Source organism: Lactuca sativa, chromosome 2 (assembly GCF_002870075.4).
Source record: "Lactuca sativa cultivar Salinas chromosome 2, Lsat_Salinas_v11, whole genome shotgun sequence".
Lineage (NCBI taxonomy): Eukaryota > Viridiplantae > Streptophyta > Magnoliopsida > Asterales > Asteraceae > Lactuca > Lactuca sativa.
In genome coordinates this window covers 236,109,826-236,181,914 of record NC_056624.2, presented here as the reverse complement: position 1 = coordinate 236,181,914, position 72,089 = coordinate 236,109,826, and the positions used below count along the sequence as shown (strand labels likewise).

The window sequence follows — 72,089 nt, the reverse complement described above, 5'->3', positions numbered from 1 at the left end:
GACAGAATGAATTTATACATTCTATGCTTTAGAATGTTTATATATAGAGAAATACGATTGCACATGGCAAATCACATGCTTTTAATTATTTATAGTGGCATGTAAAGTTATAACTAGCAGATTTTATTCTATGTATTCTGCGAGATTGTATTCTATGTATTATGCAAGATTGTGTTCTGTATATTCTACCAGAATGTATTATATGTATTCTGACAGCATGTATAAATTAATAGGAATTGCAAGCAACATGTTTTTAACCATTATTAGTTTTGGTTGCATTTGTGATAGGAATGGTCCGAAGAATGGCTTGAAGACTTGATAAGAATGATTTGAAGAATGAGCTAAAGATTGATGACACTCACAGTTTAAGAATGTTCTTATTTTTTTAAGAATTATACTTGTATTTATTCATTAACTGTATATTCAAGAATGCTGATTTTTTATGATATTCTTGTAGAATATGTATAAATATATTAAAATGTATAAGGCTATTAGTATATAAGAATATGTATGAATTTGTATTTAAGTTCGAATGTATATGAAAATATTACAATGTTGTTATTCTTCAACTAGGAGTTCAAGAATTCTGTTATTCTTCATTAATATTCTAATATAATGAAACTCTGAAAGAACATCATTCAAACAAAAATCCATTATGATGGAATAAAATCGGTTATGTTTGCAAATTATGTTTAGAATTAATTAGAATTAATTTAAAAAATTCATATTTTTAAAATTAGGAGTGTTAATGATCCCTTAAAATCCAAAATTTTCCATTTTTAAAATAGGTTGTAACGCCCCGATTTTCAGGTATTGATTAAATAAAAGGTTCTTTGGTTTTAAGTCCTACTCGACGAGTTGGTTGCCAAACTCGTCGAGTAGCAGCGGGGAGGGACCGCATGTTTAGTGACCTACTCACCGAGTCCAAGAGGGGACTCGACGAGTAGGAGCTGGCAGATGAAACCCTAAATCCTGGGGTTTTGCACCCTATTTAAAGGAGCCTCAGCCTCCTTTGGCCTCTTTACAGTCTTTAAGAAGCTCAGTGAAACCCTAATTCGTGTGGTACTCTTCTTGGTGTGATTTAAGCCTTGGAAAGAAGGTTGGCTAGGAGGGAAAAGCTTGAAGAGCAAAGGAGTTGAAGCAAGGAAGGTGTGGGAAGCAGAACTTACCTCAGCTAGCATCTCCTGGAGGTATCAAGTTGTAATCTTTACTTCCCTTTCCTTCTAGATCTCTTTTCTCTTGGTTGAGTTTTAGGGTTTTATGGATTTTGAGTTGATATGGGGAGCTATGGGCTAGATCTGAAGTTGTAACTTCAGATCTGGACCCTTCCTAAGTCCTAGAGTCATAAAGTTGCGGGTATGGGGGTGATTGAAACCCTCCTTGTGCATGAAACCCCATTAAGAGCTTAGAATTGCCATTAAGAGACTTTTTAGCCATGCATACACGTAAAGTTTGCAACTTTACGTGAAAAGCATGCTCTAGAAGCTTGGATCTGTAATTTGGAGCCATTGCATGGCTTAAATGAGTCTGTATGGCTTAAGGGCTGAAGGAACTCGGCGATTCGTATGAAGATGGCCATGAACTCGACGAGTTGGATGAGCAACTCGGCGAGTCCGATGAAGATTGTCGTAGACTCGGCGAGTTGCATGAACAACTCGGCGAGTCGGATGATCTTTCTCCAGGATATGTATGCACATGTATCCGTCGAGTCGCAAGAAGGAAACTCGACGGGTGGCTTAAAAGTATGATCAATAATTGGAGGAACTCGACGAGTCACCTCGATGACTCGGCGAGTTGGATAGTGCTTCAAGGAACTCGGCGAGTAGCCGAGGGTGCTTGACGAGTTAAGGTCAACATGGACTGTTGACCTTGACGGAGGACTTTGAACTTGGCTAGGGGTTTACTAGTGGGATAAAGAGTACCTTATAAGGTTAAGGACTTATGAGTATTTTGTGCTATGATAACAGGTGGTGGAGCCTGTGTCAAGTGACCCGAGAGTTGGAGTTTATCTTCCGAGTCGACATCTGCAAGGTGAGTTACCCTCACTATATCGATAGGGTCTAAGGCACCAAGGCCGGCCCTTTAGTTGTTATCGTTATGGTATGCTACATGTGGATATGATCTGTTAGGTCAGAATCAGGATAGACTATATGTTATGTTCTTATGATCCGTAAGGATTGATATATTAGTGACCTACTAGGTCAGTGCTCTAGTTACGAGAGATCGCTATGTGTGGTAATCAGTGAGATAGATATGTTCGATGTTTTGTATATGCTAGTAAATGTTTGTATGCGCACATGATTATTTTCTTGTTGATTTGGGTTGAGGTGGTCCTGCTTTGTGCTGAAGGCCAACATACCCTATTAGCGGTCCGGGGAGACTGTAGGCCCACGTGGCGGTCCAGTCATGTCGGAGGATCAGTGTAGATTCAGTAGGCTGTAGGCCCTATAGGACGGTCCAGTTAGGCCAATGGCCCAGTATGCATGTTGTTGATTTATGGTTATAGATTTGGTATTTCAGTGTGGTATTGGTATTTTGGGGGTAGCTCACTAAGCCCCCGGGCTTACAGTTTGCAGTTTATTGTTTCAGGTACTTCAGGAGGAGATTATGGCAAGGCAAATGTGTGACCGTACCGCTCCTCATCCTTATGATCTTGTTTTGGGACACCCTGATGGATATTGATAGAAAATGTTTTGTAAACAGTTACTCGTTGGTTTTTAAATTATGATTGAAAAGTTTTAAATTTTGGCGTAAAATTTATGGGTGTTACATAGGTTAATTGACCAAAATACCCTTTTGCTAAAATTTGTGTGATTATATGGTACATACTGCCCTAATGTAATATCAGAGACCCTCAGATCATGATCATTGATTCTATTCATCCAGAGGTTTAGATCTGTGCATTCTGGCACACAATAGTTAGTAAAAACAAAATAACTTAAGCATATATATATATATATATATATATATATAGGAGACGGTTCATTTGAGATTAAAAAAAAAGTATCTTGAGATTTAACCTGAGTCATACATTTCTCATTTGCCGCTCTAACGCTTCAATGTACCAACAACAACCATGGATGCAAAATAATAAATGATTATACGTATATGTCTGTTTACAGACTATGTAATCATATATGATTATGAAAGCTGGTGGTGGTGACAAAGGTGGCGGTGGTATAAGTGACGGAGGTGATAGTGGTGGTGTCGGCTGGTGTCAGAGGTGGTTGTAGTGGTGGTGGCGGTTGTGGTAGTGGGGATGGTGGCGGAGGAGAAAGGAACAGGAGACACTATATAATCATTTATGATTATAACAGACCTCTCTCGCCGGTACGTTGGAGGGTTAGAGCGGCAGACTTGAAATATGTGGCTTAAGTTGAATCTCAAGATCTCTATTTTATTTTTAATTTCAACAGAACCTACCTCTCTCTCTCTCTCTCTCTCTCTCTCTCTCTTTATATATATATATATATATATATATATATATATATATATATATATATATATATATATATATATATATATATATATATATATATATATACACACACACACGTGCATATTAGTTTTAATATGAACATGTACGATTACTTACCAAATCATAATATATACATATATAGTTTTCGATTTCCTTAATTGGTTCTAGAATATATATATATATATATATATATATATATATATATATATATATATATATATATATATATATATATACTAGAAAAGTTTTGATGGCCGTGATTATCACGGCCCACGAGCGGTCATTTTGATATTTCATCTAATAATGTTGTGGATTCATGATGAACCGGAGTTGAAGTAAAACCCTAGAAGGCGGCAAAGTTGAAAGTGCAATGTTATGATTGAGTGAATTTTTCACATAACAATGTTTTAAGAATGAAACTTTGAAATTCATCAATAACAACCTTAAATTTCTAAGAAAAAGATGACATATATTACGTGAAAATGAGATAAGCACTAAGGAAATACAATTAAAAGCAACGAACTTTGGACGTAGATGCAGCAACACCCAAACCCTTATTTACATCAAATATTTCTCTTGCCACATCAGACGTCATCTCGTAAAAAAAAAGTTCATGCAAGCAAATCAAATCTGGTAGTTGTAGGTCAATAGTGACTGAGAAGCGATAGGTTGTAAATTACGTTTGTGTAACAATTTCACAATAGCTTTTTAGGTAATAGATTGATAATGCAATGAATTTTGTGAATTTCTTCCAATAACAAATAAAGTAGAAACAAGTATTAGGAACACAATTTTGAAGTTTTATTTTTTTATTTTTTTATCTAAAGAATGTAATTTGTCTAAACTCAAAAGAATTGGAATTAAAATGAAGCATAATTTTTCATTTGTTTTTGGAATTGTCAAAAGACTCCGAACTAAAAAAATGATGTATTAGTTATTAACCGCAAAAGAAAGAACGAAATTCAATAATAAATTTTATTTAGGGAAAGTAACAAAAAAAATTATGTTTAGGTAGTTTTGCGGTTTAAGCACTAATATTTTGGTTTTTTTCTAATAAAAAACCATAAAAGTTTCATTTTTTTTTTCAAATTAACTATTTTGACTCGGTATATTAAGTCTCACCCGTAATTTTGTTGTAACATATCAATAATTTTCTAAGTGCAAATGACATAATAGATTTTAAGTTTGACAAAAATGTACGAATTTACCTTTTAGTGTATTTTAAGTTCATTAAAACTGAAAGTTTACAACCTTCTTTTTTTAATATTACCTTTTGCGTATTTCTGGTTCATTAAAGCCTTTATGTTTAGTAAAAATGTTCAGTTTTAACATTTTTTATGTCTTTAAGTTTGATAGAAGTGTTCAAATTTACCAAATAAATCAACAAAAATGGTAAACTAAAATAACCACAAATACACAAAAGGGTAAATCCACATATTTCTGCTAAACCTAAAGGTCATTTGTGTTTTTCTAAATTAATCATTTTCACATCTTATGTCAAGTCAAAAACTCAAAATGTCTAATTTTGAAAAATGATTGGGAAAAAAATATAGTTGCAAAATTACACAAAATATAATGGTTTTTCTATAATTTTCCATATTTAGTTTTATATATATATATATATATATATATATATATATATATATATATATATATATATATATATATATATATATATATATACTAGGTGTAAGACCCGTGCATTATACGAGTTTATTAAAAATAAAAATTTAATATCAATATTTAAACATTAAATATTTTATAAAGTAATACTTTTATATAAGATAATGTAAAAGAAATCAAAAAATTTTGAAGCATTTATGAGACTTTATTATCAAATTAATAGAATGTTTCTCTTTCTTTATAAAACTTTTTAGAATTTTATGAAATTTTATTTTTAAAAAAATTCAAATTCCCAAAAAATGAAAAGTGGAAAATAATAATTCTAAAACTCCTACAAAATGACATGTGTCAAAATAAAGGAGAAGAAGACATGTGACAAAAAAAATCTTCATTTATTAGAGTGAATTATTGTGTTATTGTATGCATAAACTAGGCGAATGCCCGCGCGTTGCGCAGAAGCATCTATATAGCTGAAATATTTACCAATATATGTTTTGTTAAATATAACAATAATGTGATTATTAAATTTGATATAATAATTTGTATACTAAGTTGATATAATATATTGATTAATTTGAATTATATGATAATATATACATCTATTAAAACCGAATAATCTTAATCTTTGGAATGGCCTCTACCCGTGGGTTATTCATGAATAAAATTAAATATAATATATGGTTTAATGTTATTTATAGTTTTTGTTATTGTAAATTATTTTTTTTAAATTTATTTGCTTAACGTTTTAATTTCTATCATTGTAATTATTTAAAACATCAAACAATTTTTTTTTATTTTAAAGGTAACAATATAATCATTTATATAATGTTATTTTTAAGTATTGTTATTGTAAGTTATTTTAAGCTACTTATTTGAAAACTTTTAACGATTATACGAATATCTTTAGGAAATATTTTAGTTAAATTGATACTACAATTTAGTTTTTGTATTTAGCACTATAATTTTTTATTTTTAACTATTCACAAAATATTCTTTGAGTTTTAAGCAGAACTGAATTTTATATTGAAGTTGACTTTGTAATGTTATATTTAAATTAACCATTTAAGTATTTTGTCCAAATTGTTTAAAAGTTGTAGCTTTAAATTTAGAATGGTTTACATACAACAACATATTAAATCTAATAAATTAAGTATAATATGTTAAAAGTTAAAGACAAAATTATCTAAGTAGAAGTAAAAATATTATTTTAATATTGAAATTTAATTTATTTATGATTACACTTTAGGTTTGATACTTATTTAACCTTATTAACCAACTTATAATCATTATTAGAAAGATACTAAAATTTATCACTTTTAACTATTTACAAAATATTCTTTAGGTTACTTAAGTTTAACTAAAATGTATATTTAAGTTGATCTTGTAAGGTTATATTTAAAATAACAATTTAAGTGTTTTACACAAATTGTTCAAAAGTTGTAGCTTTAAAATGATAATGGTTTACATACAACAACATATTAAACCTAATTAATTAAGTATTATATGTTAAATGTTAAAAACATAACTTTATAAGTAGAAGAAAATATATATTCTTTTAATATTGAAATTTAGTTTATATATGATTACACTTTAGGTTTCATATTTATTTAAGCTTATTAACCAACTTATAATCATTATTAGAAAGAAATTGAAAAGTCATGGGAGTTTCAAATGAATGTGGTTAAAGGAAAAATGAATTGGAGTTTCAAATGCATGAGATTTAAGAAAAAATGTTAGCTTTATAAGTATATACTAGGCGAATCCTCATGCGTTGCACGAGCATTTAATTATTTAATTAAAATAATAACTTTTAACAAACTTTAATTTATTATTTATATATGAAAAACCAATGTTAGTAGCAAAACAAAACATATATTTACCATGTTCGTTTTATGAACAACCATAGTTTTATGTCATTGGTTATTTCTATTATAAATTGATAATTTTATAAACCGTTTTAAGTTGTGTAAATTTATATCAAACATATTAAGTTGTGTAGCTTGTATAAAAATGCATGGTAATATCTAATATAACTAATAACAAATAGTATGGAAAAAAAACTCACTACTAGAAAAAAGGCCTTTTACGACGCTCATTGCACGTCGTAAAACGCTCAGACGACACGCAAATGCGTGTCAAGGAAGGCCCTGTCATAAAGAGAGACGACACGCATTTACGACGCGCGGTTATGACACACAATGCGTATCAAGGAAGGCCCTGTCATAAAGGAAGACGACACGCATTTGTGTGTCGTAACCTTACGACGCGCGTGTTTATGACACACAATGCGTATCAAGGAAGCCCCTGTCAAGAAAGGCCATGTCATAAATGAAGATGACACACATTTTTGCGTATCAAGGAAGCCCTTGTCATAAAGGAAGACGACACGCATTTTGCGTGTCATAATTTTAAATATTTTTAAAATTATATATATTTTTATAGATTTACTAATTTTCAAATTAAATAACACATTAAAAGTCTAATAATACAAAATAAAATACCATAAACACTAAGAATAATTCATTGCACTAATATGTCAAATACAAATAATCATTCCAATATTAAGTAAATGTAACACATTGCTAATATTTCATAATATTTATTATGCAAGAAATATGAAAAAATTGAAATCCCTGAGATTAAAAGTACTAATAGAAGCTTCACGTGAGATACATACAGTTGGACCAGTAAGCAAGGATGTTCCCGAATCCATAATAACAGCACAAGAACACGTACGCGATATCTTCTTCTAGAAGTTGTCAATCCAAAACTATTGTTGAAGGTTGGCATGATAGCTATTAAGATTTGAGCATAACAAGAAACCAATCAATGTTAGGAACTCAAAATTTACTGCCACCATTATCATGTATACTCTGGACAAAAAAATAAATATAAAATGGAAATGAGTCAAAAGTTTAACTGTTTGGGCTATTTTTGTGTTTTTTTTTTACAATTTAATTTCACCTTGATGGCATTCTTAATTTCTGCAAGAACTAATGGTATTCTTTTTACAACTTGGGCATATGAATACTTATTGGCAAACGCATCAACAATGTCATTTTGGACAATGTCAATCATATAAAGTGCTCGTTGAAACCCATCATCATTTATCATCTTTTGTAAAGTTGAATATATTGATGGGTTTTGAGCATTCTAACACTTCCTAAGTGTACATGGGTCAAAACAAAATCATCGAGGGGCCCAGATATCAGCTTCTAATCCAAGAAGGAACAGATAAACTTCGACTCATATGTTTGTTCTGCCACTCATTGAATTACACACAAAAGTACGTTTTATAACATCGAGTTACCAATGCGGTTTCGTACAGTCAATGCATAACCAACTTGTAAGTAACAAATCATATCTCTAGGTTTGAAGACTTATATGATATTACCGTCTCACGATCACTCGAGATAGAATTCCATGAAGTGATTCCAGTGAGCGTGGGTTGAGTCCAATGCTTAGAACTTATGAGCACTCATGATTGTTGTAGCCTTGTCCAAGACCTCTACAACCAAACATGACAGTCTTGATTCAAATCTACTTCCAACATATGACCGACTGTGGAGGTTTGAATAATATGTTATACCAAACAAAATTATTCTGGAAGTCAAAACATGCAAAAGAAATATAGTAAACGATCGACAAGAGATAGCAACACTTTACTCATAAATAAAACTCCTTTTATTCATCATCTAATGTCAATTACACTTTACAAATTTCGAGATTATCTAACTACTAAATCTAATATCATCCTTCAGCCCTATGCTCCGAGCATGCTGAAGATGCTTAACCCGATTCAGTCCCTTTGTGAGGGGATCTGCCGGATTCTCATTTGATGATACCCTCTTTGCCACGAGGTGTCCTTCTTCGATCCGATGTCTAATGAAATGGTATTTTCTGTCGATGTGTCTGGATCTCCCATGATCCCTTGGTTCCTTGGCTAAGGCAACAGCACTTTCACTATCACAGAAAATTTCCATTGGCTCTTTAATAGCTGGTACAACTCCAAGGTCTCCAATGAAGTTCTTCAGCCATATCGCCTCCTTTGCTGCCTCGCTAGCTGCAATATACTCTGATTCACAAGTAGAATCTGCCACTGTCTCTTGCTTGGAACTCTTCCAAGAAATTGCTCCTCCGTTTAGGGTAAAGACCCAGCCCGACTGAGAGCGGAAATTATCCCTATCAGTCTGGAAGCTAGCATCACTATACCCTACAACTCTCAAGTCATCACTCCCACCGAGGGTAAGAACCCAGTCCTTAGTCCTCCGTAGGTACTTGAGGATATTCTTTACCGCAGTCCAGTGTGCCTTGCCAGGGTTCGCCTGATACCTGCTAACCATGCTCAAGGCAAAAGCTACATCGGGTCGAGTACACGTCATAGCATACATGATCGATCCTACAGCCGAAGCGTAAGGTGTTCGACTCATTTCTGCTATCTCAGCCTCAGTGCTAGGGCTTTGTGTCTTACTCAATCTGGTGTTACTCTGGATGGGTAACTCTCCTTTCTTGGAATCCTGCATGCTGAATCTCTTCAGCACCTTATCCAAGTAGGTACTCTGACTAAGTCCAATTAGTCTTTTACTCCGATCTCTTAAGATCCTTATCCCTAAAATATAGGCAGCTTCACCAAGGTCCTTCATAGCGAAACACTTCCCAAGCCAGGACTTTACTTCCTGCAGGGTTGGAATGTCGTTTCCTATGAGTAGTATGTCATCCACATACAATACCAAAAAGCTAACTATACTCCCACTAGCCTTGACATACACACAAGATTCATCTTCACTCCTAGAAAAGCCAAATTCCTTGACCTTTTCATCAAAGCAAAGATTCCATCTGCGAGGTGCTTGCTTCAATCCATAAATGGATTTCTCAAGCTTACACACTCTATTAGGGTACTCGTTGCTGACAAAACCCTCTGGCTGACTCATGTAAACATCTTCAGCCAACTTTCCATTAAGGAAAGCGGTTTTGACATCCAACTGCCATATTTCATAATCATGAAATGCAGCTATGGCTAACAGAACCCGAATAGACTTAATCTTGGCTACTGGAGAAAAGGTCTCATCATAATCCACTCCAGGAATTTGAGAGAAGCCCTTTGCAACCAGTCTAGCCTTATAAGTGTGTACTTTACCATCCATGTCGGTCTTCTTCTTGAAAACCCATTTGCACCCTACTGTCTTACGACCTGGTACATTTTCAACCAAGTTCCAAACTTGATTGTCATACATGGATTGTATCTCGCTATCCATAGCCTCTTTCCATTTAGCAGACTCGGGGCCTGCCATGGCTTCCTCGTAGCTGTTAGGGTCATCTTGACTTACTAGTGTCCCATCACTAATAAGTGTCTCACCTTCTGCAGTAATATGGAATCCATAGTAATGCTCAGGTGCACTCCTAACTCTCGTGGAACGCCTCAGAGGTACAGATTTGTCAATTGGCTCAACAGGAGTTTCCTCCTCAAGTTGAGGGCTAGAGTTTGAAGTTCCTTCACTGCTTGATTCTTGAATTTCTTCAAGATCAATTTGCCTCCCACTGTCTCCTTGGCTTATAAACTCTCTTTCTCGAAAGACTCCTCTTCTTGCTACAAAGACCACATTGTCACTAGGTCTGTAGAAGAGGTAACCAAAGGATCGCAGTGGGTAACCGATGAAAATACACCTCTCGCTTCGAGGTTCGAGCTTATCATGAGTCTCGCGTCTCACGAAAGCCTCGCAACCCCAAATCTTGATGTGGTCTAGTTTAGGTACTTTACCAGTCCACATCTCGTGAGGAGTTTTGGCAACTTTCTTTGTAGGGACTAGATTAAGAATATGGGCGGCAGTCTCTAAGGCATACCCCCAAAATGATATTGGTAGCGTAGCTCGACTCATCATGGAACGAACCATATCTAACAAGGTTCGATTACGCCTCTCAGCCACACCATTCAACTGTGGTGTCCTGGGAGGTGTCAATTGTGAGACTATCCCACATTCCCTTAGATAGTCGAGGAACTCTGAACTAAGATACTCACCACCACGATCGGATCGAAGCATCTTAATGTTCCTGCCCAATTGATTCTCGACTTCCTGTTTAAATTCCTTAAACCTCTCGAAAGTCTCTGACTTATGCTTGATCAAGTAGACATATTCATATCTACTATAATCATCAGTAAAAGTCAAATAATAACGATTAGCATCCCTTGTGGCATGTTTGAATGGTCCACACACATCCGTGTGTATAAGGTCCAACAAACCTTCACCCCTGTCACACGAACCTGTGAAGGGTGACTTTGTCATTTTTCCAAGTAAGCATGATTCGCAACTATCATCTGACTTTAGGTCAAACGACTCCAAGACTCCATCCTTTTGGAGTTGGCCTATGCGCTTCTTGCTTATATGTCCAAGACGACAATGCCATAATGATGCTTTATCCAAGTTATTATTAGTAGAATCAATACACAAAACATTATTTCATAAGTTATCTACAACAGATACAGCTTCATACACACCATCACAAGGTAATGCTTTAAAATAAAGAACATTATTAAAGAAAGCATCAATAGAACCAACTTCATTATTAAATGAAAAGGTAAACCCTTGTTTGTACAAAGCATGAAAGGAAATAATATTTCTTGCCATTCCTGGCGAGTAACAACATTTATTCAAATCTAAACTAAACCCACTACTTAGCGATAAAGTATAAACTCCAATCTTGGTAACAGGTATAGCTTTCCTATTCCCCATGATCAAGTTTATCCTTCCTTGCTCCACATCCTCACTTCTTCTTAGTCCCTGCAAGTCACAACAAATATGAATACCACACCCGGTATCAAGGACCCAAGAATTAGAATGGGGTGAGTTATTAGAAATGATAGTGTAAATACCTGCATGGTTGGGTTTAACTTTCCCATCCTTCACATCTTGCTGGTATTTTGGGCAGTTCCGCTTCCAATGAGATTTTTCATGGCAATAGAAGCATTCAGCCTCTTTTGGGTCAGAAGAAGGAGTAATGAAACCTTTCTTGGTTCCACTTGAAGAAGAGCCATCAAGGTTCTGAACCTTGGTACCCTTAGAAGAGCTCTTTCTCTTCCTCCCTCGACTTTTCCCGATTGCCAAAACCGGAGTAGAGTTTTGAGTAGGGGTGATAGCAACCGACTTCCCCTTAAGACCTGATTATGCGGTCTTGAGAAGTCCCTGAAGTTTGCTGAGGGTGACCTCTTCCTTGTTCATGTGATATGTCATGCGGAATTGATCATAGCACGATGGTAAGGAATGCAAAATAATATCTATTGCAAGATCCTCCGGGAAGTTCACATTAAGCTTCAGCAAACGATCCACATACCTTTTCATTTTCTGCATGTGGCTCGTGACGGATTCCCCGTCCTTCATCATGGTTGTTATCATGGAGCAGATGATTTCATACCTCTCTTGTCGTGCACTTTGATGGTATCTTTCCATCAAATCTTGGTGCATTTCATAAGGGTAGAAATCCTCATAAGACTTTTGGAGTTCCGATGTCATCGTGGCCATCATGATGCAAGCCACTTTCGTAGCATCCCTTTCATGTGCCCGAAATTCAGCGATCTCCTGAGGAGTTGCAGTGGACTCATCAATCTCCTTAAGCTCCTTGTCAAGGACATATTCTTTGTCCTCGTAGCGGGTAATCATCCTGATGTTTCTGATCCACTCATTGAAGTTGGATCCATCAAAGGTGACTTTCCCACACAAGTTCATAAGGGTAAAGGAGCCATTAGGATTAGAGCCAGAAGCATTGTTGAAAGACATCTGAAGAAAAGAGAACAAGATTAGTTTAGATATAAGAGAGTCCTTAATAAAACACCCAAATGTAATATTAAGGCTAGGATCCAATCACAATATAATATAACTTAGAAGAGGTATGCCGTAATCTAAGCTATATCATATTTGAAAGGTAGGTGAATGACGACTCACCAATTTCCACCACGAAAACCGCAATATTTTAGTATTAGGTTTTTGAATGGTTCTTAGAAATTCCTAGATTCTTTGAGATTCAATGAACTTTTCAAAGGCATGTTTCAATCTCGAGTGTGCCCTCCAAGTTTTGTGACTGGGATACCGAGGATCACAAAACGAGGTGTGAAGTAACCATGCAAATCACTTGGTACCCTTAAACTTTATCACTCAATCGATGTGCCGGTTAACCACACACGCTCCATCGATACTATAATAAACCCCTAAGTCACCCTTTACCTACCTTGTTAAGTCCAAGTTAGTGTGCCGGTTAACCACACACGCTCCACCAACGACTTAATCAAAGTGTAAAGTGTAATTTCATGGAATAGCACCTTATTCACATTTTTCCTAAAGTAACTAAGATTGGGAATTTAATAAAACATTTAGTTACTTTATAATACTCATCATACTTTGAATGAGAATTAATAAGTCCTTGTCTTACCCGTTCGGCTAACGACCCTCCACCGATCAAGCAAGCAGTGGGTGAGAGTGGACACCCATTAAGTCACCATTTTATAGGCAACAACCTTATACCCACCTTATAGACCGGCTTCGTGAATGAGGCGTACTAGCGGTAAGACGACTTTATTCTTATACATATATATATATATATATATATATATATATATATATATATATATATATATATATATATATAATTATTAAATCATAATAATATAAGTATAAGGGTTGAATTTTAACTTTTAAAATTCTAGGGGCTGGAACTAAAGTTTTAACTTAACTTTACTTGTTCCAAAACTTGAGGGCAAGTTTTGTAAACTTTCAAAACTTTTCATTTCTTGTAACTTATGAGTTTAATAGAGTAATAAAATGAGGACTTTTCATTTTTCCTAACTCTTGTGTTCTTTTAATGGTTTTTAATCCAAGAGACTTTTGGTTTTCCATAACTTGAGGACAAGTTATGGACTCCATTAAAACACATTATGATCATGAATTAATCTACCACATAGGTTTCAAATAATTCCTATGATCATCCAAACATCATAAGAACAAGAATATGAATATGAACACTTTCAAGAATCAAAATCACATTTAATCTTTGTAATTTTGATAACTAGTTGTTGTAAATGAGTTAGAAAAGACATTACACCTTCTAAAACAAGTTTTCAAGTACCAAAACATTTTAGGGTAATGATTCTAATCCATTTCCAGCAACTCAAGTCGAAATTCTGCACTCTGTCGACCCTACTCGCCGAGTGCATAAACCTACTCGCCGAGTAGGTTGAAGATACACATGAACTCGACGAGTCCTCCCCATGGACTCGCCGAGTCCATCAGTCAGACAGCAAAATTTTCGACTTTCTTCAACTTTTAAGCACAAATAACAAACAAACAAGCCTAGGCTCTGATACCACTGATGGGTTTTGAGCATTCTAACACTTCCTAAGTGTACATGCAACCCTAATAACCTTGGATCTATGTTTGTCTAATTATCATGCAAAGTTGAATTCCAAGGTTATATTCCTATCTAGAATACATGGGAACAATTTTAACTTGAATCATAGATAGAATAACTTACCTTGTTGTTGCTTGTGTTCCTTGAAACCTTGTGAGCCTAGCACCCCAAGTGTGATGCCTCAAATGCTTCACACAACACCAAATGCTCTTGGAAAGACTCTTGAGATAACACACACTTCTCAAAATCGCCCAAGCCCTCTAGTTTCTTAGTCTAGCCGATTTTGGTGGAGAATATGCTTCTTATATAGTGTTGACACATCTAGGGTTACACCATGTAAACCCTAATGTGTCATGACTCTTCATTTCCATGACCCATGGGTTTGTAACTCCCATGGAGCATCCTATGGGTAGAACCCAACTTGATAATCCATGGAGCCTCTTAGCCCACTATACAAGATATGGACGATTTACATAATCAACCCATATATTTAATTAGTTATCCTTTGATCACTTAATTAATTCCAAATTAATTCTTTGATCAACTAATCAAATAATATTATTAATATATTAGAACTTATAATATATTGATAATCTCCAAGTGTTATTTCTCTCATTTAGTCTATCCAATTGCATGGTGCCATGCAACCCAAATGGACCATGCCGGGTCGGGTCAAGTACACACCTGAAATAGTTATGGACTTAGACATCTTATCCAACATATATCACCTCAAAAAACTAAATTTACAAATCCCAAAATTGAAATTTTTAGGTAAGATAAATTGCATGATATAAAAATCAATTGATAAATGGCTTTTTATCGTAGGAAGGGCATAACCGTCATTCGGACATTCCTATGATAAACCTATAAAGTTCACATGAAAGCTCTCTCAAGGCTGTGGGCAAGTTTAGTTCAGGCTCAGAAGTAGGAATATCCAAATTTGGAATATCCCACTGTCAGATCCAAGAAAAAAAAAATCAATTATTGAAAATTTTAAAATCATATTTCACAAGGAGTGTTAATACTTAAAGAACACAAAAGGGTACCTTGGGCGCAAAATCTTTGGAAACTAATCTTGCATACCTCTATCAAAAGGTAAAGGAATGTGTATATATAACATGGCTTTCAAAATTCACTTGATATTTACTCACTTGAAGATCTGCAAACACTTCAAATGGAATGTTGGATCATTTTCACTGTTACATAAATTATGCTTTGTAGAATTACTTGTGCACATGACAAGTTAGCACATGAAATTTGTGAATTTTCGGGCTAGTTTGCACTCTTGTACTAAGCTGAACTTTTGTGCTTGGAATTAAGTTAAGCCCTTGGCAAGGATGAAAATAGACTTCCATACCTGATTATAGGCTTTTACCTCATGGCATTTGGAGCCTTTATGAATTTATTATGAATTTTCGAAGTTGATTGATGCAAACAGTGGGCTGCATGGACCAGTTTGCAAAGATTGGTACTTATACCCTTAAAGGAATTGGAATTAGGAAAAGTGGTCCAAAGTTCAATGAAACTAGATACACTAAACTTTCCAGAAAACTATACTTCATGATTTTTGGACAATCTGATGGCCTTGTATGATTTTTATAAGATAAGGACAGATTGCAGCAACGTGCTGAAACATTTCATGACAGCATCAAACAAAATGGGATAAACAACTCACATAAACTCAGAATCAGGATAGGAAAACAAAGAAAAAATGTAGTAGACATTCATACCTTTCCACAATGAAAACCCCATTAAAATTCTCAACCTAACACCATTGCCCTTTCTATGGCATGAATTACCATTCTGCCCTTCTCTTCTTCCTCATTTTCTGCTGCATTTTCAGAAAGAAAAAAAAATGTGTGGTAAAGATGGTGAAAATCATGGTACTTAAGTGCTTCAGAAAATGATGCAAGAAAAATCACTCTAACAGAATACCAATTGAGAGTCATTCCATTCCATCAAAATCCTTTAAAAATAATGTTTGTTGGGATTTCTGCAATATTTCTGTAACTGCTTCATTCAAATATTCCCTAAAAATCATGTAGCTTTAATATAATCCACCTTCTATTGCTACAACTATTCTTCTCATTTTCCCATTTTTTTCCACTTTTAACCCTTCTACTTGTAATCACTGCAGTCCCATCCCTACCAATCTTTTTCAAAATTCCCCCAATGCCCGTTGCTGCTAACCTTGCAGCTCTTCTTGTCACCACATCACATATTTTCACCACCAGTTTTCTCACTTTCAGTGGAACATCGTTTATCTGATAATGAATTAATTTTGTCAAAAAAGAAAATAAACCCAGATTCAAAAAAGTATTTTTTTTATATAGAAACTAGGAAAATCTTACATTTAGGGTTTCTTCAAGAATCTTGGCAACTTCACTCGGGTTTGGGGTGTCATCTTCATGCATAGCAGCCATTAATGGTGTACTGAGTATTTTTAAGAAACAAAATATGAATTTATCTTTTTTGTAATCCCATTTGCTGAGAACTTTTTATCAATCTAAACAATGCACTTTACATTTCTACCCCTACATTGGTAAAAACAGTAAAGAATTTCGTTTTATGACATACCTTAACATGAATCTTGCTGAAAGCTTAGAGGAAACTCGTCCAAAAATATCTGATTCTAATGACACTTTGTAAATTACTCTTCTAACAATGTCACCTAAATACATTCCCGATATCATTTTCTCAAAACCCTGTATTATTAATCACAAAAATCATATCAAGTAAAAAAAATATGGAAATTATAGAGTGAAAATTATCTTGGATAAAAATAATTAAATTAACCTGATCATTTGGGTTCTGACTTTCTGCATCAAGATCAATATCATAATCAGTTCACTACTAGAAAACAACCTTTTACGAACAAAACAAAATATACTGTAATAACAACTTACTGGCAGCTGGTATTCTGTTTTGGAATCTCTACGCCCTCCTCTTATGGCAAAATGAGCATAACTAGGATACTTCCCCTGTCTACAATTCCTCCTTCATCAACAGTTTCATTTGCCAATATTTCATATAATTCAGAAATCAGTTGTTGCACCTACAAGTCATCAACAATGATTATTAGTATGAGAATGTTTGACAAGGGTATTCTCGTCTTTTGCACTTTTTTACCTCAGGGAATCAATAAGTCCTTCAGGTATGAGAATAACACCATAGTTATAACCAAGATCTGCACGTTTACAGATTACATCTGCTATGTAATTTGTAACCTTTTTTAGTGTCAATTTCTTTGATGCAACCTGTAAGAAATATGACAAAAAAATAATTAGTGAGTCTCTAAAAAAATAAAAAATAAATTGAATTGTGTACCTTTTCTCCAATAAGAGTGATGTTTGGATGAGTTTGTAAAGCACATTCTAATGTAATGTGGGAAGCAGCACGTCACATAAGCCTTACAACTGCATACATACAATACAACCTTATAATTAGCAACCATGTGAATAGTCCTATTTCCTTGGTCAAACGTTGACCAAATTTATTTTTTTATTTTTACAAATTATATGAAAATATAATATTCCAGATAATGAACTTACAGTGATAATATTTCCCTGTGGAACGTGCATCTATCATAACATTTCCCGAAATCCCCCTGAAATACATTTAATAACAAAAGCATGATTGCTGGATATCTTTGGTCTGCGGAAAGACTGGAGCAAGTATACACCAAGTTAACACTTAACACAATTCACCATTCATTCTCCACAAACATTCAATTATTCAAACAATCTTAACATTCCCTTTTCAAAAACTGAAGATATCCCAGTTAAAGAAATAGAATCCACCATAAACTCCCCCTTTACAGAACCTTTTATCACTTGAGGTAAAATGGTCAAGAAAAAAAGAAAAGAAACAGAAATTGTTGGTGTTGGTGTTGGTGATTTGACATGATGAACCTCCCAAGATAGGTGACAATTCTTTAGTAGCAACTTCTCCTCATGTTTGAATTTGTAATGAAAATGTTAAGAGGTTCTGAATCAAATGTATAAGATTATCCATAGATTTGAGCTTGCCTTTGCAATAGTATAAGCTGAGGGTCGAGCATTCACAGCAAGGGGACCTCTGCGAGGTGGCCCTGTTGGTTTTCCACCACCAAATGATCTTCCTTGACCTCGACCACCACCACCACCACGAGCCCTACCTCTCCCTCTATCTCTAATCTTCTTCAAATAGATTTTGGTGCGAGATTGGATCAGCTGCTGATGCAATCGTATACGAATCGACAAAATCAAGCAATTGAAAGAACTGTTATAGGATCGCTGGTGATCTAGGTTTCGAGCATGAGAAAGAAATAGGGTTCGAGCATGAGAAAGAACTGTTATAGAGATGTAGCAAGGTACGAGGTGAGATCTAGGGTTCGAGCATGAGAAAGAACTGTTATAGGATCGCTGGTGATTGGATTTCATTGGAGGGTGGAGATGCAGAAGAGAGAACACGCAGTAGAGAAAGGTGGGGCAAGTTCTTCACAAAAAGCCCTAGCTCCGATTGGATTCCGGCATCGACGAGGCCTTTGACGCTGGTTTTTGTTTGGTCGAAAGCTTTGAGCTCTGATTGTCGATCGTAGCTTGAGCCCGCTCAAGCAATGGTGGCAGCCATTTTTGTGAAGATGATCGTGTTATATATGCGAAGGTATTCTCTAGAAAGGTGAGTGATCATCCTTGTAATTGTGGCCCTATGAACGTAAAGTGTTTGATTTCTTGTGAGAAATGAAGCGATAGAGATCGATCTATGGAGGATGTGGGTCGTTCTTTGAGGGATGAAAAACCCCTAGTTTCTTAGACTTTTTGAGTACGGGGTTTTCTAAATTTTAGATTCCCGCGAGGTATTAAGGATGGGACATGATGTTTGATGAGATCGATAAGGAGGTCAGGAGTGGCGGGGAAGCGGATCAGAGAGGAGAGAGAAGGAGGGAGCGAGAGGGGAGAAGATGAAAGATAGAAAGAAGGTAGAAGACGACTTTTCAAAATTTTGGGGATTTCGTTTCCCGCCTCTACTAAACGCGCCTTTTCATTAAAATTATAAAGCGACAAATATAGAGGACGCACCTTTAAAATAAAGCGCCCTCCGTGTTTTTAATTTCTTTTCGTGAGACACTAATTTAAGGGCACTCAGTAATGCACGACCTAAATTCTTGAATTTTTTGAAGAGATGACTCTTTTTTAATGTCACTCTCTAATGCGTAACATAAATCAAAGAGCGTCGTGTTTTGCGCATCGTAAAAGGTTGTTTTTCTAGTAGTGACTACAACTTTTAATTATATAAAACCTCTAGAACATCTACTATAACATTTATATCAACAAAATGTATTAAACCCTTATAAATCATACAAAAATATATAGAAATCAACATACATTTGGTATATATAAACATTATTATCCCCTAAAACAAATCATGTTGTAAAAACCATTGATGCGATAAAACTCATTTTTTCGACACTTCATATTTAAAATCACAAATCTCTTCAAACACATGATTTTTCTATCACAACTTACTTGTATACTACTAATATAGTTATAATGTGTAGAGATAAGAGGAATATAAAAAGACATTTACATATTACTAACCATATGTTAAAAACTCTTGAATGTGTAAATATTTATGTTAAAAACTCTTGAATGTGTAAATATTTAAATAATAACATGCATAAGTCTAATCTTTATATACAATTATAATAGCTCAAAATAATAATAAAAATATACTATAAATGTGATGTTACAAATGTGTTTATATATATATATATATATATATATATATATATATATATATATATATATATATATATATATATATATATATATATATATATACACACACAAACATTTTAGTCACCAATAACTTAGATAACCCATCTTCTCGAAGTCTTCCTTACCTATTTTGCTTCTTTGTCTTGATCTTTTTGGAAAAGAGAAAGAAATTCATCTTAAGTTATCTTCCAAACATGATGAAATAGTCTTCAGTTATTGTGCTTAGATTTGTTCATCATCGGTTAGTTGTCATCCAATGAAGAAAATCATATTCCACTTACTTTTTTCATATATAAGACAATATTACATGTAAAAGAAAAATCATGTTAAAACGTTAAATAAAACAAATCAATGTTTTTGTTCGAAAGACAAACATGCATAATATAAAAATAGACCTTGAAAAAATAATTGTTTTCATCACATAAATCATTTTGTTTGAAGCTTCCAATCTACCATACAATCACCCAAAAAATTATAAATCCTGCCAAAATAATCTACCAATGTGAACTATATATATACCAAGATTAATCAATTGGTGTCATAAGTACCATTAAGTATAAAACTCTTAAATGGTAATTAAAAATCATTATTACAAAGAAATATGAAAAGACATAAGTTTCAAATCAATTTAGTGTTTAGAAAAATGTCTCTATTATAAGATACTAGGCGTAACCTCACGCGTTGTGCAAGAATACATTTAAGTGGTTAAAATAATTATGGGGAAAAATAGAAATATGTTGAAATTAACGTTTTTAGTCATGTTTTGGGCGTTAACCGAATTATCAAATAACATAAAAATCCATCAACTTATATTTTGATACTATCTATTATAGTCCTTACATTATAAACTTTAATTTTACTTTTTATAATATCCAATATATGTTATAAGTTTTTGTATAACATTAATATAATCTACTTTTCTTATGTCTGATAATATTTTTGGAAATAAGTTGTTTTGAATGAGCTATTAATAAAGAATATTGAACTAATAAACTTTGTATTACACTATTTATATTACACCAAAACATCCAATGTTTCATACATCTCTAGTGGTATCGATTCTTATATGAAATTGAAGTAGTCATTCTATGTACACCTTGTTTTTTAATTACATAAACAAGTATGAGTAACCAAACATAAAAATGTTATCTTTATGTAGGAAAAATATTTTAGTTAACTAACAAATTAATAATATAAGTTTAAGAGTTAGGAGTTTCAAAACATTAATATTTTTATTAATCAATCAATTAAGTAATACATGTTGAAATTTTTACAATCATTATTAAAAAACATTTGAAATATTAGATTTTAAATGAATTTTGGTTGAAGTGTTTTGACCTCTATTATAATATATATATATATATATATATATATATATATATATATATATAGAGAGAGAGAGAGAGAGAGGGGGAGAGAGAGAGAGAGAGATGGAAAGTATAACATAGGTATGAGTTTTAATTAATTATCTTTTTGAAACGGTACATTCACAAAAAAAAAAAAAAAAAAAAAAAAAAAAAAACATATTTAAAATATTTAATTAAATATTTTCGACATCACCCTATATAACATATGATCAATATATTAACGATTAAACCACAATATACAACGACTGTATTACAATAATCCAAAAACGAAGAAAATATAAAAACGAATTAGTATAACAAACTTACAAATTAAAAGCTCTAATATAATAGCATATCTCCAAAAGTGGTCATAAGACCTCAACCCAACACAAAAACCTTTAAGTTTGTTTTTCTTTCTGAAATTTGTATATGATTTGTATGCATGTCTTCCCAAAAGATTGACATTTTATAGTAATCTTTTCACTAAATGCTAATTAAAGATAATATAAGTTATAAAATTTGAGTGTTAAATCATAATTAAGAAAACTTTTGAGTTGCATTAGTTAAAAAAGGGGGTTTCAAATGCATGAGATTCAAGAAAAAATGCTAGTTTTATAAGTATGTATGATATGATATGAGGTGTTGAAATTATAGAGTGTGTGATTTTCTTGAAATGAGATTATGTGTGATTAATTACTTTGAAGGTGAAAGGGTGTGGGGGTTTCAAATGCATAAGGTGTTGGCAAATTTTTATGGGGGTTTCAAATGCATGAAATTCAAGAAAAAATGCTAGCTTTATAAGTATGTATGATAATGAAATGATGTGAGCCAATTATTTTACTTATTTTAAGAAAGTGATTAATACATATTATTAAATTAAATATAATTGAAAAATACCATCTAATTTAACTAGAAGGGTATTTTAGTCAAATAATATATATTTAATAAAGGAAATTTTGCATATTCTAAGGGATCATAGATTTTATTAATTTTAAAAATCCAATTTTACGAATTATAAGGTTTTTAATTTGGACATTCTGACAGAATATGTTTGAGTATGTTCAAAAATAAAAAAATTCTTGAACCATAAAATAATAAAAATATTACTGAACATATTTCTTGATCATGACTTTAAAAATTAAACCAAGTATACTATCTTATTAGATACATTTATAACAAATCAGACTTTTTAAGAATACGACTTCATTCAGTAAATATGAACTTGTATTTTGATTCTTTCATTCTTAAAAAAGTTTGATTATTTCATTCTTAAAGAATACGATTGCATTTAGTAGTTTTTTTATTCATTCATTCTTGAAGAATACTATTTGTTGAGAAGTAATATTCTTAAAAAATACAACCCACTTATCCAAAATTATTGTGAATGTATGACCATATTTGGTCAATTAGATTAAAAGAATGAGTGGTTAGGATGAATAATGACATGATGGTAATTAACTATAAAAATAATTTTTTTATATATTAAAACAACCAATACAGGTAAATTGGACATTTTGTTTAATACTAATTAGGAAAATGCATATATAATGGATACAAACCAAATTCTACTAAATTTTCAAATCAAAATTTAAAAATACAAATTACATTTTTGAAAATTAACCTTTCTGATCTAAATTAATATTCTGGTATTCTGCATGATGTTCTTCAAATAGTAGCTTCAATTGTGCATTCTATTCTTTAAGAATCACTCTCTTTTTAACGTTTTATTCTTCAAGAAAAAAAATTTATTCTGCATTCCATTGTTATGTGTTCCATTCAAGAATGAGTTTCCATTCCTCTGCATGAACAACAAAAAAATCCTTTGAAAAGAATATTATATCTATTGTCAGATTCTGTAAGATTGTGAAGAAAAATATTATAAATTAAGCATATTCAATAAGAATTTGATCAAATTATTTGAGAATGAGATAAAACAAAAACCATTTTGAGAAACAAATCATGAATCGATAATTTTTATGATATAAACGAAAATTTTAGCATAATGAAATTATAAAGAAATTAAGCATTTTGTACAAGAATGTGATCAGATTCTTTAAGAATGTAATATATATATATATATATATATATATATATATATATATATATATATATATATATATATATATATATATATATATATATATATATATATATATATATGAAATTACAAAAATTCTACAAGAATGTTATCAAATTCCTTAAGAATGAAATGAAAAAAATAAATAAATATGGGAAACAAGATCTCTAAATCTATAATTCTTGTGATATAAACAAGGATTCTAAGAGAATGAAATTATTAATAGTTATTCATACCATCGTGTTACTGTTCATCATAGACAATCATTCTTTGGGTGACCATCCACTTGACATCCAAAATCCTTGCATGGTGGACCTATTTTGTTGCAAATACACACACAATGATGTAAACTTTAGAAATTGGTATACATGTTTGTGCGACAATGGGTATATAATGTTATAATTTTCTAAATTATTGTATTTGATGTTGCTTATGATGTATATATAAAAAACTATATAAGTGGTGATGGATCTTTAAAAGACATTAAGAAAAAGTAAACACAAAAGAAAGTATCATCAAAACTTTAAAAGACAAAATGTAGAAATAGACGACATAATCAACTTAGTATGATTCTACACCTTACTAAGTATCACATCAACACATAATAAAAGGTTAGTTAACTCATAAAAATCAATAAAAATGTTTACAAAGTTAGAGCATTAGAATTGTTTTTTGGTAATACAAAAGCATGTAAGTATATCATAATTTGTTTGATAGACTTTTTAATACGGTGCAATAGGCCAGCTTAATAGCAAACACGTGGTATGCATTCTCAAATGCTAACATTTAAGATTACAAAACCAAAAACATTTTCAACAAACTAACCCTTATTATTCATGTTGATTGGTGAAAAGCATTTTCTGATTATATTTAGCAAAAACTTGAAAGCTTCATGAAAATATCGAACACAAAATCTCTACAAGAAAATAACATATACACGTGCACACTTATATTTTCATCTCGAGATTTATCCTTCGATGCTTGGTACCATTTGTACAGATCATTAAGTACAATTGTAATAATCGAATGAAATTAAAAAAATTAGCAACAATAATAAAGTTAATAAAGAGACATGAAAAAAAAATGAGCAATAAAAAACAGATCTGAAATAAGTTTATGAAGATTTAGGATTTGTATGAAAGTTTAGAACATTCAACATACCTTTTACATATCCAATCTCCCTACTTAACATCAATTTGATCCCCGTGAAAATTACGGCTCAAGAAGAAGATATTAAGAGAATGCAGTTCAGCATCCCTCTCTACATCCTTCACCCATCGTCGCTTTCACCCAAAAAGATAATTTATTCGCCCAGCATCCCTCTCTACATCCTTCACCCACCATTTTAGGGATTGTTACACCAATCAAAAACCTATGATTGGCATTCGTTTTCCTTAATGCTAGATTTTTAGTTTCATTCGTTCGTGAAGCATAGAGATAATTTATATGTGGCATAATTATTAATAATATTTAAAAATTCTATTTTTTTGTTGTTCACTAAAAATTAAATCTTCAAATCTATTTTCTAGTTGTTGAAATAGAGGACATGTAATTTGAAAATAAAAAAGAATGGTTGTTATAGATATTTTTTATGAATGCATAGTGCAATATTCACTAAAAACTCATATTCTTTCAGAATGTTTTTCAATTGTTTTACAGTCATGCTTAAGCGATTAAAAAAAAGATAAACAAGTTGTGATTATGTTCTTCCTCTTTGTTGTTGCAATATTCTTTCAGAATGCAAGTTACAAAATAACTTCATTCTTACAGAATACATCAAAAAATTATATTCTAATTTGTATTAATTTGATTTGATTCTCTGAAAAATATGTCTTATTATATAAAATATATATTGTTTTATTCTTATTCTTTAAACGTGTTTAAGTCTAATGTATTCTTGAAGCATATTTAATTCTAAAAGAATGTAAATATAATAATTAATAAAATGTATTTTAACAGAATTTTCAATATGTATATTCTAATATACCATATTCTTAAATAATGCATTAAGAATAACCAACTTTTTTTAAATGTTTGTTGGTTTTACTAATCATATTAAAGGATACGTATTAATATAAAATGTAAAATATATAATTTCATTTTTTAAATCTAATTTAATTTTTATCCCTTAATATTCTTACGTTCCATAATATATCGGTAACTAATTTGACTAATTTATTATTGTTCCATAATATATCAATAACTAATTTGACTAATTTATTATTGTAGATATTTAATGTAGTTATATTATATATGATATCCCATATTAATAACATGTATCTTAAGATCATAAACTTTTATTCTTTTTAATCAAATGGACAAGAAATGGTCATACATTCACACAATATTTGTAATTCACATTTAATCATAACCCTATATAGGGTTAGGATCAAATATGAACTATAAATATTGTATGAATGTATGATCAATTCTTGTCCATTGGATTAAACGAATGAAGGGTTGAGATATGAGGGTACATGTTATTAACATGTGATAGCATTTATTATATAATTGCATCTAATTAATTATAAGCACAAAATCATAAGAACCGTTACAAAATATATATGGAATGTGAGATTGTCATGTGATATTAATTTCAATTTTAATTATGTGCTGATATATTTTTTTTTTCTAGAGTACGTAACCAAAAAACAAGAAACATATTTCATTCTTAAATAAATAGTTTTCTTTTTTTTTACCACCTATAAATTTGATTTTTTCGTGTTCATAGGAATAATGAAAAATTAACTGGGTTCACTTCTTTTATATTATTCTTATGCTTAAGAATATTATCTATTATCAATTCTTAGGTTGGTGATAAGAATGACTAAGAATGAAATTATGGTAAGACATTCTTGTAGAATAGGAAATTAATTAGATGATTATAATTGCGTTATCTATTGAAATTCTTGAAGAAGAGTTTAAAATTATTGAAGAATAAAGCATTAATTCCAGATATATAACAAACATTCTTGAAGAGTAATTCAACTTTATTGAAATAATAAAAGAACATTTTTGAAGAATAAGACAATAATAAACGAATATTTTTGAAGAATAAGATAAAAAAAACTAATCTGATTTCGTAAATCAATTCAAATATATAAATTAATGACAAAAAAATCCACTACTAATTTATTTTAGGAGATAAAGAAGAATAAAAACAATTAACAAAAAAGTTATATGATTATTATTAAAAGAATAAATAATTGATATAAACTTCTTGTATGAATTAAGATTATTAAAGCAAAAATTAAATTGATGGAGATCATCGGTTATGTCAATCAAAACGGAATATGGCATACATAAAGCAAATTGACTATATGTTTTTTATATTTAGTTTTTTTCATAATTATAGGTTATTAAATATCATTAATTGATACAAAAAGTCAAATTACCATCTTTCCTTATCTAGATATCTAAAATCAATGGACGAGATTTGGTTATACGCTCACACAATAGATAGAGTCTATACATGAATATATATATATATATATATATATATATATATATATATATATATATATATGTGTGTGTGTGTGTGTGTGTGTGTGTGTATAAAACTTGGTTTTGTCTTAAAATTTGTTAAGTGAACATAACGTAAGTGCAAGTAAACAAATAACCATAACAAGATGTAATAAACTTAACTTAATCATATGTAAACCCAATATATTATGAACTCATATAAGTGTAAATTTATCGTAAAATCGAGACATGTATGTAGCTTCCGCCTAAAACATTAAAAATAGTAAAGGGGCCGTAAAAACTCACCCTAGTTGCGTGAATACATGTTAGGTTCGAAGATCGGGGTTTGGATCATGATTTCCTTGACTTAGAGCTTGAAGCTTTTGAACTAAACCAAAATCCAAGCTTGTTAATCTTTATGTACAGGACACAAAAATTACTTCTTTTGAACTCGAAATCTTTTATGGGACTGTTTTTGAAGTGAGGAAAAGAAAATTGGGCTCAGTGCGGCAGGGTATAGGTTCCTGCTTCTGATGGGGTTAGGAAGATTTTATTGGAGGAAGCTCACAATTCAAAGTTTTCGATCCACCCAAGGCCACAAAGATGTATGAAGAGAGAGATAATGTGGTACATAGAGAGGTGCTTGTCTTGTCGGAAAGTCAAGGCTGAATATCAGAGACCCCAAAACAAGATGCAACCGTTACCCATTACCATGTGGAAATGGGAGGAGATCGCTATGGATTTCATCACAAAATTTCCAAGGACGGCGTACGTTGTTAATTCTATATGGGTTACTACTGACAGTTTAACCAAGAGCACCCACTTCATCCTGATTAAGGAGCGTTCATCCGCATAGAAGTTAGTCGAGATCTACATCAAGGAGGTGGTTGCACAGTATGGAGTGTCGGTTTCAGTTGTTTTCGACCGCAACTTCGATTTACTTCCAGGTTTTGGAGGAAGTTCCATAAGGAGTTGGGTACTCGATTGCCTTTTCGTACCACTTATCACCCGAAAACTAATGGTCAGAGCGAGCGAACCATTCAAACACTTGAGGATATGCTACGTGTCTGTGTGTTGGATTTTGATGGGAGTTGGGATACTAATCATTTTCTAGAGGAGTTCTCCTACAACAAGAGTTACCACGCTAGCATTGATATGTGTCCCTTTGAGCTGCTTTATAGGAGGAAACTTCGGACTACGATGTGTTGGGGTGAGGTCAGTTAGTGAGTGATCGGGAGCACTGAAGTGGTGCTCAAAATCACAGAGTTGATCCAGCATGTGCGGGATAGGTTGTAGACCGCGCAGAGTAAGCATAAGAGTTGCACTGAAAAACGTTGTTCTGACCTCAAGTTTTAGGTGGGGGGTCTCATGCTTCTAAAGGTGTCTCCTTTGAAAGGTTTCATCCGGTTTCGGAAGCGGGGCAAGTTAAGCCCCAAATTCATTGGACCATTCAGGATTGTCGCCCGGGTGGGAAAGGTTGCGTATCGTTTGGATCTACACGTCGAAGTTGGCTAGATTCACAACACATTTTATGTCTCTCAGTTGCGAAAGTGTATGGCTGATGATTCTGCAGTGGTTTCCTTGAATGATACTCAGGTTGATGAGCGTCTAAACTATATGGAGAGACCGGTTGTAAATCTAGACAGGAAGACAAAGGTCTTGCGCGGCAAGGTGGTTGGTTTAGTGAATGTGCAACGCCAGCACCGGAAGGCTTCAGAGTGGACCTGGGAACCTGAAGACGAGATGAGGAAGCACTATCCAAGGTTATTTGTAGCACTGGATTTTAAGGACGAAATTTGATTCAAGTGGGGGGGAGTTGTAAATCCGTATCCATGTAATGCTTTTTCCAAGTTAATTATTTTAATTATTAATTGTGAAGGTTTTGGGTGGCCATGACGTAGTGGCTAAGGCCACACGGCATGGCAATTGTCCGATTTAGAATGTGGAGATGTGTAGTGTCACGGCGTGGCAGCCTATTTGCCACGGCTTGGGGGCATTTTGGGGCAAACCCTAGATCTTCGAGTTTGTATCCTATTTGCTAGAGTCGAGAACTTTGTGTGGATGCATTGTATATTGGAAACTCATTAATCTTTATGTTTACAATTGTGGATAAAATGTTTTACAGGTTGTTCGTGAGAAAAGCTTAGCGAGACTATACAGATGCATCAAAGATATTCATTTCCATGGTTTTGTAATTTAACTTTGATAATGTATGGTTTTAACAAACAAATGTTATTTGATGATTTCTAAGATCAAGGTTTTAATTGGTTAATTTAATCTGAAAATGAAAAATCTCTTTGTGATTTTTCAAGACGTTATATATGGACTAGGGACCAAAAATGCAATTTTTTTAAACCAGGGAGTTTTCAAAAATTAAATCAAAGCACTGGGACCATTTCTGTAATTTACTCGTTGTTGTATTATATAGAGTATTGACGTAAGAAGGAACGCAAAATGATAGCGGGGGGTAAGGAAAAGAAATACAATAAGAATAAATCGAAAGGAACGCAAAATTGTTTTATGATTATGTACATGGGTGATGGGACAAGCTTATATTCAAAAAGATCCTGACCAGGCCCATTTACAGATATTATTATGTACATGAGTTGGTGATTTAGCGGACTCTAACTTGAATAACATCACCATCTTTAAGCTTTGTGTTAGGCAACACAACCTGACCATTCACAGAAACCAGCTTGCCCTCAAGTCCAACCCTGGTGGCAGCATCTGCAGCCGTGCTCCCACTTGTCAACCGCACGATCTCACCATCAGGCCAGCACACAACTGCTATTTCTCCAAACCCAAACTGATTCATATTCTTATTCTTATTCTTATTCTTATTAGCAGTAAGCTTTGATGATTCTTCAAGACCTGCTTCAGATCGCAATTGTTCCTCCCATTGGAGCATAGTCCTCAACAGGAGCACCTAATACCATGAGCATCCATCCCATTACTTTTTAGCACAGCACATAATATTGGATACCAGATCTTAAGTCCTAATTAATGAATGGAGCATACCTTATTGTTGATACCAGCTTCCATGGGGGTAGACCAACCAGAGGTTGACCTCTCCCTCTCAGAGTTGAATGACACAGAATCAAGCTGTTTCCCCTCCGACACAGCAGACACAACATTCCAGTATTCGTTTTCCTCTGCTTCAGATAAATCGATTACTTGAATGAATGTTGGCAGCAGGCGATTAAATTGGTCTTGCTGCAGTGCACATCCACTATTATATATATATATATATATATATATATATATATATATATATATATATATATATATATATATATATATATATATATATATATATATCATCACAATTCTAACATTTTCATATAATAATTGTTGATCATGATCAACAACAAGAATGCTACTTATATTATTGTGTTGCTTATTATTCATGGTTCTGTAGTGTGATCCAAGCAGAAAGAAACATTAAACATTATTGGTTAGCAATTAGGATGTTATCTTAAGTTAAGGTGTTTGTTTATGGATTGCTTAGATTGTCTTCTGAGTTCTGAAACTCCCATCCCATGGGCCATAAGAAATAAAGAGCATTATTACATACATACCTTATGGTACATACCATCACGGCAGAGTGTATACTTCTCCAAGCAGGTACACCAATCACCATGCCCTGGTTCACACCACCATTCATCCGATACCTGAAAATAAATACTTCATGTATTGTTCTCCATTTAAACTATACAGCACAGATAATTTTTAACTAGGTTACATCATGACACAAAAGCTTCCAACCACATGATCTCATGTCATCAAATCCGGCATCACAAGTTTAGTGTTTATATATATATATATATATATATATATATATATATATATATATATATATATATATATATATATATATATATATATATATATATATATATATATATATTTCTCAACCTTTTTGTACAATCTTGCATAAGCTTCCCACCGCTTTCTTTGAGAAGAAGATCTTCTGTCCGCAACTGCTTCAGAAGCGGCGAGTACGAAGCTCGCAGCCACAAGCAGATCCCTTCCATCATCATCCACTCTGAATTGCAACAGGTGTCATCAAACTATGTCAAGCATTAATCAAAGAAAGAAACATGATTTTAAATACCTGACAATTACTGCAGCAAGCAAATGGCTTCCTTCAACTCTAAGGACCGGATGTCCTGGTTTTAGAGAGCTGTATTTGTGAAACACATCATCTTCAACTGGACTTTTATCTTCCATGTCATTCGAGAGATATGAGGATGATGTTATCTCCGAACCAATTACATTGCTCTTCGCAGGCAACTTATTACCAGCTTCTTTGTAAAGCCAATGAGCAGCAACTCCATGCTCAGCATATTCATGCATGCTCTATTTAAAAAAAAAAAAAAAAAAAAAAAAAAAAAAAAAAAAAAAAAAAAAAAAAAAAAAACTGTTTATATATATATATATATATATATATATATATATATATATATATATATATATATATATATATATATATATATATATATACCTGAGTTCTTATTTGGACTTCCAAGGGTGAGTTTTCTGGACCATGCACTGCAGTGTGCAGAGACTGTAAATATGAGAGAGTCAGAATTTGTGGGCATTGACAAGAAAAAGAGATATGAAGGAAACTACATGCATTACTCACACAAATATGAAATAGGTATACCTAATATCAGCAGCATACAAAAAAGTATACTGAGACAGATCTTTACCTGATATCCGCTTGACTTTGGATTGACAATGTAATCGTCGAACTCGCCATCAATTGGTGTCCAAAGCCTGCGGAAGATGAACCAAACAACTTTTATTTATATTACACATCTGTCACTTATTTATAAATTGAGTAAGCATTTTTTTTTCTTCTTGTCTGGGCATAATAAGTTTTAGCATGTAGTTATCCATTTTATGCTACTTATATAAAGTATAAACCTGTGTATGATATTTAGAAGACTGTAGCAACACTCGACAGCTTGTCCATGTAAAGTTCCACTTTTATCTCCAACAATTACTCTCAGTGCACGTGCATCATATACTTTATCAATGCTCACATCTTTACGATTCATCTGAGAGAAGAAACAACAGGGAATATTAGCATAAACATCTACATAACTGAATCATGTATTCTTTCTAAGACTATTTATGGAGATCGCTTATACCTACCTTACTATAGATGCTGTACAAACTTTTAAGGCGGCTAGATAAGGTTACCTCCATTCCAGGAACATAGCTGCACAGGTAAGAATGACAAGCACACGAGAGTCAAGGCAGGGTAAACAAGACTGAAGGCTAAAGATCTATCTCACATGATCTTACGAGGTTGATATAAACAACTCGCGTTCCAGTTCTTCCTCACAAACGACCAGAGATGCTAGGGCAATCCCAGCATCCCTCACAACTTTTGGTTTTGTTTGGACCTCTGAGCAAGACCCTAGATCTTGAATATAATTAATACGTTTTCTTCGATCAAGCAGGAGATCAAATGGAATAACAGCCTGCAAAAGATCCTGCGGGTTGAAAAAAGGAGTCACCAATTCATATCCTAAATATATCTAATGGAAAGTCAAACACCCAGTTGTATATATATATATATATATATATATATATATATATATATATATATATATATATATATATATAGGTAAAGGTTCAAATGAGAACCAAAAAAGGTTAAGAACCGTAAGAACCTCTAATTTTAGATGTTTATAAAGGGTTTAGGGTTCTTAACCCTAAACCCTTTATATATATATATATATATATATATATATATATATATATATATATATATATATATATATATATATATATATATATATATAAGGGGAAAGGGGAGAATTACCTTCATGCTGACTACGACATCTTCTGTTGATGCTTCATACTCAGGATTTGGTTCTGCATTTGAGCTGCTTTTGGCTGATAGTCTTCTCAGGTTGCCTACTCTGCTGCTGCTGCTGGGTGTCCACATGGAGGCCAGGTCAGATCGCATCTGCCGGAAGATCTGAGGCTGCACACACTACAGGTATTAGTTGCGATCTTATTTTAGCACATGCAACATATGATTCGATCATTAGCTGCGTAGAATGAACATTTGAGATAAATATCATGCATTAGAACACGTTCATCACTAAATTAGCTTTATAGTGTAGAAATCACTGACCTGAAGAACAGCAAAACAGAGGTCTTCGAGTTCAGCTTTTAAAGCCCAAAGGCCCAATCTGGAAGCAAGAGAGCACCAAATGACCAAAGTCTCCTGTGCTACAGCTTTAGCCTTGCCCGAGGGTAGAGCATAACTGAAAGCAAGAGAGTGTAAACTGTAAAGTTAAAGCATTGCAGTGGCCAGTGAGTGAATAACTTATTGAATAGAGTGGTAAACCTCCCTTGACAAAAACAAGAATGAATTTTCTCTACCCAAGACCTTTACCAACCAATGAACAAGAGAAGTAACAGTGAAATTAAAATCACTCAAGTTTGAAATGGAATTATCAGAGATATTTTTCTTGTACTCATCATGCAATGCAAAGATTCATGGTAGATATGGAAACAGGTCATACATGGTTCTCATGTTGTGTAGACGGTCTGCAAGCTTGATGAGCACCACACGTGGATCATCAACCATGCCCAAGAGCATCACTCGTAAATTGTTTGCCTACAAATACAATGAGTAAATCAAGCTATGAACCGACTAATGCTTTGATATTACAGAATAACAACAGATAAATTTGATTCATACTCAAATAACACCCAAAATCAACAAGAAAACCCTAATGAATTGCTAGAGATAGCCTCTCCCAAGGTATCAATACCAGATTTCACCCTCATTCCCATTATCCTCTTATATACTCTGTTGCAACAAACTAAAAATAAAATATCCCTCCCACTAAACTAATAAGATGCTCTTTACTCTGATGATTTCCGACATTACCCCTAACTAAATCGTTTGACTAGGTATAGCTACAAAGTATCTCATCTAAAAGGAAAACATGAAGATTTATAAGCATACTAAAACTAACACCTCAATATTTATGGTCTATCTTTATTTCTACTACTCTCCATTTACTTCTGATTGTTTTACTTCTTAATTTTAAATGGTGACATACTGGTATAGCAACTCTTAAAGGCTGTTTGGTAGCCTCTTACGTCTTAACCAGATTTTGATTTTTTTACTAGACTTTGATTTTTTTTTTTTTTGCTAACTATATATAAGGGTAATAGTCTATTATTTATTAATCAGACTCTGACTTTTTTGTTGACTAAATAGAAGGGTAAAATGGTAATTTTTCTTATTCAGCACAATCGTTCAACAATTCAAAGGTTGTCAAACAGCCACAGAAACCACTGATTAAAAAGCTAGAGTTCATAAAGAAACTTTATTTCTAAGAATAAGGTAAGGTCAAATGGCTTAGGGTTATGACTCCCTTTAAATTCGTAAAGAGTTTAAACACCTCTAGTCCTCTATGTGGGTGGCTTTTACTCCCTATCTACCTCAGCGGTTGTTCATCCCTATATCCAATTGTTCTTTCACAAATCACACCACACATGTTTTATGATTTGAACAGCATTTGGCAATGTCAATATTAAAATTCAAATTCACGTACCTCCTCATAGCCAAGGGTAGCCTGATTCACATTTATCCTGCGGTGTCTTCGTAACAACTGCAAGAGATATAGCGATTGATATCATTACTAGTTTATAATCTGTGGGAACCACGGTTATAAAATTAATTAAACTTTTATAATAAAAATTTATAATTATTTTAAATAAATTATTACTTAAGAGATATATCAAAATTTTAAAGTTATTATAACTTCAAATTTAACATATAATTAGAAAATGTAAATTTGAATTTTGAAATGAGTTGCCTAATATATCTACATGACACATGGCATAATAGTTTTATTAGGGTGACACTTGGCAAAAGGAAATTAAAACTATTCATTTATTAGAATAGGGATTTATTGACGTTAATTTTCACTTCTCAGTAGTCAGTAGTGGTTATAACGATGCACTGACACACAAGTATAAAAAAGTTGTTGGTTAAAATTTAAATGTAGAATTACTATAAACACCGTTTCTACTTGTCCATACCTGATTGATATAACTCAACCTGGAAACACCAGCCACCAGTTTTGCTATATCTTCACCAAACTCTCTCTCTATGTTGAACAAGCTTTCACATGTATCATCAACAACATCATGTAGTATGCCAGAAATGACAGTATCAATAGCCTGCAGCAAGTGTGATCCATTTCACACCCTGATCAAGGTCTGAGGCAATTCAACAAAGAAGAGAAATGGATTGCTTACCTTTTTCCCAGTTGAAGGAACTAACACAGCTAAGATTTTTGCTGTATCAATACAGTGGGTTAAATATGGGTCTCCTGTTTTCCGAAGCTGACCATGATGAGCTTTCCTTGCAAATGCAATTGCTTTCTGCACCTGCCTTCACAGATTTAGAATCTTTTAGGCACTACTAGACCACATTATGTGAAGACAATAGACATTACAAGTAGGGATGGTAAACCTTTGGGTCATTAAATACAGGGTACCCGGTAACATCCACGCCATCCAGTATATAAGAACCTGCAAATTCACTAATTCGGTAAGTACATAACAAACACTAGGCGCTAGTTGATTTATTCCATCGTTCTGTATAATAACTGTTGGTATATAACTTGTGAAACTGGCTACACTTCCTAGCTTATGTTATATGCATGTGTAACATACATCTCAAGTGGTTATCATGTAGATATCATTTCAGGTTATTTTGGACGCAAAATTTTCCAGACAGTGAATGTACGTTTGGTTAAGATAAGAACCAATGTGTCTGCAATATCATAAATCATAATGTTGTATTCTAGTCGCAGTTTAGTGTAAGAATCAGATTTTTTTTTCTAAATTTGGAATGTGCCAATTCTGAAGTACAAAAGTAGCCTTCTGCAGTGGAAGGGTATGTTGGTCTTATGGAAACGGGAAGCAGATGAAAAATTAGGTTCACAAGGCAAACTGGTGAGCCACCCCTTTGTGCATAGAGAATTGGAACTACCCAAAATTAATAACAAGTGACACCGTGTGTTTGCATATGAAAACATCCGAAGCACTTATCATCCTAGCTTGTGAAAACCATAATCAAATATAGAAACACATTCATATGATGAAAATTTTAACACCGCAAGAGAAAGTAGAATCAACTTGGAAATTTTATACGAAAACATAGTCGATAAGATCCTGTTTCATTATGGTGAAATGGTCGTGTTCTCATGAGGTTTCTCAAGCGTGTCTTTGGTTGCTTATAAAATATATATCCTTCAAATGATGGAATCAACTAAAAACGAGAAGATCGATTCTCATATATTTTAAACTCCGCAAGATTATCACACCTTGTACTCATAAATCACAAACTAAAAAAAGAAAGGAAGAGAAAAGGAATAAAATTTTACCAGGTTGTTCATCGACCTTAGGCCATAAAAAATCAACCTTGGTGGATAAACAAGCTCCGGACGCAATTGCGACGGCGGTGACTGCGACTTGGGTAATCGCCGACGTTACTGCCCCATGTAGAGAACCGGACCCAGCAGCGGCAGCGGCAGCGATTACATTTCCTGAGGCCAATACCGTACTTAAGGACGAAGAGACCGCGACTTTGGAAACAATTTGGTCCAGCATACACCGGAATCTCGTTGAGTTACGAAGAAAATAATTCTTCTTTGGAACTAAAAAGTGGCAATTGGAGTTTCTGACAAGGATAAAAGAACTTCCGCGACCTAACAACATCGTAGTAGTCTCGCATGAATACATCTGCTGATGCGTGTAAAATCACATAGATGATCTTTTAGCCAGCATCAGAGCAAAACACACATTTCTTCGGATTTGGATTCGTAACAGAAGGTGAATTGAAATTTGTGTGGTCTAGTTTTCTTTTGTCTCCTCCATGGTTCTTGATTTTACACACCCATATCAAGTGCGAGAGCGATAATTGACGACGGTGAAAAATCAATTAACCCCCTCGACCTCAGGAACCAGCCTACCTGGCCACACATTCTTAGGGTGTTTGGCTTTATCTAGAGGAAAAGTCTTTTTCATAAAATGTAAAAGATGAAAAAAATTTAAAATATAGTTTAGTAAAAGGATTTTAAAAGTTATTTTTAAAACTGATTTTTTTGGAAAAATCAGAAAAATATTATTTTTTTTTTAACTTTTCCAAAAAGAACTTTTGCCTCTAAAAGATAAGTAAAACACCTTGCAAAATTTCATTTGCATTCGAGTAAATTTTCTAAATTTTGGAAGGATCTCGCCACACATTTTTAGATGTCAAAAAGTTTAAAATATATACATTTTTAGGTGTGAAAAAGTTTAAAATATATATACACTAGGAAACTCACGGCCGATTAATAAGTTAGTTTTAAATGATTTCACGAAAACATGATTTATACTTTGCAATATAACTTTTTATTGAATCTTTTTTGTTCTTGTTCCTAATACTATAAGGACACAAAGGTAATTGGAATAGAAGTTATGTTTTCCTCTATGATTTATAACATTTTCCTTCCGGTAAACATCTTATACATTTTTTCTCATAACATCCTCTATAGAGTTGCTATTTTCTTTCATATCCATGTCAAACTCTTATAGATTCCAAGGTCTTTTTATAGGTGTATAAAGCTTCAACCCGTAAAAATGTTTTGTCTGATCTCCAACTACGGTTGCCTTGGTTATAAGGTTATGGGAATGAAACTCACCATAGGCGATCATGTGAGGACACTAATCTCCACCTGAAAAAATAACATTAAATGTTATTTGAAATCTATCAAAATTTTCCTAAATTTATGCAAAAAGTTAAAATACAAATTATTCTTTCATCTGTAGTCGGCTTCTTTGTAAAATTGGCTTCTTGGTAACACTAAGCAGTTGCTTTAAGAATCAAGATAGTCCTGCAATAAGCTTTAGTGTTCCTTTCAACATGTGATTTATGAATTCTATTCATTTCAACCTCATAAACATTTAAAAAAGTTGATCATACTTTATGAATCTTTATTCATTTTAACTTCACTCCACTCTGAGACTTCATCCTTCACCCCTTAAATAGTGTGAGGCATGCTTCAAGGTGGAGTGATTTCTACCAGAGGAATATGATATGGCTGCCACCCCCCCACCCCACCCCACCCCACCCCAACAACCCAAGCTTAACCCCAACCCCAACATCATATAAAAATGCATTTTCATTTTTTTCTTATTAGAACAATATATTTTTAAAATCTATTGAATTGTAGCAGCGAAAATCGATTTTATTTCGATTAATTAGATTTGTACAATAAGGAAACTTTTAGAAGTAAAATATAAGTAGGATGTTATAATAGAAAAATCAATGGAAGTACATCGCTATTTCATGCATCTAACACAACTGTAAACGCCCATAATATTTATATTATAGTTGAAGTCCTAGGATATCAATGTACATTATCCATAACCATGTAGGATCTTATAATAAACAAATGAAGTAGGATGTTATAATAAGCCAATAAAGCAAAATACATTGTTATTTTTTATCCTGAACATAATAGAAAAATATTGTATTTCCCCATGGTATTGATGCATCTGTGATCATGTAGGATGCAATAATAAGCAAATAAAGTAGGTTGCTTTAGTAAGCAAATAAAAAAAGTTTGTTGCATTTTCTTTTAATTTTCTTCAATTTCATTAATTAAACGAGTAAAATCTTCGGTTTTGCGGTTCATGTTTTTTTTTTGTCACAGATGGTTAAATGGAAAAACAGAAAACTATATTATATTCCATAATGTCATGTTTAAGTTTACACTTTAGCCTTTATATTTAAATAATACATATTTAAATTTGTGATTATTTAATTACAACCTTACATGTATCATATTGAAGTAAAAACATATAAGTTTTAACTTATCTCATATTCATTCGTAGATTCCAAGTAAACCAAAACCAAAAAAAATAAAAATGATAACTGCATGTCATTGTTTTCTTCAGGTTCGCCAGATGGCAAGACAATTAGCATGGTGGTGGAAAAATTGTCTACCAATTGTCTATCAAAGAAATCAATGGTCGTTGTTAGGTTGCAGGTGGGAATAGGGTTCAAGTCTCCGTCCTTCATTGACGGTATAATCTCATCTAACAAGTTAAACCTCATCTAACATTATCTTGTGATGAATATCCTAATGAAATTAAAATAAAAACGATTAAATGCCCAGAGTGGATACATTTATCAAATAAAGGCAACATATTATAATAGGGAAAAAGATATATTGCTTCCCTGAATCCAAGTTTGATGTGTATGAACACCTATACATTTTAAACCAAAATCATGCATGCGAGCTAATGCTAGTGTAGCACCTGGTTCCTAGTATGTAAATTTATCTAAGTGTTTTGCATTTTTAGCCTTGGACTCGGCGAGTTGTAGGCCCGACTCGCCAAGTAGAGACAGGATATGGAACACGTTTAAGTTGGCGACTCGGCGAGTCCCCGCTGTCTGATGAAACCCTAAATTTCAAGGGTTTGCACCCTATTTAAATCATCTTATGCGCCCCCAAGCTCGCCCCTTTCACCCTCAGAGCTCCCTATATCGTCCAAACCTTGTTCCTTGTGAGATTGAAGTATTTTGGTGTGTTTTCTTGAAGATTTTGAGAGAAAATGAGAGTAGATCAAGAAGAGAAGTAGGAGACCAGACATCTTGGTGTTATTTCGGTGATTTCCTTGAGGTATAACTCAGTTTCCCTCTGTTTTCATGCTTATAGTCCCTTATAGTTCCATTAAAGTCCTTCTTGAGCCATTTCCAAGCTTGATTATGAATTAGGGTTTGTAATAAGTTGATTAACCTTTAGATCTAGGCATGATTGAGCTCCAGGAGCTCGGATCTACTGCCTTTATGGAGCCATATTGCATGAAAGCCCTAGATCTACTCTTTTAGTGCATTTTGAGCCCTAAAACCTTTATTTGTGTTTATTTACACGTAAAGTTGGAAACTTTACGTGTTAATCAAGCCCTAGAAAACCAGATCTATGAATGACATGAGCTGGATTCAAGCAAAATCGAGTATATAGTATTTGCATGTGAAAGACTCAGCGAGTCGTTCATCGGACTCGGCGAGTCGAGTCGCGAGTCCCCAAGTTTTCCCATTTTCGTGTTTGCTGGGTGGAGTAGTGAGTCATGGGGTGTGACTCAGTGGGTCGGAAGCTAGACTCACTCATGAAGGAACTCGGCGAGTCAATGCCCTGACTCAGCAAGTTCAAGGCAATCTTCTTGCCTCAAGAATAGACTCGGCGAGTTGTTCATACAACTCGGCGAGTCTCGGCATAGAATGTTCTTCGGATGAAGATGAACTCGACGAGTTATTCATACAACTCGGTGAGTAAGATGAAGGACTATTGGACTTTGGTTTAGAAGGAAAACTCGTCGAGTCAATGCTTAACTCAACGAGTAGAGACGGGATTATGGTCAATCGAATAGATAGGGACTCGGCGAGTTGGCAAGCCAACTCGGCGAGTCGGGTCAACTGGAAGTTGACTTTGACTTTGACTCTTGGTTTGGTTAAGGGTAAATGGTCATTTTACCCTGAGTTCGGTTAGCAGTATTTGACTGAGTGTTTTGTGGGGATTATAGCCGGAGGATTTTCGGGGCAGCAGGAGCAGAAGACAGTCAGTTCCCACGCAGATCAGCATCTACTTTGAGGTGGGTTACCTTCCAGTAGCGGTGGGTCTACGGCCACAATGCCGGCCCACCAGTAGGAGTTGTATGTTAGATGATTGTCTTTGTGATATCATCTAGGTTTGCTACTACTTGATACGTTTATATGCTGGCATGATATGTATATGTGATAGTAGTGGAGTTCGGTTGTTAGGACCGAAAGGTAGGTCAGACACCCCAGATATGTCTGACAGTATGTGACGATATGTTTATATGCTGGCATGATATGCTATATGCGATAGTGGTAGTAGGAATGGAATAGTCCCCAAGTTCGGTCGTTAGGACCGAAGGGTAGATCGGACACCCTAGATATGTCTGATAATATGTTATGTTATGATATATGTGATAGTAGCAGTTAGGGGAGAAATAGTCCCCGAGGATCGGTTGTTAGGACCGATGGGTAGTCAGCACCCTAGAATGGCTTGACATGGGTAGTCAGCACCCCAGAACGGCTTGACACGGGTAGGTCAGCACCCTAGAATGGTCGTACCGGGTAGGTCGGGCACCCCAGAATTGCCCGACAGTATGTATGATATGTGATTGTATGGTATGTGGTATGATGGGGGAACTCACTAAGCTTCATGCTTATAGTTTTTAGTTTTGGTTTCAGGTTCCTCTTCTTCGAAGGGGAAGGAGCCGGCGCGGTAGCGGCACATCACATATACGCTTTGTATTCCGCACTATGAGATCTTCTTGGGGATTTGTACTCTGACATTATTATGTTTTATAAAATGTTTTTCCAGACACGCGATATCTTTTATGAAACGATATGCTCGATGAATGTTAATTCCAATGTTTTGCTAAGTATATATTTTAAAAATGAAATTTTTGGCTCGTATTTCTGGGACGTTACAGCTAAGTATCTTAGATTTTTTTTCAACACCAGAAGTAACCAAAGGTATAGGTATATCTCTCTCAACTCTTTAAACGCGTGTCTATAGGGGTACCATGGACAAAATCTGACCTACAATGTGAACAAGTTGTTATGGGATTAATACATGTACATGAAATAATCTTAAAATCAATATCTTTACCAAAGAGAAGCAATCAGCTACAACTGCTACATCAATCTGAAGAAGCTGAATTGGGGGTTACTTGAGGTATATTCAAATTCTTACCATTAAACTTAACAAAAAATTCTGGCCCAACAGGTTTCACCTAAACCTACTACCTTCATATGCTTAACCAATAACCCTCAAAATGAAGCATATGAAAAACATGTGTTGTCAAAATAGAAATTAATAAGTTGATCTATTTTGAAGTATGTAGCACGGATGTGAAATCATCAAATCAACAAGCAAAATTTCCAATATTGTATGTTGTTTAAATGGTTTATTGGTGTCGTCATCCTATATATGTCCCTTCCTGCATGGTTAAAAAATAAAAAGACTTTTAAAGCAATAATTTTGTATAACATGTGTAACAGAATGGGTAGGAGCCGAGATATAACTATATATAATAACATAACCACTAAGCAATATGAAAAAGTGCAACTTGCCTTCTTGATAAAAAAATGCAAGTATGCTTTAACTGTTAAGGTAAAACATTAATTTTCAACTTTAGATTTGACATGGATGCTTACACATTATACGCCAAAAGGAAGAAAAATAATGTGGGTTCAGCGCACTCAAGCAAGGTTGGTTCAAGACTATAGCAATAATGAAAGTTATGCCTCATTTCTTCAAATTTCACAACAGCCTGTAATTCAATATGTAGCTTGGTTAGTTATATTTGTAAAATACCTAACTTAAGCAATCCAATTGGTCGATATAACCAACATATTGATTGGTAGGGGTGCAAACGAGCCAAACTACTCGAGATTGGATCGTTAAAAGCTTGACTCGAAATCGATTTTAAACGAGCCCGAGCCGAGCTTGAGCTTAATATTAAGCTCGTTTATTAAACGAGCTCGAGCTCAAGCCTATTTCATTAAGCTTGATTAGGCTCGCGAGCCTAAACGAGCCTTTCTATACTATAATTTAATATTATTTATATATATTAAATTAAAAACATATTAGGGGAATTATAGATTTAGGGTATTAGTAAACGAGCTTCTTAACGAGCTCGAGCCGAGCTTAAGCTCATTTAGACACGTTATATAAAAAACGAGTCGAGCCCGAACCCAAGTCGAGCTTGTATAATTCTTTACGAGCTCGAGTCGAGCTCAATACAAGGAAGCTCGAATCGAGCCGAGCTCGAGCTCGAGCCTGGCCAAGCTCGGGCTCGGCTCGGCTCGTTTGCACCTGACTGGTAAGAGCAACAAAGAGAGCAGGGAAGCAAACAAAACAACTGTTCAATGATGGGCTTGAGATGAAGGGAACTGGAAAAGAAGATATGACAACAGTTTAACCACCTATCATATTTTACCTACCATTTATGTTCCATGTATCATCACATCAAATTAAAATATTAAATAATTTAATCATTACTCTCGATCAAGAAACTCAAACATAACTCACTTTAGAGTTTAAAATGCAAACACTCCTAAATGTCAAAATATATGACAGTATCATCATGATTTTTCTCATTAGTTGCCATTAATTTGCCTTTACAAAGTTGAGACGATGAAGCAGAAAAGTATGTACAGTTTCGTAAAGATGCAGTAAACTTTCAACTGTTGACCACAAAACCAACATGTTATGACCTAATAATAAAGCAAAAAGTTGAAAAAGAAAGCGTGAGAACATCCTTTTCCATATCCCTTTTTCCATATACTAAATCATTTTCTCTTGTAGGCTCATAAGTGATTTTTGATTGTTCTGGTGACCTAATCTGTAGCCACCTTACTTTTCTAACAAAGGAAAAATGACTCTTGAGAGTAATTAACTTTTGCGTTTGTACTCATTTGGTCCCTTTTCTTTTTTTTGTATTCAATATACCATCGAACTTGTTGTTGGTGTTTACCATAGCCCTTTTGACCGGCTTTTGACCTGTGATAGCCGGTCAAAGGGTTATGGTGAACACAGACAACAAGTTCGATGGTATATTGAGTACAAAAAAAAAAAGAGACCAAATGAGAACAAACACAACAGTTGGTTACCCTCCTGATTCATTTTCCCTTTACTCATTTACAACAAATCTCATATCATCTCCTACTGATATTAATGACTTTTATGAGATTTATTCTTGCTTCTCTTCAAAACATAACCTACGAAAGGACATTATTCATACATGTATAACTTTGTAATGCACTTGAATATTTATTAGGGGAATCTTGACTAAGCGAGCGCATTTCATGACTACATTTACATTTCCAATCAAATGATTTATCGTATCATGGATTCTAAACAAGTCTACAAACGAGTGGAATCACAAGTGCTATGATTTTTGAGTTTATTTAGCTTTAAGATCGAACTCATGGGATAAGATACAATATCAATATGTACAATATTATGGTGTATTGTACATATTGATGTTGTATCTTATCCCATGAGTTCGATCTTAAAGCTAAGTAAACTCAAAAATCATAGCACTTGTGATTCCACTCGTTTGTAGACTTGTCTATAATCCATGATACGATAAATCATTTGATTGGAAATGTAAATGTAGTCATGAAATGTGCCTGCTTAGTCAAGATTCCCCTAATAAATATTCAAGTGCATTACAAAGTTGTACATGTATGAATAATGTCCTTTCGTAGGTTATGTTTTGAAGAGAAGCAAGAATGAATCTCATAAAAGTCATTAATATCAGTAGGAGATGATGTGAGATTTGTTGTAAATGAGTAAAGGGAAAATGAATCAGGAGGGTAACCAACTGTTGCGTTTGTTCTCATTTGGTCCCTTTTCTTTTTTTTGTACTCAATATACCATCGAACTTGTTGTCTGTGTTCACCATAACCCTTTGACCGGCTATCACAGGTCAAAAGCCGGTCAAAAGGGCTATGGTAAACACCAACAACAAGTTCGATGGTATATTGAATACAAAAAAAAGAAAAGGGACCAAATGAGTACAAACGCAAAAGTTAATTACCCTCAAAAGTCATTTTCCCTCTAACAAAAGACGCACACATGTATAAAGCATTTCTTACGCTCTACATACTATATTTTCTCTTGAAGGTCACTGATCCTCCAAATGCATCATACCCCTTTAACTACATGTCGAATGTTGGCCCAAGTTATTGTAAATATGCTCCATACCCTCCTCTTCTCTTTTTAAGACCTGAAATTTCATTCGATCATGTATAGATATTAAAAAACATAAACTTTGCAATATTGTTTCACTTACCATATTAGTGTTCTCATTACCAGTTGTTTGTTCACTAACCATGAACTCTCCCCAACAGAGGTTTCTTGAAACTCAATACCAAGAATACCATCAAACAATAGAACTCAAGTTTTATCCATCAAGAAAGGAAGCAAGCAAGGCTCCATCATAAAGTAACATAAAATCCACATAAATCCTATCTTGTCATTACTAGAAACACCACCTACAGCGAGGGAATTAGCTACAGACTCTATCCGTAGCTAATCAACGACAGTTTATTGAGGGATCAGCAACGGAAAGCACAAAAATTTCAATCAAAATAATTATAGAGTTTTAGAGAGGCATTAACGAAGGATTTACGACGGATTGGTAAGATTTTAACGACAAAAATTATCCCTCACTAAACCCTCAGAAAGTAAAACCTCTTAATGAGGGAACAACGACAGAAAAAACTTTTCCTGCTTTTTTTTTCTTTACCTCGTTTTATTTTCGTTCCCTCCTATTTCTTCCAAAAGCCAACAATTTCCTCTCAAAGCCCTAAATGATAGTCAAATCTCTCCTTCGCCCTTGAAATCGCCTCCACCACAGTCAACCTGCATCGCCATCTTCGAAGACTCTCAAAGGAAAACCTAATCCGAAATCACATCCTAATTGGCTTTCTCGTTGACTTGCCTCTCAATTCCATGTTGAGTCCGATCTATTGATTCATCCTTTATTGCTGCTTCAGATCGTACATCTGCTCAGCAGCAACAGCGACATCGATCACCTGACAGGGTAGCAGCATCGGTTCTGTTGGCAGTGGCTGGAACACTGTGGTGGTCATCCCATTCAAACACTTGTTCGTAAAAATTTGATTAACCTTGAGGTAATTTTGAACTTTGTGGATGATATGCATAATTTTAGGTTACTGTATTGTGTTAGATGATAGGATTAGGTGTGAATTGATGTTCTTGCCAATTGATGAGTAAATAGCATGTACCTAGCTGAAAACAAGTAGCAATTTACTATTTATTGAACATAGTGGCTGAAAAATTTGAAGTGTGGCTGATTAGTATGCATTTTGAGCCATTGTAGTGGTAAATCCAAAGTCAAGAGGGGTATATACAAGAGACGAACTCCTTACATTCTACAAAGAAAATTACTTGTTGTAAAGTATGCATATGTAATTTTTTGTAGCCTTAATGAAATAATTTCATTAACCGATTGTATATTCAATATTATTTTCTCCAGGAAGCTTAGATAAAATTGAAAGCATGGTACTGACAAATTCAAAGATAAAAAGATATCGACAACATCAATCCCAGTTTCCTGGTCAGCCACACACCTCTGAACATTTTCAGGTCTAAATTCTTAAAAAGCTTCTTTGTCTGTCATTTATATTATGAGTAGTTAAGGAATTATTTATGATTTTGGGATAAATATTGTCGTGTTGTATTTATTCTCCAGGTTATTGTGGAAATTGTTCCTATAAACATTGTCACAAATATTTGTCACCATACCACCGTAGGGCCGTCATCGGAACACCGCTAGACCACCGTCGGGCCGCTGCCATTAGTTGGCATTTTCCTTATCGTATTCATAGCTTAATAAAACAAACATTATAACTCTCATTTTTTTGGTAATACTTTATACTTTTCCCGCTAGAATATATAAAATTTTAGTACAAAAAAATACAATTATATCTTGAAAAAATCATTTTTCTTTTTCCTAAATTTTAGATTTCTTTAAAAAAATATATTGTGTATAAAAATTATTATTAGTTTAATAAACATAATAATTTATTTTACATAGTTTAATATTTTCATGCATACATTCATTCATATTTTAACACAAAATTTATATAAAATATACAACTTAATACAGTCTTTTTTTAGTTTAATATATAAAAATTACAACATACAATAAATTATATTCTAATTCACATATTTAAAAAAGTCAAATCCAAACTCTACCACCACTACCAACTACTACTATACACACCACCACTAACCATTTGTGTCACTGTCGCAACCATCATTCTCTCCAAATCAGATATGTATATAAAATCATTGATTGACAGCTTTAATAATATATTCACAATTTAATAAACCAGTTGATTCCCTTATTCACAGTTTAATGCAAAATAATTATAAAAACTAATATATTCTTACATAGTTATACAACACAAAAAATAAATATATTCATAAGAAAATTAATACAAACATTCCTATATAAATCATTCATATTTGAAACAAAATTCATTAAAATTAACAGCTTAATAAAGTCAATTCATAGCTTAATATAATGTTACATCCGGAATGTATAAGGTACTAATCTTGTATTTATTTAAGGTTATTAGCTTTATACGGTTTAGGCTTGGACCTTTGGGCCTTTGTGTTTGGGCTGAGGAAGCACGTACGGGGGCATACCTTGCCATGTACGCTCAACGTACTCAAGGAATTAGACCGTGGAAGCCATGCACGTATGCCAACGTACCAAAGGGTACGCGCAGCGTACGCGCAGAGTCTAAAACCCTAACTTTTAGGGTTTCATCCCTATATAAAGGACATTATGCCCTTGGACCAGCCTCCCTATCACCCTTAAGCAGCCACCTCGAAAACCCTAACTCACTCTTGTGTATTGTTGCCATTTGAGAGCTTCTTTGTGTGATTTTGGTGTTCTTAGAAGAAGAGGAAGAAACAAGGATTCAAGAGGAGCTTGTAGATCCAGGAGATTGGCATCATTTGTGACTCTTTTGAGGTATCAAGTTCCAAACATGGCCATTGTATGCTTAGATTTGTTTATAGGACTGTTTAATGTCTCTTTTGGACTCTATTGTTGAGGTTGCTTGCATCTTGTTAGTTTCAGACCAAAAGAGTTCCTTTTGAGCTCTTAGAGGCATTTAGAGTCATAAAAATTTGACTTTGATGGTTAAGCCACAACCATGCAAGTGTTTGTTGGTCTTAAAGCTTGTTAAAAGGACCAAAATCATGTTTTGACCCCAACCATGCATGCAAGCACATGAAGTTTGTAACTTTATGGTTTAGGAGGTCTTAAAGGACCTGGATCTACATTTTTGACGTAAAGACTTAATGGATTAAGTCACAAATGAAGTCCCAAGGAAGTTGGCCAGTACGCTAAGCGTACACCCTGGTATGCTATGCGTACTGGGTCAACTCCCCGTTTTGGTCAAAGCCAGCGTACGTGCCAGGTACGCCGCACGTACGCATTCAAAGTGGCTATATTGGGCTTTTGGGCCTTAGAGGGTTGGGCATGTACTATTGGGCCCTATGGTCCACTGCGGAGTATGGTTCTGGGCCTGGGAATTTGAGAATTTAAAAGTACTAGGCCTTTTGGGCCATATTGGGCCAATTGAGATTATTCATTTTGGGCTAAGGATTTATTGGACTTGTGAAAAGGCCCATTTGAAGTGTTGGGACCAATTTAGAAAATTGGGCCTTAAGGAGCCTTTGATGGGCCATGGGTGCACTGGGTTTAATAAGTTAGAATTGGGCCTTAGGAATGGTTCAAGTTAGGCCAAGGGGGTAAAATGGTCATTTTACCCTAAGTAGTGTTATAGATTCTGATTAAGTATTATTATGATTATGATAGCTGGGAGTCATCGGAGCAGCTGTTAGAGGTTACTTCCCATGAGATTCGACACTCAGATTTACGAGGTGAGTTACCTTCCAGTAGAAGTGGGTCTACGGCCACAATGTCGGCCCACTAGCAGGAGTTGTTTTATTAGATGATTGTCTTTGTGATAATTATCTAGGTTTGCTACTACTTGATATGCTTTATGTGTTAGCATGATATGATGGTATGTGATAGTACCAGTAGTGGGAATTGTCCCCATGACACGGTCGTAAGGACCCGAGGGTAGGTCAGGCACTCCAGAATTGTCTGACAAGGTAGGTCAAGCACTCCAGAATTGCTTGACATGGGTAGGTAGGGCACCCAATAAATGTTTGGCAGGGTAGGTCGGGCACCCCAGAATTGCCCGACAGTATGTATGTTGTATGGTATGTGGTATGATGGGGGAACTCACTAAGCTTTGTGCTTACAGTTTAAGTTTTGTTTCAGGTACCTCTTCAGCGAAAGGGAAGGAGCCGGCACGATAGCAGTGCATCGCACACACACGATTTCCACACTATGATGTTCTTGGGATTGTACTCTGACACTATTAATATTCCACGACATGTTTATGACTTTTGATTTATGGAATATTATGATATCGATGATGTTTTTCAGTAACAATTTTACAAACTACTTAATTAAAAAATGAAATTTTTGGTCTAGAAAATTAGGATGTTACAAGTTGGTATCAGAGTCTTGGTTTGAAGGATTCGGACACACCTTCGAGGGTGTTTGGATTCAAATCGAGTGCTTGAAAAATTTTTACAAGAAAATAGTTTTCTAAATGTTTAAATAAGGAATTTTGAGAAAGAACAAGGTGTGCGATGCGTGCGACCGACCGAGCTCAAGTAAGTTTTCCACAAGATACCCATACATGTTATGTAATGATGTGATATGATTATGAGAACTGCATGCTCGATTATGGCTAAGGATTAGGAATATGCCTTATGTGCCTGCTATATGTGCTTATTGAGTTATATGCTAGAACAGATTAATCAGTAACATGATGACCTGAATAGGATATGCTTGGTATGGTTACTCAATGCTCGAATGTTGCTTGCTTTGTGCTTTTAGGAGTTCTAGTTATCATGAGCTAACTAGTAAACGAATACATTAAGTTACATATGGCGATGACTAAATAATTTCAGAAGGTTAGGTCTAGACCTATTGCGCAACTCTTGTTTGAGTCAAACCGTTGTAGGGTAGGACCTCTCATTCGACGAATTTCTGGTCTTAGCGATATGTAATGGTATTCGCAAGCCAGATAAGTAAAGGTGGTAGGAGTTCCTTATGCAGCTGATGGCGGAGAGTAGGTCGGAGAGTTACCCTAGGGTAAGCCTAAGATGAGATTAGTACCGAGAGAAGTAGTAGTAGAATGGACTTGGTAAATTCAAGGCAATCCTAGAGGAAAGTACGAATAGATGTGGAAGGTAGTATGGGCCCGTACTACTGGAAGCAGAGGATCCGTACTCGAGTCTAGGAGGGTTGAGACAAAACCAGGGAACTTGTAGTATATGAGACCACTCTAGGTTATGTATAACCCTGATGATTATGTGTTTTGTTTCAGAATGGTGATGATTACGCGACACGAAGGAGGAGGTTCAGGGTCAGGATCAGGTTCAGGATCAGGTTCGGGATCAAGTTCGGGATCAGGTGTCGAGCCAATTGATGAGGGACTATGTGAGTTCGTTGCTTCAAAGATCACTAGAGGCATCCTTAAGTCGACCCCACTGATTTTCGGGTCAATCAAGGAGGGGATTATCGAGCTGATGGAGGATCGCCTCAGGGCGTTTAGGAGTGACTGGGCATCTAGCCAGTCAGGGGCGCGCACACTGTCCTTTAAGGACTTCAGGGGATGTGGTGCGCCATACTTCCATGGGGTGAAAGACCACATTGCTGCCAAGAGATGGATTGCAAACATGGGCTCTGCTCCGTTGACTAGCTTCTGCCCTGAGGGGTCGAAGGTTCGGTATGCTGTTGGATGTTTGAGGGACAGGGCTAGAGATTGGAGGGAGTCAGTTGGTGATTCTTTGCGAGCCTCAACCATTGAGGCTATTGATAGGTTTTGAGCACTTCATCAATCCTATGGTGTACATGCAAACCCTAAAGCTTCGAATCTAGTTTGTCTAATGAACATGCAATAATCATCCAAAGCTCATAAACCCTAGATCTAGCATATAATATTCGATATTATCATAATAAAAGGATTTAGATCTTACCTTGATTGCTATGTAGCAATAACAATCTCAATTCCTCTTGATCTTGACTTCTGAAAGCCTAGTGTCTCAAATGTTGCACCTTTAACGGAGTCATAAACACCATGAGCAACAATATGACTTAGGAAAGGGAGGAGGAGGCACCAAAAACGTCTAGGGTTCTCTTAGAAGTGTTAGCCACGTTTTTGGGAGCCTTAAGGGTCCTTTTATACTTGTGTGGGCTGCTAGGGTTTCAGGTGAAACCCTAATTCTCTGCTTAGGTCTTAAGCAACCCATGGAGTTCCCCTAGAAATCCCTTGGACGAAAATCATATGGGCTTCCCATAGATTTCGTCCAATGCCCTTTCCATTAGGAGTCCATAGCCTAATTGTAACTATCATATAATTGCAATATCAGTCCCCTTTATTTAATTAATCTCTTTTAGCCACAAAATTAATTCTTAATTAATTCTTGACTAATATTAATTAAACAATATGATTTCTCTTTTAATATATCATTCATATAATATATTAATAAATCATAATTAATCCTCTTTCTCCTTAATTCATCCTATTAGTTGCTATGGTAAAGGCAACCCAAAAGGACCATGCTCAAAATCGGGTCAAGTACATACCAAAATAGTTATGGGCTAAGACACCTAATGCAACAGTCTCCCACTTGGATAAGTCTAATAACTATTTATCAAGTACAACTTCAGAACTTGATCAACAATTATAGCTTTCAAAATCCATTGTCAACTCTGATCTTATCAGTAACACGTCCTTTAGATAAGGGATCATATATTCCTCCATTCTAGATATCGTATAGACTGAGACATGGATTTTAATCATTCTCTCTGACTATATGTTGTTTCCTGATTTCCGATTTATGACGACTGACAACAGACTACAATTGAAACACATCAACTTAGTCCCGGCTTGGCCAAGCGCTTAGGGTGTCATCACTAAATCATCGAGAGGCTCACAAATATCGCTTTTATCCCACTTTGGGTAAAAGGAATGGATAAACTTCGACTCAAATGCTCGCTTGTACCTACTCATCAAATCACACACAACAATATGTTTTATAACACCAAGTTACTGGTGCGTTTACATATTATCAATGTGCAACCGACTTATAAATTACAACTCACACGTCTCCGTTTAAAGAATATAAGATATTATCGTCTCACTAATCACTTGTGATAAAATCCATGAAGTGATTCAAGTGAGCGTGGGTTTAATCCAATACTCAAATCTTATTTCAGGAGTACTCATGAACACTACAGCAGACTTTTGTTATGTCTAAGACGCTTTAGACAATCTACAGTCGGATTCATGACAATCTTCTTTCATACCTACTTCCATAGTATGATTGACTGTGGATGGTTTGAATAATCTTATTATTCGGGAAGTCAAAACATGCAAATTGAAACACAAGAATATTACTAATGCTATATGGCCCCAAACTTTTGAGTATAAATAAAACACCTTTATTTAATCACCATATTGATTACTCATTATTCATTGTATAATGTTTCGGATAATCAACTTATTACTTGAATTATAACAATTGTCCCATGCTCCAAGCATGCACACTATGTTTACCTATGGTCCTTAATTTGTGAAATAGATCAATTGAACACATTTCCAATGATACTCATTTCACAATTCCTAATCCTTATCATAAGTGTAAGAATACCAAATTCTTGCCACTATTAGAATATGTTAGATTCTAACATTTTATGCAACAATCCTTTTGTAATCTTATTGCACAAAGGTCACCAAGACTTTGTCAATGAAATTACAAAGTGCTCTATTGGATATTGTTACAAGACAATTCCATAGATTTGAAGTCACACATTCAAAGTACATTCCTTTGAACATCCTTCTTGCATAAAATTTTCTAATCATAGATTCTTAATATCCAACTCCCAATATGGAAACATTTCCATATTTTCCATATGACAACTCATTGTGAATAGAGTCTTATTTATTCATAATAATGTTGATATAGTCCATTCATTACTATACTTTCAACTGCTCACAAGCGACCAATCCTTAGTGAACCTTAGATTGTCGTTGGCATTTGTTCAATTATTTTAGTCAATTCGGTTCTAGTCCCTTTTCCCTCTTAATGCCCTAGGTATTTGGAAAATTTTAGAACGGTTGAATATTACATCATATGCAATCGTTCCTATACCGGAAGCGTATGGGACATGATTCATAATGAAAAATGTGATACTTTACCAGTTTCTTGCTATAATATTGCCATATATAGAATTCCTTTATGTTGAATCTTTTCAACATAACATACATATATGTCTTTTGACTAAATTTGATTAAAATTTCTCGATCTAAGCTTTTAGATTTGAAACGAAGTATAATATTCTCTCCCTTAATTATAGCAAAACAACTTTTCAACCCCTGCAACTTTGCAAAGTGAAACTTTTGTTTTCTATAATTAATATTGCTAACTATAATAATCATGCTCCCACTAACATGATAATTATATCCATATCAGCATAACATTTATGCTCCCACTACCTTTGACACGTATTCAGGAAACAGTTAGACTTCTAGAAATCAATAATATTGACTTCCAAAGTTCATATTTCTAATACGATATGCTTCGATAAGCCTTTATCTAAGCTTCTCAAACTCATACACCTTTCCTTAGATAGCTCATATATGTGTCTAAACCATTTTAGAACTTATAGCAATAAGTCTTAAATGTTCAAACTAATTGACATATCTCACAATTCGAACTATGAAGAGGGATGTTGTAATCATAATCGAATTTGAGAATGCAATTATCACACTTGTTATCTCTTTAAAATATCTCTTAGTGAAAGCGTTTCCTCACAATCATTTTCATGAAACGGAGAGAAACCTTATGAAACTTAGATTTTATGGTGTATGTGTTCTTATCCATGTGAATTTGTCATAGCCATAATCATAAGATAATGTTTGTGACAAATCCAAACTCTTATGGACAGATCTTGTTTATTCTTAATTTCTTGCCATCAAGGATCCCACCATTGCTTCCAAGTTCTTGAGCAGCTCACCCCTACCTATCAATGTACTTTCCATTGATCAGGGTGCCTTGCCCCTAGGCAACCCATTGAGAAATCATAGAACTTGCATGCATAGTTGACAAAACTGGAATGGCATAGAAACAAGAATATGTCATCACGATAGGTTACAAACCTCAAGTCGTGTGCTAGTGTCTAATAGGTTTACTCTTGATTGGTTCTTGAATCTTTTCAATATCATTTAGACTTCCAATGACCTCTTGACATATAAGATTCTCTTGTCAGGAAACATTTCTTCACAAACAGATATTCAAGAGTTAGTGTGAATTCTTATCAAGACAAACACTACACACAATTGGTATCAGTTGGTCTTTGTCTTATACAAAACATCACAATTTACCAATTTCAAACGTGAAAGAGTAAGAAAAACAATTTTCTACTTCACATTTGATGAGTGTGTTAAAACTTCTTAAGATGTGTCACTCAAGTCACGATCTTGGAGTATAACTCTAAGACTTGATTTTGGAACGAAGTATGATTCACCTTTTGATTTAACCATTTCAACAATTTCCGATTCCTTCTTAGCCATATTAGTGCACTAAGGTGTCCTTAGAGGATCAATTGTGACATTGTTTCATAACCAATAAGATGATCATAAAACATGATACTAAAGTACTCTCCCATCTTTTTATATTGGAGAAACTTTTATCTTTTTGCCTAATTGATTCTTAAATGAATCATTGAAACTTTTCAATGATTCAGAATTACACTTAATCTTGTAAGCATAACCATGTTTACTAGACTTTTAGTAAATCATGATGAATAATCTTATTGTTATTTGTGGTGGACTCGACCAATGCACAAAATTGCGTACTAGATCCTTTAGTCATTCACTTAACTCACATACTTGTGTGAATAAGGAATTAGTCTTAATTTCCCAAGTACCAAGATTTCCATACATCACATGATTCAAATCATGTGATTCCAAGCTTCTTTCCAATTGAAACTTGGGAGATGGGAATCTTTCCTTACTTAGAAAATTTCGACACTACCATAAATTGATGGGTTTTAGCCATAAGAACTTTCCTATGTGCGCATGCAAAACCCTAATGCTTGGATCTAGGCTTTCTAATTAAACATGCTTTGAATCCAAGACTTCTAATGACTAATTAGGTTAAATAACAACATTGAAACAAATCTAGAACCATACCTTTGAATTCCTTGTTGATCTTGTTGTCTTGGAGCTTCTAGAGTCACAATTGTCACTCCTCTAATGGCTTACAAACACCAATAGCAAGAAAGATGATTTAAGAGAGAGGAGAGGGGAGGAAATCGGCCAGGGTTCTCTTACTTTAGGTGAGGTGCCGATTTCCCTTAGCCATGGGGTCTATTTATACTTGTAGACTCTTTAAGGGTTACAACCTAAACCCTAATTAGATAATCTTCTCTTAAGGCTATCCAAATCCATTCCATAGATAAGTCATGGACGATTTTGAAGCTATCCTAGCTTCTAGAATCCGTCTCTTATATATCTATATGGATTTACAGTCTAAAGCTTAACTATCAAACAATTGACAGTTTATACCCTCTTATTTAATTAATCTCTTTAAGTCACCAAATTAATTCCAATTAATTCTATGACTTATATTAATCAAATAACAATATATTATTCTTTATATTATTCCCATAATATATTAATAATATTTACTCTCTCTTAATAAATCATCCTATCAAGTTGCTATGGTGAAGTCAACCCAAAAGGACCATGCACAACCGGGTCAAATACTTGCCTAATATAGTTGCAGCCTTAGACACTATTCCAACATAAATAACATAACTAAGAATCACATCCACTTAATATTGCTTACAATAGAAACACACAAGCATCAATTTTTCACAAATGACATTGCAAGGAGATATAAATAAGACAAAACTCAAAATTTATTTTATTTATAAAAAGGTGCGGAAAACTTGTCCTTACAATGCAAATTCAAATGAAAACTATGCTATTTCATATTCCTAATTAATCTATCATAACTCTAAAAGTAGCAGCTCCAAAAATCCGATCATTGAATCATGCGATCGAAATCTATTTCTTCGCGATTAGACTCAGCTCACTTCTTAAGCTTCTTTTCTTTTCTTCGATCCTACAAAACATCAAAATGTAATTTTATGTGTTAAGAATATAAAATAGAAAACTTAATAGAGTTAGATAGTGGATTTTACCTGAAGCAGAGTCATACATCTTCACTCTCCCATCTTTTAGATCTCCCAGGTAGTCAGTGCAGCTTCGTAACTAATGCCCCGTCTTTTAGCAGTAGAAACATATGGATTCTTCTGGAATGGTACACGGGACTATCTTAGACTCAACCTTTCTCTTGCGTAGAGAAAACTTTTCTGGATTTCCAATGTTGCCATTGCCCATAGAAGGTTGGGATATTGATTTACCAGACAAATTTGCTCCACCAGTGCGCGAAATCATTTCTGATTCAGCAGCAATAAGCAAATAAGTCAAATCAATGAGGGTCACGTCATGGTCTATCATATAGTACTCTCTAACGAACTCACTATATGATTCAGGAAGCGACCGAAGAACCCAGTCAACAACCAACTTCCTTGAGACATCTACACAAAACATTCCCAATCTATCAATATGCAACTTCATATCCAAGACATGAGCACATACAGACTTTCCATCTTCGTGTCTTTTTGCCAATAGGGCTTCAGTGACTTTGAACTTTTCAAGTCTTCGAACATGTGGGTCAGGGAGAATTATTGGAGGTGGTGGAGGAAGTGAAGAATGATTTCCATTTCCACAATCCAATCGTGGAATATCATCTTCAAGCGGAAAATTCTTTCCAACGGATTCAGGAAGACCATAGTTGTTAGACTTTGACATCTACAAAATGGGAGAAACTCAAGTTAGTTGATAAAATCCTCAATATAGCACCCAAATGAAATATTGATGCTAGGATCCAACACAATATTCTACAATTTGGAAGAGGGATGTCGTAATCCAAATTGCAGAACATTTGAAGGTAGGTAAATATTACCAATTTCCACCATGAAAAACGGAAATTGAAAATTAGGTTTTAAATGAATTGAAACTCCTAGATCCTTTGAGATTCATTGAACTTTTCAATGACATGTTTAAATCTCAATTGTGCCCTTCAAGTTTGTGACTGGGATGCCAAGGATCACAAACAAGTTGTGGATAACCATGCAAATTAGCTTGGTACTCTCGATGTTACAAATCACCTAATCAATGTGCCGATTAACCACACATGCTCCATTGATCTATGATAAACATCAAGCTACCCATTGTCATCCTTCATTGATCTCATATTAGTGTGCTGGTTAACCACACACACTCCGCTATCGACCAACAAGGTGCAATGTGCAATATCATGGATTAGCACCAACTCCACATTTTTCCTAAAGTAACTTAGATTTGGGAATTTATAAAAGTGTTTAGTTACTTCGTATTTCATTATACTTATAATGGAAGATTGTGTCCTATCTTACCCGTTCGGCAAACGACCCTCCGCTAGTCAAGAGTGTGGTGGGTAAGAGTGGATACTCATTCAATCGCTATTTTATAGACAATTTCCTTAAACACCCCTTATAAAGAAACTTCGTGAATAAGGCCTACTAACGGTAAGTCTGACTCTTTAACCATACATATATAATATTATACTTTTAATTTTATATATAGTAATAGGGTGTATTTTACACTTTTAAAATACTAGGTGGTATAATTTAATAAATTGTACCTTTTAATTCAATTAAATATAAACCATATCATTATGGATTTATTAACTCTCTTTTAGTTATACATTTAATTAACTTACTAAAACCATAAGGGTGTAATTTCAACTTTTCAAAAAACTAGGGTTTTAGAATTTAATATTTCAAAATTAAACTTTTAATTAAAATTTTAAATTCCAAAACTTGAGGGCAAGTTTTGAAACTTTTCAAAACTATCTAGATCAAACTACAAATAATTCAATTAATCAAATAATTGGTGATTATCTAAATTTGACCTAATTCAATTTCTTGCAAGATAATTCAAATAAATCAAGTTTATCATATAAGGCAATGAGTATCTAATTGATTGACAATTATCTACTATTTTGGCAAGGATAATCACATAATATCAATAAAATTCGGATTTTATCAATAAAAAAAGTTTATGGTTATTATCCATCATAAAAATCAGCCAAAATCCTGATTTTCCCTCTGTATGACACTCTGACTCGCCGAGTCACTAACTGGACTCACCGAGTCAAGCTGACTCGCCGAGTTCATCAAGTGACTCGCCAAGTCAGTCAGGTAGTGTGCAAATTCGATTTTCAAGCATGCAATGAACAATTAAGCATCAAATACATCAAACAAACAGTGTAGGCTCTGATACCACTGATAGGTTTTGAGCACTACATCAATCCTATGGTGTACATGCAAACCCTAAAGCTTTGGATCTAGTTTGTCTAGTGAACATGCAATAATCATCCAAAACTCATAAACCCTAGATCTAGCATATAATACTTGATATTATTATAATAAAAGGATTTAGATCTTACCTTGATTGTTATGTAGCAATAACAATCTCAATTCCTCTTGATCTTGACTTCTGAAAGCTTAGTGCCTCAAATGTTGCACCTCTAATGGAGTCACAAACACCATGAGCAACAATATGACTTAGGAAAGGGAGGAGGAGGCACCAAAAACGTCTAGGGTTCTCTTAGAATTGTTAGCTACGTTTTTGGGAGCCTTAGGGGTCCTTTTATACTTGTGTGGGCTGCTAGGGTTTCAGGTGAAACCCTAATTCTCTGCTTAGGTCTTAAGCAACCCATGGAGTTCCCCTAGAAAGCCCTTGGACAAAAATCATATGGGCTTCCCATAGATTTCGTCCAATGCCCTTTCTATTAGGAATATCAGTCCCTTTTATTTAATTAATCTCTTTTAGCCACAAAATTAATTGTTGAGTAATTTTAATTAAACAATATGATTTCTCTTGTAATATATTATTCATATAATATATTAATACATGATAATTAATCCTCTTTCTCCTTAATTCATCCTATCAGTTGCTATGGTGAAGGCAACCCAAAAGGACCATGCTCAAAATCGGGTCAAGTACATACCAAAATAGTTATGAGCTTAGACACCTAATCCAACAGTATGACCTGGTCGGACTTTGTGACTAGGTTTAGGGCTGAGTTTGCGCCAGTTGTGGAGCTTCAGCAGCTGGCCAGGGAGTTTCTTGACATGAGACAGACTACTGAGATGGTAGCGAAGATTACCGCCAAGTTTCGGGAGAGGGCCTTATTGGTGCCTCAGTAAGTATGCAGGAGATGAGGAGATGCGGAGAACCGCTACCATGATAAGTTGAGAGCTGATATCCGGGAGCATGTCAGCTACTTAGAATGCCCGAACCTGGATTCCATGATTGCCAGGGCGAGGGAGATTGATTTGGAGTACCTTAGGAAGAGGAAGGCAGAGACTGAGCAGGTTAATAGGGTTTCGAGGAAGAAACCCAAGGGATCTGACACTAGGTCGAAGGGCCAGTCAGGCCAGAGCAGCTGCAGGAAATGCGGCAGGCCGCATGAAGGAGCTTGTAGATTAGGATCATCAGGCTACTACTAGTATGGCAAGACGGGGCACTTCAGCAGGGATTGTACTGCCCCTACCCCCACATTTCAGACATCAGACCTATTTTGCTTCCATTGCAATCAGAAGGGCCACAAAAAGGCCGACTGCTCGAGATTGATAGTGTTGAGTTCAAGAGATTGCTTTATTGGGCTTAGCATTTCGGTCCATTAGTATACTCAGTCTAGGCCTGTCCTGTAACGTCGTGATTTTTACTCCATTTTTTTTTATTTAAAACTTTAACAATCCTTAAATGAAAAATGCAACGGAAGACTTTATTTATTTATTTATTATTATTATTATTATTCAACCATTCCAAAAACCACATGTTACCATTTTTATAAACCAAGATTCAACCGTTAAGTTATTGCAAAAAGGGGTTCAAAGAAAAATAAAAACTAAACATGCTCAAGTGGCATCTTCATTAAAACTAACTATCCAGAAGGAACCCAACCTCACCAAGCCATGCTCCTAAGCTACCTGTACCAATCAAATGGCATTCAACAAAGAAACAAGTTTCAGTAACCGACTTGTGAGCCGACAAGTTGTACATAACCAAAAAGAAAACACACCATTCCCGTAAGGTTCATTCATGCAAATCATGATAATAGCATAGTCAAGAAAAACAAATAACATGATATCATAATTTAATTCAATCATATAGTTTTCAACTTAACTCAACCGATTATCACATATAATTTAATTCACCGTTTATTATATGTAATTTTTTATTCAACCGATTAACTATTTTGGGGTTCCTTAGGGAGAGAGTACCCAACAACTTATCCTTGTTCACTACTCGTGTGCTCAGCCAGTATAGTGCTCTAAGTGGCTCATGACTTCCACCCGAATACACCAACCCCAAAACTTCCATTTTTGCTACTCCGACTTTCAAAGTACAAGTACTTTACGGTGTCGTTCAGGATCGGTACAAACGGTGCCCATTCCACCGATACACCTCCTGATTCCCACGTATTGTTTGATCCGGCCACACCATAAAGCCAACACCACTCCAGTTCCCATACATCGAGGTGCACACGAACCACGTGTCACACGACCATCTAGAAAAGTTCATGTAACTAATCACCGTTATGCTTAAGCTCTTTCAACCTATTAGACTTGCAAGGTTCTACCCATGTCACTATTATATCCCACAAAAGCCTGCATACACCATAATAATCATGTTACCCATACATCTTAAACGAGTAATTATCATGTAATGAAGTTCATTAAGATGTCACCATACATTAGCATATAACTACTAATTCATGAAACATCATATCCGCATGTAATTTACAACGTTCACATAACATGAATATCACCATAGCAACTGATACGAAGGAATAACCACACATAAGATGCAAACAACATATTTTCAACAATTATCACAAGCATATATAAACCTAGCATAATTCCTAATTTGCATCAACAATCCACCTATGAGATGTGTTTTTCGGTTATGCACTAAAGTCAACAAAAATTTTCGACTCACCTTAGGTTTGAAGTGAGTTCTCCTTTTTAATTTAAGCCTTGACCCTTCTTGAAGTTGTCAAGTTTTCACCTAATAATCACACATACCAAGAAATCATCAAAATGGGGTAAAAATCACGATGTTACAAGTTGGTATCAGAGCCATGTTGGGAGTGAACTGAATACAGACGCCGGTGTTTAGACTCACAGCTTAGTTGGCTCATTTAGGACCTTTAGGTACTTAAGGAGGGAAGGGTGTGTGTTGAGCGTTGTAGGATAGTTGCTTATAAACTTTCCATTCCTAATATTTGTTTATGTATAAAAAAAATGAAACTTTTTATAAATTAGGATAATGTTGAACACTATGGAGAATGTGAATGCTGGAGGAGCGGGTGGCAGCCAAAACAACCGCACTCCCGGGACAACACCGTTCATGTTTCAGACCCCACCCATTAACCGCCAGCCACGAGCCCAACCGTCGCGGAGCTCACACAACACATCAAGTGTCGCCATCATTGCTGATCTTCAGGAGCAGCTCCAGGAGCGGGATATGGGATAGACTCAAAAAGTTGTTATGTAATGTTAAAGCCATGAGAATGATTAGATTTGCTTTGCAGTCCGATACTTTTAGTCTGGTTATCCCATGCACCGCAACAAAAGAGATATGGGATAGACTCAAAGATTTGTATTCCACTGATGAGGACCTGTAACATTCTATCCAAATTCTATTGTTCTCGGAGTTCGGTGCTTTTCCAACAAAGGCCAGATAAAAAACTTATTCAGGAATTCGATCGTTTCAACCATCTTTTGAGAAAGATGATCAAGCACGGTATTGGAAGAGAAGTGATCGAACAGAAGGTCACATTTCTGAATGGTTTAAGACCCGAATGGATGGTTGTGGCATCAACTGTGAAGGCTCACAAGCAGTTTAAAACCTATTCATTGGCGAAGATGGTGGGAATTCTCAAGTCTCATGAAAGTGTTGTGACAAAGGAAGCGAAAGTGGTGTCTAATATGGGATCCTTGGCCCTTCTCTTTAAGGCTAAGAATGTGGCAGAAGATGAAGAAGAGTTAGAAATGTCATAATGTGATCTGACAAGCGAAGAATATGCAATGATGGTTTCCAACCCAAAGCGATTTGCTCATAAAAAGTTCCCTATTGCCAAGAACCAAAACTGGCAAGGAAGCTACAACTCGGAAAAAGCGAAAGAGGAGATCAAAAATAATCCACAGAAAGAAGAAGAGAAAAAGGAGAGCAAACTGGTAGGAGACTCTGGATACGATTGCAACTTCTGCCATGGCAAAAACCACTTTGCCAAAGATTGCATGTTAAGAAAGTTATCAGAGAAGAAGGAGGGTGAAGATGATGAAGCATACCATATGCGCAAGCTGGAGGAGATAAAGAAAAAGAAAGCCACTAACAATTCTATGAATGCTTTGATTATGCAGGAGAACGTTGTTGATGATGAGTTCGATGGCGTGGAGGTCTGGTCTATAGAATCAGAAGATGAAGAGGTACGTAAACCCATGCATGGTAGGGCATTTGTGGCAAAAGAAGATAGTGATTAGTTAGTTGGGAGATGCTTGATGGTGACAGCTAGAGTGTCACAAATAAGGGGCTACACAACCGAAGGTGAGTATGATGAGGCGAATCAGAAGGAAGATAAGTGTTTTGCTGCCAAACCTGTGAGTGAAAGGATCAACGATTGTGATCAGTTGATCAAGAAGGTACAATCCATTCTCGAATCACTTAAAATACTTGTAACAAACTATGAAAATGAATTAAATGAATTAAAACTCAAAATTTCTAGTTTAAGTGGAATTTTAATGCAAACACGCCTCACAAATGCTAACTTAACCGATCAACTTAGCAGGGTGACATCCAAGAGTGAGGAGCGAAGGATGTGGATCGAGAATACAGAGTTAGATTTAGTTAGAATGAGAGATGAGTTGATTTATTTACAACGTGACAATTTGAAGATTTTAAAAGAAAGGAATATTTTTTTGCTTAATTGCTAAACATCTTTACACTAATATTACTCAATTACATTTGAATTGTGACATTAGCAAAAAGGTTCACAAAATGATTTTTCCGTTTCTTGAATTTAAGGAGGACGAAGTTGATGTAGTTTGCTACAATTGTGAATCTATTGTATCATTAGATGAGGTTTCAGATGCTTACAGGATTGGTCTGGACAAAATTGAGTCGTTTATTAAGTCCAAAAACCATAAGGACATGTTGGGCTGAATCCTGGTCTTTCATATACATATCTCAAATATAGCTAACACCCTATATCACAAATAAATGCCCGTCCTTGGTGACTTTGACCCATTGATACAGTGAGAAAACTCACTTTGGTCCGCTGATAAAGAACTAACTGCTCGGCTACGGAACCGAAAGATCCGACACTAAACATACAAAAATTACCATAATCAGAAATAGGTTATAAACCATAATCATAACCCTAAACGCTAAGTCTAGACTCCTTAGATAAAGGTTCATTTACCCTTCCCATAATGGGCCTAACCAAGCTTGGCCCGAAAAAAAATAATGGTCCCCCGGCCCCAAAAAGCCCAACTCAAACAACTTAAGGCCCGATAAGAGAATTATGAGGCTCGCCTACGCTAAATAGGCCAAAGCCCAAAACCTCACTAAGGCCCAAAGGTCCAAAGTCGAACCTAAGTCCAAAATTCCACTGAGAGCTATACACTCGGCGTACATGACCGCTTGCCAGTACACACTGTGTACCCCATGGTACGCTTAAAGTACTAAGCTGTTTTCCACCTTAAGCTATTTGGTGCTTAATCCTTTCGGCCATTCGATCCAACTTGCAGATTTCGACCATTATGGGGTTCTAAGAGATAAAGTTGGCAACTTTATGCCTTAGCATGTCTTAAGGGAACCCAACATCCATTTTTGTCCAACAAAGCTCACATTAAGGACTTAAATTCATGCATGGACACATATCTACCATCAAGATGACATTTTTATGCATCTAAAACATCAAAGGGACTGAGATCTAACATGTCTAACTTCTGGAGTTGCCCAAACTCACAAAAAGAACACATGGGACCAAATAAACTCATTTCCAAGCCCTAAACTCTAACTATCAAATGGATCATCAAGGTAAGCACTTTTTACCTTCAAACGCTCCTAAAGTTGAAGAAGACTCTGGATCTAGAAGCTAGACCCTAACAAATGCTTGGTCTCCAAGTTCCTTCTTCTTAAAAACACACCAAAATGCCACAAAGTCACTTCCAAGTTTAAGAACACTTAGAAGGATGAACTAGGGTTAAATAGGACGTAATAAATAGTGGAGGCTGATGAGGGTGAGTGTCCAAAGGCCATAATGTTTCTTAAATAAAGATCATGCCCTAAAAATTAGGGTTTGGTCTTGGTTGTCGTATGCCCTGCATACACCACGTACGCCCAGCGTACGTGTTTTAGTTACCCGATAGCGTGTGCGCCTGTACGCTAAGCCTACCAAACGTACGCCCAACATACAAGGGGACCATTTTTGCAAAAATTTCAAACTTAAAGGACCCAAGAAGAACATACCTGGAATAGGATCTAGAAGCTCAACCCCAACAAATGTTTGGTCTCCAAGTTCATTCTTTTTGAAAACACAGCAAAATGCCACAAAAGTCACTTCAAAGCTTAAGAACACTCAAAAGGATGAACTAGGGTTAAATGGGACGTAATGAATAGTGGAGGTTGATGAGGGTGAGTGTCCAAAGGCCATAATGTTGCTTAAATAGGGCTCATACCCTAAAAATTAGGGATTTTTTTTGGCTGTCATACGCCCAACGTACGTGGTTAAAAATTAGGGATTGATCGTGGCCACTGATGTGCACAAAAGTACTCACTAATTTTAATATTTATAACCTAACAAACTTAACTAACTATGCACTTATAGGCAGTGTACCTAGTTAGATTACAGTATAGCTTGGGTAAGTCGGGTGTCGATCACAGGGAACGGTGTTCTAATTAATTTACTTACTATTAAATTAACCTAATTTATTAACAAGTTTAAAAGGGGTTTTATCTAGTTTTACAAGATCAGATGAACTTAAATCAAATTCAATAAATAAAAACACACTCTTGTTTAGTTTGAATTCACTTCTCCCTAATGGCTAGCTAATAATTACGGATTATTAAGTTGGTTTTTAGTTGTATTAGTAATTTAGTTCTAACTTACCAATAATTAACTAATTCATGTCAAACCATGTATGTTCACACATAATTAAACACAGAACTAATTATGAATGTAAATCTGCTATGTAATATTTGTTGTATAAACGCAATTATGATCACAATACACGTTCTCTAGCACAGCTAAGCTTTATTTATTCTAATTACTAACTAAGATTGGTCAATCCTAGCTCTAACAATTCAATGTTCACTAAATCATTAGGTAAACAGGTTCATGCAGTTTAATGGTCACTAAGCTACACAGAACATGCAATCAAGCAATTAGAAAAACAAATAAAAGCATGCTAGGTTATACAAATCAAACACAAGCAATTTTTACCAACTAAACTTAATCCATAAGTATATAACTATTCATAAGTTTAAAGCTTCATCTAACTAAACAAGAGTAGTTAGATTCAGCTGCTCATCATAGCAGCTAGACCAACACAGCTAAAAATAATGAAATACATGTTCTTATTTAACTAAAATATAAACCTCTATTCTTTTTGGTGTTGAAAACCCTCTTCCAGAACCTTTCTTTCGCTCTGAATCGTCTCCTGGAACTCTTTTCTTCTGCCAAAAGCTTCTCCCTTTCGTAATAATCAGGAGCACTTATATAATCTTCAAAAACCCATGCCACGTCATGGCCAGATGTGCCATGTCGTGGGCTTCAAGCAATCCGTATCCTCCAAGGAAATCCTTCGCGTCGCGATGTCTATCTTCTGGAACACCCGTGCCACGTCGTGAATTAAGTGTTTATCGTGAATTTATTATTTTCTTGTCTTTCAAGCCTCCCATGTTCCCTATTTTGTCACTTTTGGTCCCTCTCTTCGAGAATCCTTTATATTGACTGAAAATAACAATTTAAAATTATAAGTATCATTATTCTGAACATATTACCAATTTATTAAAAAAAATGTACTTAAATATTGCCTAAAAATAAGTACAAATATGGCAATATCAGCCACAATGTTACAAATCTCCCCCTTGAATTATACTTCCTCCTTGAAGTCTGCTAATGTAAATAAATTTGGGTAGTGCTCCTTCATCTCGCCCCCCGGCTCCTACGTCCGCTCAGAGCCCTTTGGGTGATGCCATTGCACCTTCACCAGATTCACCACCTTATTGAGTAGAGTCTTAGTTTTCCTATCGAGAATCGCAATCGGCCTCTCCACGTAGTTCAGGCGCTCATCCACCGGAATGTTATCAAACGAAATCACTGTTGAATCATCGGCTACACACTTCCGTAACTGAGACACGTGGAAAGTAGTATGGATATGACTGAGCTCATTAGGAAGATCCATCCAGTATCTAACCATGCCCACTCGGGCAGTAATCCTGAAGAGACCAATAAACCGGGGGGCCATCTTGCTCTGCTTCCAAAAACCGGATGACACCTTTCCAAGGTGACCCCTTCAGCAGCACCAAGTCCCCCACCTGAAACTCAAGGTACGAACGACGTTGATCAACATAACTATTACATCGACTCTACATGACCTGCAACCTACCGTGCACCTGTTGAATCAACTCGGTGGTCTTCAGCACCGCTTCGGTGCTTCCCATGACTCAATGACCAACCTCGTTGCAACATATCGGGGTCATGCACCTCCTCCAATACAACATCTCAAATGGTGGTTGGTCAATACTAGCATGATAATTGTTGTTATAGGAGAACTCAGCTAGTGGAAGGTAAGTATCCCAACTCCCTCCAAAATCCATCACACAAGCTCGAAGCATATCATCGAGTGTCGGGATTGTCTGCTCGCTCTGGCCATCAATCTGAGGGTGGTATGATGTACTGAAATGAAATGGAGTTCCCAAGTCCTCACGAAACTTCCTCCAGAACCTGGAGGTCAAGCGAACGTCCTGGTCCTAGACCACCGAATCCGGCACCCCGTGCCGAACTACTACCTCTTGGACATAAATATCGGCTAGCTTCTCTGCGAACCATCCTTCGTTTTCACAAGCAGGATCGTTGCTCCCCACGAAGAACTATTCGGACGAATAAAACCCTTGTCTAGCAGCTCCTGCAGCTGCATAGACAACCCCTGAATCTCAGTTAGAGCCAGGCGATATGGAACCTTGGCTATCGGAGCCGCATTAGGTACCAAATCAATCCGAAACTCAACCTGCCTATCGGGAGGCACTCTAGGAAACTCCTCGGGAAAAACATCAGGAAAATCCTGCACAATGGATACCCTATTCAACTCCACCGTGGCCTCAACCTGCATGTCAGAAAAATAAGCTAGAAACCCGGAAAACCCCTGCTGCATAAATCTCCTGACCCTCACAGATGAACAAAGAGTTGTCCCATGCGAAGCACTCTCACCAGTAATAACCAGTTCTCCCCCACTCGGGGTTCGAACTCTCACCAACTTCCGCTCGCAATCAATCACGACCCCATTGGGGCCCAACCAATCCATCCCAATGATAACTGTCGATCCTCTTAGGGGAATCAGCACCAAATCAATAGGGAACCTCTCATTGAACATGTTCAGGACACACTCGCAGAAAACACTCGAAGCACTCACAATACGGTCATCCACAATCTCCACCTCTAGAAGGTGATCCAAAGTCCCCGGAGCGTCACGAAACTTCTTTCTGAGTGCAAGAGACACGAAGGATCAGGTAGCCCCCGAATCAAATAGAACATGAGCTGACAAATCGTTGACCAAAAAGGTCCCTACAAAAGACCATAATAAACATAAGCACAAAAAAGGAAAGCAATAAAAGATAGGGTTAGAACACATACCAGTAACTACATTCGGAGTTGCACGGGTCTTATCGGTGGTCAGCTGAAAAGCCCTACTCTTCACCACAGGAGCCTCCACCTTGCCTTGGCGGCCATTGGCAATCCTCAAGGTGGCTGGTGCATGTACCACCACTGCTTCCCCAGACAATCTCGGACAATCAGTCTTTTTATGGCCGGTCTGATTGCAATGAAAGAAAATCAGAGCCCTCTTGGGGCAATCCCTGCTCACGTGACCCTACTGGCCACAGCTGAAACATCCTGAACCGGTTGACCGGCAACCTCCACTGTGCAGAGTTTCTCACTTGGCACAACAGCCCCGGCCATGCTGGCCTCTGGAGTGGGTATCGGAGGTCTTGGGTCTCTTAGCCCGACCTACAGCTGTCTAAACCTGCTCTGGCTTTCGCTCATCCGGAGCTCCAACTCAATCTCCCACTCGCAAACCTTCTTGATCATATCATTCAGGGTTTTGCACCTTGAGAAGATCACAAACTCTCTAATTCTGTCCCTCATCATATCATGATATCTCATTTTCCCCATCTGCTCATCCACAACATATTGCGGGACCAACAATGTTCTCTCCCTGAATTTGGCGGTAATCTCCCCCACAGTCTCTATAATCTGGGAAAGGTCTTGGAACTCCCTCGCCAACTGTTGCACCTCTATAGCTGGTGCAAACTCCCTCTGAAACCTCTAAACAAATTCCTCCCATGTCATCACAACCACTACTACGGACCCTAACGCTCGGGTAACCTCCTCCCACCAGTCTCGCGCTCTGTCCCTCGGTAAGCAGGACACAAATCCCACATTTGCAACGATCCAACAACGTTGGGGACCTTAACTCCAAAGAAATCAGGCACTCCACACAACTTGAACTCCCTGAATGAGGGAGTTCGCGCCCCAGCCTTCTTGTCTGCAATCTCGGCTTGAAATGACCTGAGCTGCTCCGCCATGAGCTCCTAAATCCCCTCTTTGACGGTACCGAAGATCACGGGGGTAGCATCAAGAATACCGTGAGTAACCTCAGTTGCAATAAGCTCATGTATCCTCTCATCAATCTTTTTTGAGCCAGAACCAAAACCTATACCCGATCCAGTGCTAGAACCAGTACCTTTCGATCCCAAACAAGTGACCATCATCCTCAAACTGAAACACAATATATAAACAATCAGAAAACACTCGAGGGAAACTTGCAACAGACAGGTACCCTTAGAATCCCCATTTCTACTCTTGCCTCAGGTACAGGTCTTGTGCTTCGAGTAGTACAAGCCTAATACTACCTTCCACACCTACCTGTACCTTCTGATCGGTCTATATTTATAGCACAATAAATTGTACTAAATATGTTGAATTGATGCATAATTGTCCAAGAATCACACTACTTTGATGAGTTGTTGAACTTTATATGCAGGTCAATATATGGTATTAAAAGTGGGCGGAACCCGAAAGAAAAATGAGTAACATGAAGCTAACAAGTATGGGAGACGAATTGCTAAAGGAATAAAGAAAAATGGTGCTGAGAAATTTGACCACTCTTCAATGTTTTGATCATATCTCAAGATCTAGAGCTCCGATTGACATGAATGAAGAAGTTCTATAATCTAGACAAAATTTCCTACAACTTTCATGTTTTGCGTTTTTATCGATTCTACCGTTTTCATCACCAAAAAGGGGCAACAAAGATGAGGGACGTCCTAGAAGGTGTCTAAGACGCCCCCTAGGATGCCTACCCATTTTAGGCCATTTTCAAGTGCAAATCAAGGACGACAGAAAGCCTGTAAAACGCCCCGAAGGACGCCTAGACGTCCTATATGACGTCTAAGACGCCCACTATGTCGTCGACGCAGAAAACAGCTCCGAAAATCAGTTTTTCAGCACCTATTTAAAGGAGATTTAACCCTAATCGAAATTGGACTTCTCCCCTACGATTTTCACTAGTTTTGGAAGGTTCCAAACCTTCTCCAAACGCGTTCTTGATCATCAAATTCCGAATCAAAGCCAAAAAATCATCAAGTTCATAATCATTCAACACTTAAAGATCGTTCAACCGGTGGATCTACATCAATTCCATCAAGTTCTAGAATTGATTACTTGTTCCCCAAGGTCCCGTTGTTCTATGCTTTAATGATTATCAAACATCATTAGCTTTATGATTCTTAGTTTCTTTATGGACCTTAAATTAGATTTCATTGTTTTTATCCTAGTTGTGAGTTTTCTGAATTTTATGGAATACTAAATCATTAGGGTTACTTCCGGGAATTTTTAGGATTATTTGATGAATGTGTTTTCATTATTACTTCTATTCCAATAAAATTTAATTATTGTTTGTTCTTAAGTCATGATTTTGATTAATGATAATTGAAGTTGGGTGTTATTCATGTGTTTGATTTTACAATTAAGATAGTATATTGTCAAATTCACTAATCGTGCTGAGTTCATATAGTTTAGGAACTAAGACGATCGGTTGAATCAACATACACTATTCCAAACTTGTGATTTTAAATGCTAAACATTTTAAGGTAACCATAAGACACAATATTGCTAAACCACTCATTGTTCATAATCCAATTAGACATAGGGAGTATGACAATTAGTTGAAATAATATATTGTGTGCCCAAAGTTATTTATTGCATATTAATTGACCTTAGTTATGTTTTCATAATTAAATTGGAATTTAAGGGAAGATAAATATGTGGCTCTTAATCATCCGACACTGAACCAGAAGTAACCTTATTTTTCTCATTGGTAATCCTTTGGAATATAAAGTTTCTAGTTTTTATTTAAACCTTAGCTTAGATATTTTTTCATGACAATTGCAAGTACTCGTTCTTTCTTTTTTACTATACTCACACAAAGTTTGACCACAAACTCCTTGTGGATTCGACCCTTACTTACCCTAGCTATCTAGTGTGTGTAAGGTTTATTTTTGACCGAGACAACGACCTCGATCATCTTCCTCAAGGTAAATTCTGATTCCTCTAAGTTACCACACTAGAACCAAGAACAAGCTATTCTACACAACATACATATCCTAGACTCTTCTAGGAACTCTCAACCCTCACCACTAGCAGTACCAAGAACCTCAATCAAGACCGTTGGTTTCCCTATGCATGTAAGTTGTACACAAGATAGGATCGCATAGACTGTTGAATGAAGATTCTACCATAAGTCCACAACCAAACAAGGAATAGGAAAAGAGGCTAAATCGATCATTCTAAGGCTATACAATCCTAAACATATACAACTTTGAAATCATACACATAGCAAATAACTGAGCCGATATCAATTCCAAGTAATACATGGCATCAAGTTCTATCGAGCTATAAGGCATCATTCAAATTAGGCAGATCTATCATATGATTCCTAAAGGTATCCTTATCCCTAATTTAGCGTGTCGTTCACATATCAAGCATACTAATCACAATACATAAGTATGGGTAACTTGAGAAAACACTTACTTAAGCTCGACTAATTGCACACATTACACTCCCCCTTTTACTTAAGAGAATCTTTTTCAAAAGTTCAAATTCTTTTTCTTTTGAAAAGATTATCATTTCCTCAGTTTGAGTTATGACACACCAGAGAGTGTGCCCAAATATCTCAAACCAAGGCTCTGATACCAACTTTTAAAAACAAGAGTTACAACCATCACATTGATCCAAAACCATCACATAATAAATAATGTCAAACATCATAGTACAATATCAAAAGTGCGGAAAATAGTGAGGAGAGAATGTTGTGCCATCACGTCGGGCCCTTCCCCTTAGTACCAGAAGTACCTGAAACCACAAATATAAACTGTAAGAAAAAGCTTAGTGCGTTTCCTCAAAGTACCACATACCAAACATCAATAAGATAGTGTTATGGGCCAAGCCATAGTCCTACAAGCAATTTCCTGCCAGGGGCTAAATCCTGGTCTTCCATACAGTTGCTAGGGGCCAGATCCGGGTCTTTCATACAAATGTCAGGGGCCATATCCTGGTCTTTCATACAGTTGCCAGGGTCCGAATCTTGTTCTATCATATACATATCTCAAATATAGCTTACACCATATGTGACAAATAATGGGTCGGCCTTGGTGCCTTCGACCAATTGATATAGTGAGAAAGAAAACTAACCTTGGTCCATTGATAAAT

General features: G+C 35.3%; 1 protein-coding gene and 3 long non-coding RNA genes across 17 annotated transcripts in view; 1 reads left to right on the top strand and 3 right to left on the bottom strand.

Moving 5' to 3' along the window:
• Nucleotides 1-23,136: 23,136 nt before the first annotated feature.
• On the bottom strand, nucleotides 23,137-24,948 carry LOC128132135 (uncharacterized). The gene is made up of 3 exons (XR_008230076.1): nucleotides 24,838-24,948; nucleotides 23,913-23,991; nucleotides 23,137-23,397 (listed from the first exon to the last, which is right to left on the bottom strand). It is a non-coding gene; the product is annotated as an uncharacterized LOC128132135 (long non-coding RNA).
• Nucleotides 24,949-29,630: 4,682 nt separating this feature from the next.
• On the bottom strand, nucleotides 29,631-37,113 carry LOC111920546 (uncharacterized). 4 transcript variants are annotated; one of them, XM_052768764.1, is made up of 18 exons: nucleotides 36,573-37,109; nucleotides 35,657-35,715; nucleotides 35,440-35,571; nucleotides 35,221-35,361; nucleotides 34,731-34,787; nucleotides 33,687-33,781; nucleotides 33,293-33,425; nucleotides 32,975-33,139; nucleotides 32,452-32,642; nucleotides 32,299-32,365; nucleotides 32,068-32,201; nucleotides 31,851-31,917; nucleotides 31,643-31,705; nucleotides 31,253-31,497; nucleotides 31,054-31,183; nucleotides 30,717-30,809; nucleotides 30,157-30,351; nucleotides 29,631-30,064 (listed from the first exon to the last, which is right to left on the bottom strand). In XM_052768764.1, exons 1-18 carry the CDS (start codon nucleotides 36,928-36,930, stop codon nucleotides 29,753-29,755), a joined length of 2,637 nt encoding a protein of 878 aa, XP_052624724.1. In that variant the 5' UTR covers nucleotides 36,931-37,109; the 3' UTR covers nucleotides 29,631-29,752. The 4 variants fall into 4 exon arrangements, with proteins under 4 accessions (XP_052624724.1, XP_052624725.1, XP_023771897.2 ...); XM_052768765.1 differs by having other exon boundaries at nucleotides 35,440-35,575; nucleotides 36,573-36,724; XM_052768766.1 differs by having other exon boundaries at nucleotides 29,916-30,064; nucleotides 30,157-30,290; nucleotides 36,573-37,113.
• Nucleotides 37,114-45,430: 8,317 nt separating this feature from the next.
• LOC111920533 (uncharacterized) lies at nucleotides 45,431-47,513 on the top strand. The gene is made up of 3 exons (XR_002859922.3): nucleotides 45,431-45,913; nucleotides 46,279-46,388; nucleotides 46,495-47,513. It is a non-coding gene; the product is annotated as an uncharacterized LOC111920533 (long non-coding RNA).
• A 23,959-nt stretch (nucleotides 47,514-71,472) lies between these two features.
• LOC122196568 (uncharacterized) overlaps nucleotides 71,473-72,089 on the bottom strand; it is a 9,897-nt gene continuing 9,280 nt past the window's right edge. For all 11 annotated transcript variants that reach the window (XR_008230539.1, XR_008230532.1, XR_008230534.1 and 8 more), the window contains 2 exons: nucleotides 72,072-72,089; nucleotides 71,473-71,732 (listed from right to left, as the gene is read on the bottom strand). The exon at nucleotides 72,072-72,089 is cut by the window's right edge and continues 6,466 nt beyond it. This is a non-coding gene — a long non-coding RNA (uncharacterized LOC122196568). The remainder of the gene's footprint in view (nucleotides 71,733-72,071) is intronic.

Excerpts from the sequence above, each read along its gene's own strand:
- LOC111920546 (XM_052768764.1), bottom strand. The coding sequence starts at position 36,930 with ATGTATTCATGCGAGACTACTACGATGTTGTTAGGTCGCGGAAGTTCT. Across the intron at positions 34,788-35,220 it reads GGTTGAGTTATATCAATCAG|TTGTTACGAAGACACCGCAG; the intron begins GTATGGACAAGT and ends TATCTCTTGCAG. Across the intron at positions 33,782-34,730 it reads CTACCCTTGGCTATGAGGAG|GCAAACAATTTACGAGTGAT; the intron begins GTACGTGAATTT and ends TTGTATTTGTAG.